This window comes from Mercurialis annua, linkage group LG1-X (genome assembly GCF_937616625.2).
Source record: "Mercurialis annua linkage group LG1-X, ddMerAnnu1.2, whole genome shotgun sequence".
In the NCBI taxonomy this organism is placed as follows: Eukaryota; Viridiplantae; Streptophyta; class Magnoliopsida; order Malpighiales; family Euphorbiaceae; genus Mercurialis; species Mercurialis annua.
The window spans coordinates 29,403,968-29,476,056 of record NC_065570.1 but is presented as its reverse complement, the minus strand read 5'-3'; the positions used below and the strand labels follow the sequence as shown (position 1 = coordinate 29,476,056).

Sequence of the window (72,089 nt, the reverse complement as noted above, 5' to 3'; positions counted from 1 at the left end):
AAAACGGCTAGGGTTTCGGTGATGAGTGGTAAAGATTTTCTGTTTAGAAGTCGACCTGATATAACGAGAGGAAGTAGGTCGAAAACAGGTTGGAAGTGGGCCGGGCGAAGGGGTCCAATGGCTGATATGCTTCCCGAACGGGAATGGCCTTTCAGGCCATGATTCCCGTTCGGGAATGCCTGGTCTCGAACGAGACCAGGCCCAAAATGAGATTCCCGTTCGAAAATCTCAATTCTCGAACGGGAATGGTTCAAGTTTCATTTTATTATTTTTTTTTTTAAAACCGAACCAAAGATGAATCGAACCACAATCAATTTACGAAACTACAAATACCCCTCAAAACACATCCGGAACCACGTCGGAAATTAACAAAATAAATTCAAAATTTTACGGGATATTACATTCTCCCCAACTAATTAAAAATTCGTCCTCGAATTTAACACGGTAAGTAAAACACATCAGAATAACACGTAACACAAGTATAAACTATAAAAGTCACAGAAATCAAGATATTGCACCTCACGGAAATAGAAAAGGATAGCGATTCCGCATATCCAACTCGGTCTCCCAAGTACACTTCTCTACAGAATGATTGCGCCAGAGAACTTTAACCATCGGAATCTCCTTGTTCCGCAATTTACGCACTTGCGTATCAACAATCTCAACTGGCTGTTCCTCATAGGACAGCTCCTGGTCAATCTCAACACTCTGAGGCACAATCACGTGCGAAGGATCAGAAATGCACTTTCTCAACATAGAAACGTGAAACACCGGATGTACTAACGACATGTCTGGCGGTAGAACCAGACGATAAGCCACAGCTCCAATCCTCTCCGAAATCTCATAAGGACCAATATACCTCGGTGCCAACTTTCCCTTGACACCAAAACGAACCACGCCTTTCATAGGCGAAACCCGAAGAAATACGAAATCACCAACCTGGAACTCAATGTCTTTCCTCTTCGGATCAGCATAACTCTTATGCCGACTAAAAGCAGTCTCTAACCTCCGCTTAATCAACGGTACCTTCTCTGAGGTAATCTGAATAATCTCAGCTCCCGAGAGTTTACGCTCTCCGACCTCCTCCCAACAGATAGGAGATCTACACTTACGCCCGTACAAAGCCTCATACGGCGCCATCTCGATACTCGCATGATAACTGTTATTATAGGAAAACTCAATCAACGGCAAATGAGTATCCCAGCTACCCTGAAAATCGAGAACACACATCCTGAGCATATCCTCCAACGTCTGAATAGTCCTCTCAGACTGACCGTCAGTCTGAGGATGAAAAGCTGTACTGAAATCTAACCGAGAACCCAAGGATTCCTGTAACGCTTTCCAAAACCTCGAAGTAAACACAGAACCTCTGTCTGAAACAATAGAAACCGGTACACCATGCAAACTGACAATCCTGTCGATGTACAACTGAGCCAACCTCGAAGCATAATACGAAACCTTAATTGGAAGGAAATGAGCTGACTTGGTCATACGGTCAACTATAACCCAAATGGAATCGTACCCCTGCCGAGTACGTGGTAAACCAACCACAAAGTCCATAGCAATCCGTTCCCACTTCCACTCTGGAATAGGTAGTGGTTGCAGATAGCCAAAAGGTCTCTGATGTTCCAGCTTCACCTGCTGGCAAGTCAGACACCTAGAAACATACTCAGCGACATCCTTCTTCATTCCGCTCCACCAGTACGTACCCTTAAGATCATGGTAAATCTTAGTAGAACCCGGATGAACACTATAAGCAGACTTGTGCGCTTCCTCCAAGATCTGGTCCCTCAAACCATCTGAATCCGGAACACACAGTCTCGAACCATGTCTCAGAACACCATCCACAAAAGTAAACTCAGAATTACTGTCCTGCTGAATCTCCTCAATAATCCGTTTCAACTGTGGATCCTCAGCTTGAAAAGCTTTGATCCGATCAATCAAAACGGGTTGCACTTGCAACTGTGCTAACAAACAACCAGTCTGAGAAATCTGAAATCCATAGCCTGAAACTACCAAACTGTGCCACTCCCTAACCATGGGTCTACGCCCAATTTCAGAAATATGAGCCAAACTGCCTGAAGACTTGCGACTCAACGCATCGGCTACCACATTAGCCTTACCAGGATGGTATTGAATAGTACAGTCGTAGTCTTTCAACAACTCTAGCCACCTCCTCTGCCTCAAGTTCAACTCTCTCTGATCAAAGATATATTTCAGACTCTTATGATCAGTGAAAATCTCACAAGTAGCACCATACAAATAATGCCTCCAGATTTTCAGCGCAAAAACCACAGCTGCCAACTCTAAATCATGCGTAGGGTAATTCACCTCATGCTTCTTCAACTGTCTGGAAGCATAGGCAATCACCTGTCCATGTTGCATCAGAACGCAACCCAAACCAATCCGAGACGCATCACAATACACTGTGAAACCATCAATGCCAGAAGGCAATGCCAAAACCGGAGCTGTAGTCAAAATCTCTTTGAGCTTCTCAAAGCTCGCCTCGCACTTGTCAGTCCACTCAAACTTGACACCCTTCTGTGTCAGTTTAGTCAAAGGTGCAGATATTCTGGAGAAATCTTGCACGAACCGACGATAGTAGCCAGCTAAACCCAGAAAACTTCTGATCTCGGTAACTGACCTTGGCCTCTGCCAATCCATAACCGCCTCAATCTTCTTCGGATCAACCTTGATCCTATCTTTCGACACCACGTGTCCTAGAAAGGTAACCTGATCCAACCAGAACTCACATTTTGAGAATTTAGCGTACAACTTATGCTCACGCAACGTCTGTAGTATAGTCCTCAAATGGTAAGCATGCTCCTCCTCACTCCGAGAATAGATCAAAATGTCATCAATGAAGACGATAACAAATTGATCCAAAAACGGCTTGAACACTCTGTTCATCATATCCATAAACGCTGCTGGTGCGTTCGTCAGACCAAAGGACATAACTAGAAACTCAAAATGTCCATAACGAGTCCGAAAAGCAGTCTTAGGCACATCTGCATCACGGATCCGTAGCTGATGATAAAGTAGGCCCAGAGAGAAAGAAATGCTTTCATATACTCAAATCAATCTTGGAAAAACACTTCGCACCCTGCAACTGGTCAAACAGATCATCGATGCGAGGAAGAGGATATCTGTTCTTGACAGTAGCCTTATTCAACTGTCTGTAGTCGATACACAGCCGAAAGGAACCGTCTTTCTTCTTTACAAACAGAACTGGAGCACCCCACGGAGAAATACTCGGTCTGATGAACCCGCTATCCAACAACTCTTGTAACTGGTCCTTCAACTCCTTTAGCTCTGCAGGAGCCATCCGATACGGCGGTATCGAAATCGGAGCTGTACCAGAAACCACATCAATGCAAAACTCAATATCACGATCAGGTGGTAATCCAGGCAATTCCTCTGGAAACACATCAGTGAACTCATTCACTATCGGAACACTATGCATATCACCACTACTAGTCTCCAAATCACGAACCACAGCAAGAAAACCCTGGCAACCCTTGCCTAACATCCGCTTCGCCTTGATGGCGGAAATCAGATTCTTAGGTGTCTCTGCCTTTTCTCCCTGAAAGGAAAAAGGTAGATCACCTGGAATCCTGAACTCGACTGACTTCCCTCGACAGTCTATAGAAGCATAATGGCGTGACAACCAGTCCATCCCCAAGATAACATCAAAAGAAAGAACGTCAAGCACAATCAAATCAGCACATAATTCTCTACCCTGAATAACCACTGGACACGAAGGATAAACAACGTCCACTACTACACCTTCAGACATAGGTGTAGACACAGCTAGAGGTTCACTCAAAACAGATGGTGCCATACCCAATTTCCCAGCAAAACATGTAGATACAAAAGAATGGGTTGCACCCGCATCAAATAACACTAAAGCATCTATAAAAGAAATCGGAATGGTACCTTGCACCACAGCATTTGATGCACGCGCATCCTGAGGAGTAAGTGCGAACACTCTGGCCTGACCCTGCGGCTGCTGCTGCGAACTCTGTCTAGTACCATAACCGTTGGAACCTCTACCGCCGTTACCACGACCACCAAAACCTCTGCCACCAGAACCACGGCCCCGCTGGCCACCAAAAGATGCTGCAGGTTGAGAGTACCCTACAGACTGTGTAAACGCAGGTCTTTGCTGCTGATAAGATGACTGCGCCACACTGGAGTTAGACGTCTGCTGTCCAGATGTCGGACACTCCCTGGAGAAATGACCCGGCTGGCCACAAGTGAAACAACCTCCAGGAGCTAACTGGCACTGACCATAATGCCTACGTCTGCAATTCTGGCAGAACGGAATGTTCGATCCACCACTGTACCCGCGTCCTGAACCACGGTTACTCCCACCGCTGCTAGAGCTGTACGGAGTACTCCTAGCACTATGCCTCCCTTTGTTGTGAGTCCGTCGACTCCCCCTGTTGGCCTGAGAAGAGCCACTGTAGAAATTCCCACTACTATGCTGCACTGGGGCCTGTTGCCCCCCACTAGGAAGATCACTCTTTCCCTTTTGATTCTGGAAAGGGTCAGAGATCGTTCCAAACTGAACCATCGAATTCTCCATCCGTCGCGCACTATCCACTAACCGGGCAAACTCCATGTTTGTCCCTATCAGCAAAGGAAGAAACTCCGAGCCTAAATCCCTCACATAACGGTCGTTCACTCGCTCTTGATCACCCTGTAGATCTGTAGCAAACCGCCCCAAACGTACAAACTCAGTAGTGTAGTCTGTCACTGATCTATCCCCCTTCTTCAAATTTAGCAGCTTTTCTCTGAAACTCTCAGTAACAGAGAAGGGTAGATAGTAACCTCTGAACCTGATCACAAAATCAGCCCAAGACAAGGTATCCATAACTGGTCTGATGTTATCGCGATACCAGTCCTTAGCTGGACCCTTCAGCGACATCTCCACAAGCATCACTGATTGATGATCAGAAGCTTGAATCCTCTGACTGTTGTACTCAAATTCCTCCAAAAAGTCAAGAGCATCCCCGGTACTATCAAAAGAAGTCGGATTCAACTTCAAGTAGGTCATCACCAACTCTCTGTCTGTTGGAATATGACCGACACCAGCAAGTCCACCAATACCATCTACAGCACCAACCTGAGGTTGCTGTTGCTGCGCTAACTGACCCAGTATATTACACTGATTCTGCAGTAGAGCCTGATTGTTCTGCATCTCGACAACGCCAGCCAAGAAAGTAGTGAAGTCGAACGCTTGCATATTTGGTGCTTATTGCACCTCTGGTGCCTGCTGCACATTCGGTGCCTGAACACCTGCTGCACCGCGTCCTCTAGCTCCACCTCTACCAGCACCAGCTCCTCTGCCCCTACCAGCACCTCTACCTCTGCCAGCACCTCCACCTCGACCACGTCCAGCATTAGCCTGAACTGGTGGTACGTTCTGATCGACTTCCATGGAAATCGCATCATCAGCCACAGCTTCTTGCTCTGCCGCAGCACGAGTACGGATAACGTTGTCCATATCCTAAGATTGAACGACAACAATTTAAATAACAGATATTTCATACCCAAGTATGGACAAAACAAGCAACATATAGGATTTCCCAAGAATTCAACAGCAATAAAATGTTCACCCAAGTGAAATAACATTAACATTTAACAACATCAAATCAACATACAATGACTGACTCGACGCAATCCTATTGGTGTAGGCAGAATGTTTTAAAATCAAAAGATGACGGTTTTAAAGACATGACAGAATCCTATATCCGCAGTAGTTCCTAAGACACAACAATACTTAACAGAGTAAACACATAGCAAGCAATTGGCCTTGGTTTGAAACCAAAGCTCTGATACCAAGTTTGTCACGACCCATTTTCATGAATCGCGACCGGCGCTAGGGTATGGGTAATGTAGTACCGAAACCCGTAGCTAGCCTTACATTTAACATATAAACACATAAACCTGCAGAAAACCAATGCTCGGGGGCAACCGAGACTTCAGCCTAAAACTAGCAGTTATAATATTCAACGATTAATATAACATGCTTATTCAATTCCGAGACTAAAATAGACATAACATAAATAATCCGAAATAATTATATAACATGCCAGAGCAATTTAACTAGTCAGACCAATCCGACAAACAACTGTAATAATAACAAAGACGTCTAGTCAACTACTGCGGTCTAAGAATAAAATAGTTTGACAGTTTATTAAAATAAATGGAACCTCCGAGGAAAAGTAAATGCGGAGATCACCAGACTCTCTCAGATCATAACCCTGGGAAAAATTGGGAAAACAACACGGTCAGATATACTGAGATGAGTTCATACCACTATTTACATTTATTAAGTGGAAAACCTTTAAAACGTTTAAAACATTTAATAACGATATTACAGATAATAGTTGGAACCCTAATCCACAATTCTAAATAATAATCATAATCCAATAGGTCTGGTCCCGAGAGCTGAGCTACATAAATCGCTAAAAAGGGGAAACATTTAGATTTTTTACGAAACGTTTGTAAACGTTTGGCTTACATCGCTAAAAAGGGGAAACGTTTTTATTTGATTCTTAAAGTTTGTAAACGTTTGGCTTTGTTTCGTAACGTTTGTAAACGTTTGGCTTCTATCGCTAAAAAGGTGAAACGTTTGGATTTGTTTCGTAATTCTTGTAAATGTTTGGCTTCAATCCCAAAAAAGGTGAAATGTTTGGATTTGTTTCGTAATGTTTCTAAACGTTTGGCTAAAATCGCAAATATGGGAAAACGTGTGGATTTATTTAGGAACGTTTGTAAATGTTTGGTTTAAATCGATAAAAAGGTGAAACTTTTCGATTTGTTTCGTAACGTATGTAAACGTTTGGCTTCAATCGCTAAAAAGGCAAAACGTTTGGATTTGTTTTGTAACGTTTGTAAACGTTTGGCTTAAATCGCTAAATCGCTAAAAAGGTGAAACGTTTGGATTTGGTTTGTAACGTTTGTAAACGTTTTGCTTAAATTGCTAAAATGGGGAAACTTTTGGATTTGTTTTGTAACGTTTGTAAACGTTTGGCTTAAATCACTAAAAAGGTGAAACGTTTGGATTTGTTTCGTAACGTTTTTAAATGTTTGGCTTAAATTGCTAAATAGGTGAAACTCTTTGATTTGTTTTGTAACGTTTGTAAACGTTTGGCTTTGCTTCGTAACGTTGTAAATGTTTGGGTTCAATCGCTAAAAAGGTGAAACGTTTGGATATGTTTCGTAATTTTTGTAAACGTTTGGCTTTAATCGCGAAAAAGGTGAAACGTTTGGATTTGTTTCGTAATGTTTCTAAACGTTTGGCTAAAATTGCTAAAATGGGAAAACGTGTGGATTTGTTTCGTAATATTTGTAAATGTTTGGCTTAAATCGCTAAAAAGGTGAAACGTTTCGATTTGTTTCGTAGCGTTTGTAAACGTTTGGCTTCAATCGCTAAAAAGGCAAACGTTTACAAACGTTACGAAATAAATCCAAGCGTTTCACCTTTTTAGCAATTTAAGCCAAATGTTTACAAACGTTACGAAACAAAACCAAACGTTTGATATTTTTAGCGATTTAAGCCAAACGTTTACAAACATTACGAAATAAATCCAAGAGTTTCACCTTTTTAGCAATTTAGGACGTTTACAAACGTTATGAAACAAATCCAAACATTTCACCTTTTTAAGGATTTAAGCCAAACGTTTACAAACGTTACGAAATAAATCCAAACGTTTCCCCATTTCAGCGATTTAAGCTGAACGTTTAAAATGTTGCGAAACAAATCCAATATTTCATCTTTTTAGCAATTTAAGCAAAATGTTTACAAACGATTCGAAACAAATCCAAATATTTGTAAACGTTTGGCTTAAATCGCTAAAAATGTGAAACGTTTGGTTTTGTTCCGTAACGTTCATAAACGTTTGGCTTAAATCGCTCAAAATGTGAAACTTTTGGATTTGTTTCGTAACATTTTAAACATTTGGTTTTTTCTCGTAACGTTAAGTAAAAGTTTGGCTTAAATCGCTAAAAATGTGAAACATTTGGTTTTGTTTCGTAACATTTGTGAACGTTTGAGTTAAATTGCTACAACAAATCCAAACGTTTCACATTTTTAGCGATTTAAGCCAAATGTTTACAACCGTTACGGAACAAGACCAAACGTTACATATTTTTAGCGATTTTAGCCAACCGTTTCCAAACGTTACGAAACAAAATCAAAAGTTTAAAACGTTACAAAACAAATCCAAACGTTTCACATTTTTAGCGAATTAAGCCAAACGTTTACAAACATTACAAAACAAATCCAAACAGTTCACGTTTTTTGCGATTTAAGTCGAACGTTTACTAACTTTATGAAACAAAACCAAACGTTTCCCCATTTTTGCGATTTAAGGCCAATGTTTACGAACGTTACGAAACAAATCCAAGCGTTTCACCTTTTTAGCTATGTAAGCCAATCGTTTACAAACGTTATGAAACAAATCTAAACGTTTCACTTTTTTAGCGATTTAAGCCAAACGTTTACAATCGTTACAAAAACAATCCAAACGTTTCACCTTTTTTGCGATTTAAGGCAAACATTTACAAACATTATGAGATAAAACCAAACATTTCACCTTTTTAGCGATTTAAGTCAAACATTTATAGACGTTACAAAATAAAACAAAATGTTTACAAACGTTACGAAACAAATCCAAACGTTTCACCTTTTTAGCGATTTAAGCTAAACGTTTACAAACATTACAAAACAAATCCAAACGTTTCACCTTTTTAGCGATTTAAGCCAAACGTTTACAAACGTTATAAATCAAATCCAAACGTTTCACCTTTTTGGTGATTTAAGCCAAACGAACCAAACTTTTGACCTTTTTAGCGATTTAAGCCAAAGGTTTACCAACGTTATGAAATAAAACCAAACGTTACGAAACAAATCAAAACGTTTCACCTTTTTAGCGATTTAAGCCAAACATTTACAAACGTTACGAAACAAATCCAAACGTTTCACCTTTTTAGCGATTTAAGACAATTGTTTACAAACGTTAGAAAACAAATCCAAACGTTTCACATTTTTAGCGATTTAAGTCAAACGTTTAAAACGTTTCAAACTTTTAGCGATTTACGTATACAAACATTACGAAACAAATCCAAACGTTTGGTTTAGCAATGTAAACGTTTTGTTTCTTAACATTTATAACGTTTGTAAACGTTTGGCTTAAATCGCCAAAAAGATGAAACGTTTGGTTTTGTTTCAAAACCTTTGTAAATGTTTGGCTTAAATCGCTAAAAAGGTGAAACGTTTGGATTTGTTTCGTAAAGTTTATAAACGTTTGGCTTAAATCGGTAAAATGGTAAAGCGTTTGGTTTTGTTTCGTAACGTTCGTAAAGTTTGGCTTAAATAGCTAAATAGGTGAAATCCAAATGTTTCACATTTTTAGCGATATAAGTAAAACATTTAAAAATGTTACGAAACCAATCCAAATGTTTCATCTTTTTAGAGATTTAAGTCAAACGTTTACAAAAGCTACAAAACAAATCCCAACGTTTCACCTTTTTAGCGATTTAAGCCAAATGTTTACAAATATTACGAAACAAATCCAAGCGTTTCACCTTTTTAGCAATTTAAGCCAAACGTTTACAAACGTTAAGAAACAAATCCAAACGTTTCCCCTTTCCTCATTTTAGCGATTTATGCCAAAATGGGGAAAGAAGAAAAGGTTGGATTTGTTTCGTAACATTTGTAAACGTTTGGCTTAAATTGCTAAAAAAATGAAAAGTTTGTTTTTGTTTCATAACGTTTGTAAACGTTTGGCTTGAATTGCTAAAAAGGTGAAGTTTTTGGATTTGTTTTGTAATGTTTGTATACGTTTGGATTAAATCGCTAAAAAGGTGAAATGTTTGGATTTGTTTCGTAACGTTTTAAACGTTTGGCTTAAATTGCTAAAAAGGTGAAACATTTGGATTTGTTTCGTAATGTTTGTAAACTTTTAGTTTTGTTTCGTAACGTTTGTAAACATTTGGCTTAAAATTCTAAAAATGTGAAATGTATGGATTGGTTTCGTAACGTTTGTAAACATTTGGCTTAAATCGCCAAAAATGTGAAATGTTTGGTTTTGTTTCGCAACGTTTCTAAACGTTTGGCTTAAATCGTAAAAAATGTGAAACATTTTGTTTTTTTCCGTAACGTTTGTAAAGGTTTGGCTTATATTTCTAAAAAGGTGAAACGCTTGGATTTGTTTCGTAACATTTGTAAACGTTTTGCATAAATTGCTAAAAAGGTGAAACCTTTGGTTTTGTTTCTTAAATTTGTAAACGTTTGGCTTAAATCGCTAAAAAGATGGCTTAAATTGCTAAAAAGGTGAAACGTTTGGATTTGTTTCGTAGCGTTTGTAAACGTTTGGCTTAAATCGCTAAAAATATTAAACGTTTGGTTGTGGTCCGCAACTTTTGTAAACATTTGGCATAAAATGCTGAAAAATGTGAAACACTTGGATTTGTTTTGTAACGTTTGTAAACGTTTGGCTTAAATTGCTAAAAAGGGGAAACATTTTATTTTGTTTCGTAAATTTGTAAACGTTTGGCTTATATCGCTAAAACGGTGGCTTAAAGTGTCAAAAAGGTGAAACATTTAGATTTATTTCAAAACGTTTGTTTATTTGGCTTAAATCGCTAAAAAGGGGAAACGTTTGAATTTGTTTCGTATGGTTTGTAAACGTTTGGATTAAATCGCTAAAAATGTGAAACATTTGGATTTGTTTCGTAACGTTTGTAAATCTTTTGCTTAAATAGCTAAAAAGGAGAAACATTTGGATTTGTTTCGTAACGTTTGTAAACGATTGTCTTAAATCACTAAAATGGGGAAACGTTTGGATTTGTTTCGTAATATTTGTAAACATTTGGCTGAAATTGCTAAAACGGTGAAACATTTGGTTTTGTTCCATAACGTTCGTAAATGTTTGGCTTAAATCTCTAAAAATGTGAAACATTTGGATTTATTTCGTAACGTTTTAAATGTTTGGTTTTTTTCCCAACGTTTGTAAACGTTTGAATTGAATCGCTAAAAATGTGAAATGTTTGGTTTTGTTCCGTAACGTTTGTAAACGTTTGGCTTATTTTGCTAAAAATGGGGAACATTCGGATTTATTTTTTAACGTTTGTACACGTTTGGTTTAAATCACTAAAAATGTGTAACGTTTGGTTTTATTTTATAACGTTTGTAACCGTTTGGCTTAAATCGCTAAAAAGGTGAAACATTTAGATTTGTTTCGTAAGGTTTGGAAACGTTTGGTTTTGTTTCGTAACGTTTGTAAACGTTTGACTTAAATCGCTAACAAGGTGAAATGTTTGGATTTGTTTCTTAACATTTCGTTTGGATTTGTTTCGAAACGTATTAAACATTTGGCTTAAATCGCTAAAATGGGGAAACATTTGGATTTGTTTCGTAATGTTCGTAAACGTTTGGCTTAAATCGCTAAAAAGGTGAAACGTTTTGTTTTGTAAGGATATGAAACAAAACCAAACGTTTAAAATCTATACGAAACAAATCCAAACATTTCACCTTTTTAGCGATTTAAGCCGAACGTTTACAAACGTTACGAAACAAATCCAAGCGATTCACCTTTTTAGTTATATAAACCAAACGTTTACAAATGTTACAAAACAAATCTAAACGTTTAACCTTTTTAGCGATATAAGCCAAACGTTACAAAACAAATCCAAATGTTTCACCTTTATAGCGATTTAAACCAAACGTTTACAAACGTTTACAAATGCTAAAAATGTGAAACGTTTGGATTTGTTTCGTAACGTTTGTAAACATTTCCCATAAATCGCCAAAAAGGTGAAACACTTGGATTTGTTCCGTAACGTTTTAAACATTTGGTTTTGTTTCGTAAGGTTTGTAAACGTTTGGCATAAATCGCTAAAAATGGGAAACGTTTGGTTTTGTTCCGTAACGTTTGTAAACTTTTGACTTAAATCGCTAGAAATGTGAAACGTTTGGTTTTGTTCAGTAACGTTTGTAAATGTTTGGCTTAAATTGCTAAAAATGTGAAACGTTTGGTTTTCTTCCATAACGTTTGTAAACGTTTGGCTTAAATCTCTAAAAATGTGAAACGTTTGTATTTGTTTCGTAACATTTTACACATTTGGTTTTTTTCGCAACGTTTGTAAACGTTTGAATTAAATCGCTAAAAATATGAAACATTTGGTTTTGTTCCGTAACGTTTGTAAACGTTTGGCTTAAATCGCTAAAAATGTGGAACGTTTGGATTTCTTTTGTAACGTTTGTAAACGTTTGGCTTAAATTACTAAAAATGGTTTAACGTTTGGTTTTGTTTTGCAACGTTTGTAAACGTTTGGCTTAAATCGCTAAAAATGTGAAACTTTTGGATTTGTTTCGTAACATTTGTAAACGTTTGGTTTTGTTTCGTAACGTTTGTAAACATTTGGCTTAAATCGCAAAAAAGGGGAAACGTTTGGTTTTGTTTTACAACGTTTGTAACCGTTTGGCTTGAATTGCTGACAAGGTGAAACTTTTTGAATTTTTTTAATGTTTATAAACGTTTTGATTAAATCGCTAAAAAGGTGAAACGTTTGGATTTGTTTCGTAACGTTTGTAAACGTTTAGCTTAAATTGCTATAAAGGATAAAACGTTTTGATTTGTTTCGTAATGTTTGTAAACATTCGGTTTTATTTCGTAACGTTTTTAAACATTTGGCTTGAATTTCTAAAAAGGTGAAACGCTTGGATTTATTTTGCAACGATTGTAAACATTTTGCTTAAATGGCTAAAAATATGAAACGTTTGGATTTGTTTCATAACGTTTGTAAACATTTGGTTAAATCGTCAAAAAGGTGAAACGCTTGGATTTGTTTCGTAACGTTTTAAACATTTGGTTTTGTTTCGTAAAGTTTGTAAACGTTTGGCATAAATCGCTAAAAATATGAAACATTTGGTTTTGTTCCGTGACGTTTGTAACCGTTTGACTTAAATCGCTAGAAATGTGAAACGTCTGGTTTTATTCTGTAACCTTAGTAAATGTTTGGCTTAAATCGCTAAAAATGTGAAACGTGTGGCTTTGTTCCATAAAGTTTGTAAACGTTCGGCTTAAATTGCTACAAAGGTAAAACGCTTGGATTTTTTTCGTAACGTTTGTAAAAGTTTGGCTTAAATCGCTAAAAAGGTGAAACGTTTGGATTTGTTTCGTAACGTTTTAAACGTTTGCCTTAAATCGCTAAAATGGAGAAACTTTTGGTTTAGTTCATAACGTTTGTAAATGTTTCGCTTAAATCGCTAAAAAGGTAAAACGTTTCGACTTGTTTCGTAACATTTGTAAACGTTTGGCTTAGATTGCTAAAAATGTGTAACAGTTGGATTTGTTTCGTAACGTTTGTAAACATTTGGCTTAATCGCTAAAAATGGGAAACGTTTGGATTTGTTTCGTAACGTTTTAAACGATTGGATTTGGATTTGTTTCGTAACGTTTTAAACGTTTGGATTTATTTCGTAACGTTTTAAACGTTTGGATTTGTTTCGTTACGTTTTAAACGTTTAGCTTAAATCTCTAAAAAGGTGACACGTTTGGATTTGTTTCGTAACATTTGTAAACGTTTGGCTTAAATTGCTAAAAATGTGAAGCGCTTGAATTTGTTTCGTACTGTTTCGAAACGTTTAGTTTTGTTTCTGTTTACACCGGCCCAGAGAATTACTGGATAAGAGTTTCATATGGGCTTACTAGGGATTCAGGCCCAACGAAAATCCTTTTAATTATTGCTTTTTTCTTCTTATTATGAGTTTGTAACTCATTAGGAGTATTTTGCTTTTTAGAGTTTTAGTCCTAGTTGAATTAGGAGTTTTGATTATGAGGAGCTATAAATAGCTCAGAGCTTCATTATTTATGTATCAACAAATCAATCAATCAAAAACCAAGCCCAGTGCTTTTTATCTCGCAATCTCCGGATTGTTTTAACTTAGGAGTAGTTTTCGGTATCAATCTCGCCTGAGTTCGCAGCTCCCAGATTATTATTTTTAAATCACGTAGTTAAGTGTTTTTAACCAAACAAGCCCTGTGAATATCTGCATAGGTTCGTTAAAGTATCAAACCTCAAACCAATCCCGATTATAAATTCAAAGATTCGAGTCCGGAATATTTCCTGGCAAACAGTTTCGTAACGTTTGTAAACGTTTGGCTTCTATCGCTAAAAAGGTGAAACACATGGATTTGTTTCGTAACTTTTGAAACTTTTGGTTTTGTTTCGTAACGTTTGTAAACGTTTGGATTTATTTGGTAACATTTGTAAACGTTTGACTTAAATTAATAAAAAGGTGAAACATTTGGTTTTGTTTTATAACCTTTGCAAACGTTTGGTTTTGTTCCGTAACGTTTGCAAACGTTTGGCTGAAATTCTTAAACAGGTGAAACGCTTGGATTTTGTAAACGTTTGGCTTAAATCGCAATATAGGTGTAACGTTTGGATTTGTTTCGTAAAGTTTCAAACGTTTGGTAAAGAGTTTGGATTTGTTCCGTAACGTTTTAAACGTTTGGTGAAAAGTTTGGATTTTTTGTAAACGTTTGGTTTTGTTTCGTAACATTTATAAACGTTTACAAATGTTACAAAACAAACCCAAACGTTTCACCTTTTTAGCGATTTAAGCCAAACGCTTACAAATGTTATGAAACAAAACCAAATGTTTAAAACGTTACGAAATAAATCAAAACGTTTCACCTTTTTAGCAATTTAAGCCAAACATAACGAAACAAAACCATATGTTTACAAAGGTTATGAAACAAAACCAAACGTTTCACCTTTTTAGCAATTTAAGCCAAACCTTTGCAAACGTTACGAAAAAAACAAACAAACTTTTCACATTTTTAGCGATTTAAGTCAAACGTTAACAAACATTACGGAACAAAACCAAACATTTCAAACGTTATGAAACAAATCCAAACGTTTAACCTTTTTAGCGATTGAAGCCAAACGTTAACAAACGGTACAAAACAAAACCAAACGTTTACAAACGTTACAAAACAAATTAAAGCGTTTCACCTTTTTAGCAATTTAAGCCAAACGTTTACAAAAGTTACGAAACAAATCCGAACATTTCACCTTTTTAGCGATTTAATCCAAACGTTTACAAACGTTACGAAACAAATCCATACGAAACAAATCCAAACGTTTTCCATTTTTAGCAATTTAAGCCAAACGTTTACAAACGTTACCAAACAAATCCAAGAGTTTCACCTTTAATCCAAACGTTTATACACGTTACGAAACAAATCCAAACGTTTCCCCATTTTAGCGATTTAAGCCAAACGTTTAAGCATTACGAAACCAATCAAAACGATTTAAGCTAAACGTTTACAAAAATACAAAACAAATCCAAACGTTTACAAAGTTAGAACGTTTGGATTTGTTTCGTAACGTTTGTAGATGTTTGGCTCAAATCGCTAAAAAGGGAAAACGTCCGGTTTTGTGCCGTAGCATTTGTAAACGTTTGGCTTTCCCAATTTTAGCCATTTAAGCCAAACGTTTACAAATGTTTAAACAAATTCTAGCGTTTCACATTTTTAGCGATTTAAGCCGAACGTTTACAAACGTTATGAAACAAAGCCAAACGTTTACAAACATTACGAAACAAACCCAAGCGTTTCACCTTTTTAGTAATTTAAGCCAAATGTTTGCAAACTTTACGAAACAAATCCAAGCGTTTCACCTTTTTAGTGATTTAAGCCAAACGTTTACAAACATTACGAAACAAAAATGTGAAACGATTGGTTTTGTTTTATAACGTTTGTAAACGTTTGGCTTAAATCGCTAAAATGGGGAAAAGTTTGGATTTGTTTCGTAACGTTTGTAAACGTTTGGCTTAAATTGCTAAAACGGTGAAACGTTTTGATTTTTTTCATAGCGTTTATAAACGTTAAGTTTCAATCACTAAAAAGGTGAAACGTTTTGATTTGTTTCGAAACCTTTACAAACCTTATGCTTCAATCACTAAAAAGGTGAAAAGTTTGGATTTGTTTCTTAACGTTTGTAAACCATTTGGCGTAAATAGCTAAAAAGGTTAAATGTTTGGTTTTGGTTCGTAACGTTTGTGAACATTCGGCTTCAATCACTAAAAAGGTGAAACGTTTGGTTTTGTTTGGTAATGTTTGTAAACGGTTGGCTTGGATTTTTCTCGTAACGTTTGTAAATGTTTGGCTTAAATTGCTCAAATGGGGAAACGTTTGGATTTGTTTTGTGACATTTGTAAACGTTTGGCTTAAATTGCTAAAAAGGTGAAACATTTAGATTTGTTTCGTAACGTTTGTAACGTTTGGCTTAAATCGCTAAAAAGGTGAAACGTTTGGATTTGTTTCATAACGTTTGTAAACGTTTGGCTTATATTATTAAAAAGGGGAAACGCTTGGATTTGCTTCGTAACGTTTGTAAACGTCTGGCTTAAATCGCTAAAAAAGTGAAACGTTTGGTTTTTTTCCGTAATGTTTGTAAACGTTCGGCTGAGATCGCTAAAAATGTGAAACATTTGGTTTTCTTTCATTACCTTTGTAAATGTTTGGCTTAAATCGCTAAAAATGTGAAACGTTTGGTTTTGTTTCGTAACGTTTTAAACGATTGGATTCGGATTTGTTTCGTAACGTTTTAAACGTTTGGATTTGTTTCGTAACGTTTTAAACGTTTAGCTTAAATCGCTAAAAAGGTGACATGTTTTGGATTTGTTTCGTAACATTTGTAAACGTTTGGCTTAAATTGCTAAAAATGTGAAGCGCTTGGATTTGTTTCGTAATGTTTCTAAACGTTTGGTTTTGTTTCGTAACGTTTGCAAACGTTTGGCTTCAATCGCAAAAAAGATGAAATGCACGGATTTGTTTCATAACTTTCGAAACTTTTGGTTTTGTTTCATAGCGTTTTTAAACGTTTGGATTATTTGGTAACGTTTGTAAACGTTTGGCTTATATCACTAAAAAGGTGAAACGTTTTGTTTTGTTTTATAACCTTTGCAAACATTTGGTTTTGTTCTGTAACGTTTGTAAACGTTTGGCTTAAATCGCAATAAAGCAGAATTGTTTGGATTTGTTTCGTTACGTTTTAAACGTTTGGTGCAAAGTGTGGATTTGTTTGTAAACTTTTGGTTTTGTTTCGTAACATTTATAAACGTTTACAAATGTTACGAAACAAATCCAAACGTTTCACCTTTTTAGCAATTTAAGCCAAACATTTACGAATGTTACGAAACAAAACGAAACGTTTAAAACGTTACGAAACAAATCAAAATGTTTCACCTTTTTAGCAATTTAAACCAAACATTACGAAACAAAACCAAACGTTTACAAAGGTTATGAAACAAAACCAAACGTTTCACATTTTTAGCAATTTAAGCCAAACTTTTACAAACGTTATTAAAAAAAACAAACATTTCAAATTTTAAGCGAATTAAGCCAAACGTTTACAAACGTTACAAAAAAAACCCAAAAGTTTCAAACTTTGACGAAACAAATCCAAACGTTTAACCTTTTTAGTGATTTAAGCAAAACGTTTACAAATGATACGAAACAAAACCAAACGTTTACAAATGTTATGAAACAAAACCAAACGTTTCCAAATGTTACAAAACAAATCCAAACGTTTCCTCTTTTTAGCGATTAAAGCCAAACGTTTACAAATGGTACGAAACAAAACCAAAAGTTTACAAACGTTACAAAACAAATTAAAGCGTTTCTCCTTTTTATCAATGTAAGCCTAACGTTTACAAACGTTACGAAACAAATCCAAACTTTTCACCTTTTTAGCGATTTAATCCAAACATTTACAAACGTTACGAAACAAATCCATATGAAACAAATCCAAACGTTTCCCATTTTTAGCAATTTAAGACAAATGTTTACAAATGTTACCAAACAAATCCAAGAGTTTCACCTTTAATCGAAACGTTTATACACGTTACGAAACAAATCCAAACCTTTCCCCATTTTAGCGATTTAAGCCACATGTTTAATGCGTTACGAAACAAATGAAAATGATTTAAGCCAAACGTTTACAAAGTTACAACGTTTGGATTTATTTCGTAACGTTTGTAAACGCTTGGCTCAAATTGCTAAAAAGGTAAAACGTTCTGTTTTGTGCCGTAGCGTTTGTAAACGTTTGGCTTTCCCCATTTTAGCGATTTAAGCCAAAGGTTTACAAACGTTTAAACAAATCCAAATGTTTCACATTTTTAGCGATTTAAGCCGAATGTTTACAAACATTACGAAACAAAGCCAAACGTTTACAAACATTACGAAATAAATCCAAGTGTTTCACCTTTTTAGTAATTTAAGCCAAATGTTTACAAACGTTACAAAACAAATCCAAGCGTTTCACCTTTTTAGTGATTTAAGCCAAACGTTTACAAACATTACGAAACAAAACCAATCGTTTCACCTTTTTGTTTCGTAACGTTTGTAAACATTTGGCTTAAATTTTTTGGATTTATTTCATAACCTTTTTAAAGTTTGGCTTAAATCGCTAAAATGGGGAAACGTTTGGATTTGTTTCATAATGTTTGTAAACGTTTGGCATAAGTTGCTAAAACGGGAAAACGTTTCAATTTTTTTCATAACGTGTATAACGTTAAGTTTCAATCACTAAAAAGGTGAAACGTTTTAATTTGTTTCGAAACGTTTTCAAACATTTGGCTTCAATCACTAAAAAGATGAAAAGTTTGGATTTGTTTCGTAACGTTTGTAAACCATTTGGCTTAAATAGCTAAAAAGGTTAAATGTTTGGTTTTGGTTCGTAACGTTTGTGAACGTTCAGCTTCAATCACTAAAAAGGTGAAACGTTTGGTTTTGTTTCGTAATGTTTGTAAACATTTGACTTGGATTTGTCTCGTAACGTTTGTTGATATCGGATTTTGTCCGACAATTATAAACAAAAGCAATTAAACAAACATAATAAGTATATTGGTGTTTCAAAATTTAACCATGAAATCACAGAATCAATATGCTTATTATAAGCAATTTTTTAAATCGGACAAGTGAACTTATGACTTCTTTCTCAAATAATACGACCTCGATAAGAATCGTTAAACTTATATTCAATTTAACGATTAACTTGGTCCTTTTATTATTATTATCTTACGGTTACAAAATTAATAAGAATAAATTTAACATCACAGACATAAAACACATTCATTTTTATAGTTTCGAAACGTCAACTAAAATCATTATAATGAAATAAATATATAAGTTACAATTATCAATTGATTACATTAAAAACAATTGTCACTAATACAAGTGAAAGAAAATTAATCAACATTTTTTTGGGCCAAATAGCATGGCCAGAGTCTCTTCATTTCTGTTACAATAGGCCTTGTCCAACTTGTATCCCTTACCCAGCCCAACTCCATCTCTACTGATAATGAAGATAATTCCTGCAAAACTAGAGTTAGTAAGATTAACTAGTATAACCGTCCAAGTTAACAAACAAAAATTGAACAACAAATAGGCCTATAATCATAGCTTTGATGAGTGTTTTTGGAAGCCAATTAGGGGCTGCCCAAGAACTCAGCCATCTCTAAAAAATGAACATTTGGCCAAGGATGACAGGAGCATGGCCAGATATAAACTGTTCGAAGGAAGAAACAGGAGAGGAGGAGACAAAAAAAGAAAAAGGGAGGAAAAATCAAAAAAATGATAGGTGATATTGTTTATAGAAGAAAAGAAGAAAAAAACAGAGAAAGCATAGTGAAAATGAAAAGTGTGTGTAGTTAGTAGCAGTGCTGTCAGTAGCATATGTTAGAAGGACCACAAGAGTATAGCAGCAGCAAACAGGCAAGGAAAACAGCTAAGGTCATCAATTCTACAACTGAAAGTAGAAGTCTATTTAACTAATAAGTATAATACTCTTAATGTCATTTTATTCTCATTTTTAACCCTTTGTCTGTAAGATTTATTTAGTATTGGCAAATATTAAATTCAGTCTCAATTTTTCTGATGAGATGGGTGGATACCCATCTTTATACATCTTTAGGTTATATGCCAAATTCACCAGCTGAAATGGGCATCAAATTATCAAATTTTAGAATAAGCAGAAGTTATAAGAAAAATACTCTAAAAAGAGAGCAGAAACACTGCTTAAAAAACAAAAAATATATATATCAAAAGAGGGTAAAACTGTTGAAATTACAGCAAATTTAAGAAACAAGTGAACATAGGAGAAAGCCCTGCTGAAACACAGAGATAACAGAGAAATCCTTAGGCAAAAACAAGGAGCAAGCAAACCAAAAATTAGTAAAATATCCACATAATCACAAAAACAGAAACACATTTGACCCATATGTATTTTATTTTGTTACAACATTCATTTATATTCATGAAGATATAATTCTGATTTTGATTACATTTTAAACTCATGAAGATTCATTTCAGATATTTGATCATAAATTTAATACTAAGATGAGTGGATACCCATCTTAGCTATCCATAAATAGTTTACCAAACTACAACTCATACACAAACCAAAACCAAAACTAAAATGAGTTGCATAAATTACACATTAGCAAGTAACCAAAATCAGTACAAAGATGGCTTCTAAGTTTGTTTCTCTGCTTTCATGATGTTCCTACTATATTTTTTTTACTAGTTCGTTCTGCATTTATTTTCTGTTTTTGAATATGTTGTAATACAATTCTCGGTCAGATTAAAGTGAAGTCTCTGAAGTCATTACCAAATACAAAAAATGTTCACCGTATTCAGAACTTCTTAAGATTAGATAAACTCGAAATCATTAGGACCCATGAACATGTATGCAAATATAACAAACAAGAGATAGAACATATCAAAACAGAGAGATTAGATTACAGCAATACCGCAATAGAAACATAGCAAAAAACTGCAGCAGAGGAGAACCTTTTCTAGGGAGTTAACCACATAACATGAAATCAGGGATATACCTAATAGGTAAGACACATAAATTTCTCAGTTTCAGTTTTTTTTACTATTGTTTTCCCTTTTCTCTATTTCATAGCATGAATATGTATTGAGCCTGAGATTTCTAAACAATCGCTATAAATTACAATGGGTGTATACCTATTTCTATAAATCTCAAAAGAGCATAATAATATAGTCAAATCTTTCCATTTGCACAAAGCACACACCAAAGCCACTGCTAAAACAAAAATAAAAATAATAGAAGACTTAACTTTTCGATTATGTTCTGGCCTAGGTTGTTCTCCCGTTTTTAGTTTCTTCCTCCAATCTTTCTGCCAGTTTTCAGAGCTTTCTGACTCCCCCCCGAAATCCTTTTTCAGCTCGATTAAACTAGAACTCCTATATGCAAAATCAAAAGCAAAGACCTTAATAACAAAAAAAAAACATATAGAACAGTAATGTAAGAGATGAAATTAGGGTAAAATCAAAATAAAACATACCTTGGGGCTTTATGCCGTTCTGGTCACACCCAAGCTTGAACCCAACGCTTCAATTTTAAAATCGAACCCGGCAAGCATTGAATGAGGAGAGAAGAAATCTACTTTCCAAAACACCTCTCAATCATCTTTGGTTCGATTGAACCAAAGCATACACTCTGAAAATGATCAAAACCCATGAGAAATCGAAATGAACCGAGCAACATATGATTTTAATTTTTATTTTGCCAAAATTGAATTTGAAATTTCGAATTAAATCGACAAACAAATGAAAAGAGAGAAGATGGTTGCGACATGGTATTGATTCAGGCCTAGAATTTGGCCTGTAAAAGGGTAGGAGTATTATTAGAGAGGTTATCAAAATCAAAAGGAAAATGGGAACAAGAATCAAGTTGCATCACGGGAGAAAGGCATAGAAAATGGATTATGGAATTTAGGTTAACGTTGGAGAGGGTAGTGCTTAGATCATTTGGGCTTTGGTCTTTCAAAATTAGGTGGATTAGTCTAGTCCATTAAGGGTTTGCACTTGCTTATTTTGGGCTTAGCATTTAATAAAGTACACAAATTTATATCCGAGTAAATTAAATCGAGTATTCCTGATTTAAATTTATATTAATACTTAATATTTATTAAAAATAAATTAATTACTAATACTCACAAATATAATACAAATCCTTTTGTGTTGTATTATTTTGATAGTTTATTGTTTTGTTAAATTCGCTTCTTTTATTTTATTAGTTGTATTATTGTGTTTGCCATCATATTTGTGTTTATAGCTCATTTCCATATTTAAATACCTCTAGGTTAAATCTAATAAAAATATTTGAAATCTTGTTTAAGGTAAAAGTTACTTTTAAAATGTAGTTCGAACTACGCGGACTTTGATCCCGTCAAAGGGATACGTAGGCTTTTGGATCAATTCCGAAATCAAGTCCACCTTTCTTTTAAAACTTTATTTGCTCATTTTATATTATTTGCTTATATTTTATTCAAACTTAATTTAATTTAATTTAATGTTTATTTTTCAAAAATTAAGTCTGAGATCGATTCAATTCATCTTATAAAAATATTATAAATCAATTGTTTTTATAACTTTCAAAGATTAAAATCACTTTTTTCAAATTCCAATTGAGTTATGCGGACTTTGATCCCTTTTTACGGGTACATAGGTAGTCGGAATTCCAAGTTCTGGTTCAAGTCCAATTTGTCAAAATCGCTATGCATTAATTTTTATTGTTATGATTAATTTATTTATCTCAGTATTTTTAGAGCAAATAAAATATTGTATTATTCTTCATTCCATTTTCTGTCCAAAAATTAAATTAAACTTTATACACAATGGTGCCTTGGATAAGGTACTTTAGTAATATTAAAAAATCAAATATATTTTTAATATCAAATCACCAAATGAAATTAATAAATAAATATTTCAAAATAGAATCAATAACTAGATAATAATAATAATAATAATCGTATATAATACAAGTTCCAGCAATGGGCGTGTTAGGATAGCGATTGCTTTCCCTACACGTAAAATTCGGACCTAAAATGCAGACCAGATACGAAGGTGGCCAAATCCCACTTAATAGATTGGTGGCGACTCCAATTCAAAATGAACAACTAAAAAGTGATTAAACGAAAGGAGTTTTTAGTCCTGTTCGCGAGGCTTCATTATATGTTTATTAATTATAAGAAAAGTTTATTTTTCGCCGGCCCCGCGACAGCTGGCAACTCCAGTGGGGAATATTTATTAGATTAATGTTGTTTGTTAATTCTTAATTTTGTTTGTGTAATTGTGTATGATTACTATATTATATTATGATTGTTTGCATCACATACTCACTTTCACCTACTAAACGAGCCGGATTCGGTTTGTCACTTTGCATTAGGATAGCCGGAACGAGTAGCGATACCTTCATGGGAAGCCAGAAGTAGTACGTAAAAGTATCCACCCAAACCTTTCCTGACTTGATTAAGTCAAATAGGAGCCTTTATTAGCTAGGATTCTAGTTTTATAAAGGTTTATGGTTTGGTACCCAATGAACCAGCCCATTGTTCCACATATTAGATAAAATAATTTTTATGGATCATACTAGGAAGACACCTAAATGACCGGAGATATAAGGAGATACTAACCCTAGAAAATATATGTATTCAAATATTGCGTGTATCTTTTTATACTTTGTGTTAGACATACATGCCTTGTTAATTCTTTATTTGCAGTATTATAGTCCTAATTATACCTTAAATCTAATCATTTGATTGCCCTTGCATGTTCATACACTGCAACTGCTCTAAAATATAAATATTTCTGTTGGAATTCATCAGAAATGGATAATGCAGAACAATTTATTGACCAGTACTTTCCCCTCCTCCCCGAGGATGTTAAGGTTGAAATACTTAAAAAGGCTACCTCCTTCTTCAATATGGAACATCTTGTAGGTTCTCTCATGATACTCCATCAAGATTATAGGATCCATAATACACCAATAAAGTATCTCGACTGGCATCCAAACTATCCATTCCTCAACTGCCTTTATGTACCAGAGGAGGCAATAAAAACCTTTCCACAAGCGGCATACCTGCTTTTGTGGTATCTTGTTAAGATATATCATATTGGCTTTATATTGGATAAGGTCTGGCTTACAAGATGTATGCGTGAGTGGGAGGAGACTCCAGAATCCATCTCATACTTTGGAAAATAGTTATATCAGTTTGGAGACCATGAATTTGGGAATCAGGTAGTTGGGATGTCCCCAGAGCGACCTGATATATTCGCAATGTTCCACGGTGGTGACAACTTTATTGCTGAAAACGGAGAGATAATGCATAATGATTTCTTTCATATAGAAACAAGTTTTTCTTATCCCAAGAATGTTCTCCAACACGCTGAAAAATACCAGACTGAATGACAGGTTATCAAAGAGATCTTATGTCTGAGCAACGGGATAAATCCTGCGAAGGAACCACCAGCTCTGATGTCATGTGATGGATATCATAGCGATGGAAGGATTAAGTGGATGGTCTCGACCCTACCTGCAGAAATAATTGAGTACTACCGAAATGTTGCTAAGGTGTATCATGGACGAGCTTACGCAATAGTGCATGATGATTTGGGAGTCTTTAACATCCCTGAAATATTGGGATGATGGATGATGCGAAGCTCTCTTTTGCTTTTTGTTGTTTTGGTTTTAGGAAAGTCAAAAGGTTGTAAATATATGGATGGTTGTAAATATATAGATGAACGTTTTGTGGGTTGGAGTGGGGTTCACACCTTACTAGCTTAGGAGCGTTCGATATACTTCAACCATGATTATCTGAACCGTTTTGGGGTTTTGTTTTAGGGGAACTTGTCATCTTTTTGTAGTAGTATGCAACTATGGGGAAATTTTTGTGTACAAATCACCTCATAATTAATATAATGCGTGATCTTATCAGATGAATTCCAGCTCAAAATTTTTATTTTGCAGCAATTATTGCATAACATGCATTAATGCATTAATGTCTCATATATTCAATCACTAATTACTCTTTTCATTTGCTGTTTTTATTATTATTTTATAACGAATACAGAGGAGCTTGACAATAATCATCGATCCTTTATGGCGGCAAATCGCGTGTTATCGGAATCATAACTGATCGTCAGAAGAAGATCAGAGGCAGCCCAAAAGCTCCAAATAGATTCTCTCCCGCCAAGTACTATTATACGATTCCCTCATATAGGTGAGTTCGATTTCGGTCTATTTAAAGATCTGACCTATTTAAGAGAATTATGGTTCGGCATGTCTGTCATACAGAGAACCGACTTTGAAAATAGATATGGATGGATTGCACAGTTGGCATATGTTCCTATGATAAGCAGCCTGCTCAAAGCTATGTTACACTTTTGGGACCCGTCATATAGCTGTTTCACCTTCAGGGTAATTGACATGTGTCCCACTGTGGAAGAGTACAGGCAACTCATTAATACTGAACCGGGTGTAAAAATGCACGCGCACAATAAGGATAATCAAGGGAAGAGACAATTGGCTAGGTTAATAGGTGTCTTGACGGGAAATGTAACGTCATGGGAGATCATATTTCCAAAAAGAGATGGAGTTATTGATGAAAGGGTTGTCGTACGTTTTAATGAAATAAATCATGGTGTGGACCCGATTATGCCAATTCTAGCAAAAACATTAAGGTCACTTACTAGCTGCAGTGAAGATAAATCAAGAAAGTTTACTGGATGTGCACAATTGTTGATCATTTGGGATTTGAACCATTTCAAATGTCCTCAGACATTCAAAATTCCTCGCCCAGGGTACAGACCTTACTACACGACAATGAGGAATTATGTCACCGAATTTGTAGGAATCCGCTGGCCAGAGCGGTGTCCGCCTAAGAAGCATTTGATCAGATTCCTCTTGGGCATTACTGAACAGGATGTGGAATGGCTGTGTCCCAAAAGCCGAAATCAATCAATCACTTATGCCTATGGAGATATGGCATGGTTTCCTTTGCTAGGGCCATGGGGCGGGACTGCTTATGCACCAAATATGATTAGAAGACAATTTGGGAATTTGCAATTTATTCCCCAGACAATGGGATTATCACAGGCAACCTTTTCCTACAATGATCCGGATACTGCAAAAATAATCCTATCCTACATCGAGGCCTGGAAAAACATAAGAAAGGTTCGTAGCGGTAATGAGTCGTATGGAACCACGCCGGAGTATCATCTTTGGCATTCACAAAGAAGCAAGGGCTTTATACCACCAATTTTTGCTAATGATCGACAAGCATCTTCTTCAGGAGGTAAGGGGAAGCAAAAGAAAGTTGCGACTGATTATCCTTCTTCTGAGATAAATCTAGAACAACAGAATATTAAGCTATGGAATGAATTGGAAAGGGTGTTGGAAGAATTGAACCAAGCAAAAAGGTCTCGAATTACTACTAAGCATGTTTCCGCCACATCTCTTAGTAGCGAGTCGAGACAACAAGATAGGATTACAGCTTTGGAGGAAATGATCCACGAATATCAAATGGAAGTACAATACCTAGAGGCTGAAAGTAGCAAACTTTAACAAGAAAAAGAAGATCTTCAACAAAATTTATGTTTTAGCCGAAATCGATATAGTGAATTGCATGAAGAGTGGGTAAAGACGAAGGATCAAATCGGCAATGCAACTGAAAAGTTAAGGAAAATAACCGCTAGAGCTCATGACATGTCTAAACTAATATGGTGTTTGAAAGAGCAGTATGTACCGGTAGGGACAGTCGGACAAAGCCTTATGTTCTTTTTGGAGGACCTATATCGCGATCTCGAGTACTATGGGCAGTTTCGCTAGAAGGGTCGATGATAAGTTGAGAAAGCTCTTTTGTGTTTTGTTGTAAAATAAAGTAAACTATGAATGTTTTGTTTAATAATAATATTTTGTGGTTTGTGTATATTAATTTTCATACATTTTGATTGACATGACACGTCATACATTCATACACATAAATTCATTTTATCAAACAATTATTACAGAATAATAATATGATTTGAAATATTTTATCTAATAGAAAATACAAGATAGCGCGCCATCCGAAGACCAAATACCCCACACATCAATATATAACCCGTTCTAAGATTGCTGAGATGGAGAAAGTAGTCGACGACGTTAAGACATAAATGGAAGAAATGAAGCAACAAATTTCAGGGATTCCGGAAATTAAAGAACAAGTTTGTCAGATCTTAAATTTAATCAAAGGGAAGGGTGTTCTGGAACAATTGAATCCTCAATTACCAACTTCTCAACCAAATACACATCATGAATCCTCTTCTAAACCATGGACTACCTTTGTAGCACCGGCCTATCCCATGGCCCAATATCCCACTCTGGTTATGGATACAGTCATAGTACCCGATCTCGATGACCCTAAAGTACAAACCGAATTAAAGGTCCCACATCCTAATCCCATTGAGCTTTAAAAAGAAAGATTGAAAGCCCTGGAAGGGACCAACAGTGGCGGAGCAATCGATGCTTCTCAACTTTGTTTAGTCCCTGATGTAATTGTTCCCCAAAAATTTAAGGCACAGGATTTTGAAAAATACAGTGGGGTAACTTGCCCTCAGAGCCATTTATCAATGTATTGCAGTAGGATGGCCGCTCATATCAGTAATGAAAAATTATTAATATATATCTTTCAAGAAAGCTTGACTGGGCCTGCATTACGCTGGTATATGCAACTTGAAAAGGCTCATGTTAAAAAATGGAAGGATTTGGCTGATGCTTTTATCAAGCAATAAAAGCACAATATAGATATGGCTCCCAGTCGAGATGACTTAAGGTCTATGGAAAAAAAGAAGGATGAAACCCTAAAGGAATATGCTCAAAGGTGGAGGGATAAAGCGGCACAAGTCTTACCCCCTTTAAATGCAAAGGAAATGGTAACAAATTTTATCGACACCTTAAGCCAACCATACTATTCCATATTATTGGCTAATACTTCTAATAATTTCTCCGACTTGGTATTGGTTGGAGAAAGGATTGAACAGGGGATTAAAAAGGGGAAGATTGATGATAAAACAAGTAGAGGCTACAGCTCCCAAAATCAGCATGTTGGAAGTAAAAAGGAAGGAGAGACCCACATGATTAGTGGGTATGTTCCTAGAATTCCTCAATATCAATCCAAGAGATATTCAGCAAATTATAAATCTCCGTACATGGCTAACACATCTCAGATACCACAAACACAACAATATGTGTCACATGGCATTCCCAATCCTCAATTGAGTAATACTCCCAGACCTACCTCTAATGATAGGATTTTGGCAATCGCGCAAGACCAGTTGAACAATTTGATCCTATCCCAATCACATACACTGAATTATTCCCGCAATTACTTCAAGCTGGTCAGATTAGCCTTGTACCATTGGAACCAATGAAGCCACCCTTTCCGAAATGGTATGATGCTGATGCCAAATGTGATTGTCACGCGGGAATAGCTGGGCACTTCACGCAAAATCGTACTTCTTTTAAAAGAAAGGTGCAATCACTCATCAAAGCATGTTGGTTAAAATTTAACCAAAAGAACCCAGTACCAAATGTGAAGAATAACCCCTTACCTGCCCATGCATCTGAGGGTGTAAACGGCATTGAATGTGCGGAAAGGTACAAAGTCTCTTTAGATGATGTTAAAATGCGGTTTAGGAATTTATTTTCTCGCCTAAAAAGAGTTGGGACGATTGACCCCCTCTTTGGCAATACAGCAAGTTGTAAAAACGGGGACATAAATTGCAAATACCATTCAGGAATGGAAGATCATCAAATTGACGAATGTCCTCAATTTAGGCAATTTATTTAAGGCTTAATGGATTCTAAGCTAATTTTGATTGGGGATAATAAACAAGATGGAGTAGATTACAGATATTGCAGTGCGAAAAGAGACAAAGATAAAGGTAAAGTAGAAGACTTACTCGGACAACCCTCTTGAAAGTTTGACTATAAGGTTTTCTACTCTAAACCACCATCATTCGACATCCCTATCGAGTCAATAGTTCCTTCGGGATAGGGAATTGAGGAAGATAATGGTAAAGTAGAAGACTTACTCGGAAAACCATCGGGAAAGTTTGACTATAAGGTTTTTTACTCTAAACCACCGTCATTTGACATCCCTATTGAGTCGATAGTCCCTTTGGGATGGGGAATAGAGGAAAATAGTGATAAAGTGGAAGACATACTCGGACAACCTTCGTGGAAGTTTGACTATAAAGCTTTATGCTCTAAGCCTCCGTAATCTGATATCCCTATCAAGTTAATCGTTCCTTCGGAAGGGGGCACGAAGGGAGATGATGAAATTAATACACTATCAAATAGTGGGAAACCCATCACTATAGAAATTGAGTGCAAGGGGGAAATAAAAGCAACACTAAAGCTTCCATCAGTTCTAGAAATTGAGTAATGCACGTCGCCCAGCAGTATATCTACTCTAGTTTTTGATCCACCGAGTCAATTGCCCTGTAAAGATCCCAAGGCAGTCCCGTGGAGGTATGATTATGTCTCCTCAGTTCAGCGAGAAGTCAACGTTCAACCCTCCATTGATATCACATGGGTAGGAGGGATGACGAGAAGTGGAAGATGTTATACCCCTGAAGAAATTGAAAAAAAAAAAGAAAAGAAGAAATTGAGAGAAACTGTAAAGAAAAAAATAAGGTAGATGAAGGCGCAATTAATTATAAAAATGAGATTCACCTTGATGAAAAAGTGCAAATTCCGACGAGCCAAGAGTACAAGAAGAATGTCACTGAGGAAGAGGCTTGTGAGTTTCTAAAAATAATTAGACAAAGTGAGTTCAAGATCATCGATCAGCTTAATAAAACTCCAGCTCAGATATCTTTGTTGTCACTTATTCTATCATCAGAATCACATCGTAATGCGCTCATGAAAATGCTAAATCAGGCTCATGTGTGCCATGATATTTCAGTAGATAAGTGGGACCACATAGTTGGAGGCCTTGTGGCATCCACATACATTTCTTTTAACGACGACGAGATACCATCTGAAGGGACATGACATACAAAGGCCTTAAATGTAACTGCAAAATGTAGAGGTTACATGATTGCTAAGATACTCATTGATAACGGTTCATCTCTAAATGTTATACCAAAATCAACCTTGGCCAAATTACCGGTGGATGACTTGTTTATTAGACCAAGCCATATGATTGTTCGAGCCTTTGACGGGACTCTAAGAGAGGTGATCGGAACTGTCGAATTGCCTATCGAGATTGGCCCAGTCACCTTTAATATTACGTTTCAGGTCATGTACATTATTCCCTCCTATAGTTTTTTGTTAGGTCATCCATGGATCCAGTCTACCGAGGCAGTTCCTTCTTCTCTACATCAGAAGGTGAAGTTCATAATTGGAAATCAGTTTATCGAGGTGCAGGGGGGAGAAGAATTATTAGTGACCAAGCCAGTGTCGACCCCGTATGTAGAGGCCGCTGAAGAGGCCTTTGAAAGCCATTTCCAATCTTTTGAGGTAGTTAATTGCCTTTTTGTGAAAAAAGGAACTTGTCTGCCTAAACCAAAATTCTTTAAGGCTGCCATAAGTATTGCCAATGGAATGATCAAGATGGGGTATATCCCGGGTCGAGGTTTAGGAAAGACGCAACAAGGGATTTCAAACCCTGTCATACCCAAGTTTAACAAGGGACGTGCTGGATTAGGTTTTATGGAGCACCTAAGAAGAGAACACATTCAAGAAATATGAACATGACCCCTTTATATCAAGTTTTTCACAGTGCTGGTATCCTGGATTCAGAGATACTAATGAAGAATCAAACATCAAGAATAGCAGCTTCTTTCAGTCCTATATCTATTAACGCGATTAACGAAGACGAAGATAATGATTCGGCGGATGCCTGGATTGTGACCTCTAAACAGATTCCCAACAATTGGAAAGTTTACGATTTGCCTACTGATGACTTAAAGTAAATTTTATGTTCATTTAAGTTTGTTTTCAATCAATTAAACGAATTAAATAAAATATGTTTCAAAGAAAGATGTCAAAAAATATATACTAGCAGTTTTTCTTTTCTTTTTTTCTTGTCTATACCGACCTCTTTTCATTTGCATTTACACTCAGGAACATGCATGATCCAATAAATACCACGGATGAATGGGTAAAAGTTTATTTTGATACGCAAATAGATCAGCTTTCAACAAATGACGAAAGCGAGGAAGATAAGATTCCATTAGAACTTCAAAAAAAGGCAGAACAAGATGAGGCTCTAAAAAGGCAACAGGTTCCTACATAAATCATTAACCTAGGAACTGAAGATCATAGGAAGGAAGTCAAGGTCAGTGCAAATTTATGTGCAGAAATGAAAGAAGCGTATGCCCTTTTTCTTAAAGAATACGACGATAATTTTGCATGGTCTTATCGAGATATGCCCGAAATAGATACTGATATAGTAGTTCACAAGATGCCATTGAAACCGGAATGCCAACCTGTTAAACAAAAGTTACAAAGAAATAAACCGGATATCCTATTGAAAATCAAGGAGGAAGTCAGAAAACAATACAATACAGGCTTTCTAGAAGTTGCTAAATACCCTGAATGGATTGCCAATGTTGTTCCAGTCCCTAAAAAAGATGGGAAAGTCAGAATGTGTGTTGATTATAAGGACCTGAATATAGAAAGCCCTAAAGATAATTTTCCATTACCCCATATTGATGTTTTGGTAGATAATGCTGCAGGGTATAGCATGTTTTCTTTCATGGATTGCTTTTCGGGATATAATCAAATAAAAATGAATCCCGAGGATAAGCAGAAAACCACATTTATTACCCATTGGGGAACATTTTGTTACAAAGTGATGCCTTTTGGTCTAAAAAATGCAGGGGCAACTTATCAAAGGGCAATGGTAACTTTGTTCCATGATTTGATGCATAAAGAAATAGAGGTGTATGTCGATGACATCATCGCTAAATCTAATCCGGGCGAAGACCATTTGGTACCGCTAAAAAAGTTATTTGATCGGCTTAGAAGATACTAAATCAAGCTCAACCCGGCAAAATGTGTTTTTGGAGTCACGTCCGGGAAGTTGTTGGGATTCATTGTCAGCAAAAGAGGCATCGAAATAGATCCCGATAAAATAAAAGCAATCTCAGACTTGCCCCCACCAAGAACCGAAAGAGAAATAAGAGGATTCTTGGGAAGGCTAAATTACATAGCTCGCTTTATTTCAAATTTAACTCTGACTTGCGAGCCCATTTTCAAATTACTACGTAAACATAATCCTGCGAATTGGGATTCTGATTGTCAGGAAGCTTTTGAAAAAATCAAATTATACTTGCAAAATCCTCCCGTATTGAAACCTCCGACACCAGGGATGCCCTTGATTTTTTACCTTGCTGTAACTGAAACTGCCATGGGAGGAGTTTTAGGCCAACAAAATAAAGTCACACAGAAAGAACAGGCAACATACTATGTGAGTAAGAAATTCTTACCTTACGAGACAAAATATTCTCAACTTGAGAAAACCTGTGCAGCTTTAGTATGGGCTGCTCGACGTTTAAGACATTACATGTTATACTATACTACATGGTTGATCTCGAAGATGGATCCTGTAAAATACATCTTTGATAAACCTGCGTTGATGGGAAGAATTTCACGATGATAGATGATGTTATCTGAATATGACATTGTGTTTGTACCCCAAAAGGCCGTTAATTGCACAATACCTCGCTGAAAGAGCTACGGGAGATTATCAACCGTTGGATTATCAGTTTCCCGATGAAGATATTATGGTGGTAGAAAGAGAACCGCAGCAAGAAAACTGGATAATGAAATTCGATGGAGCTTCAAATGCACTTGGCCATGGTATTGGGATAATTCTTATATTCCCAAATGAAAAGTATTATCCGATAACAGCCAAACTTTGCTTCGAATGCACAAATAACATTGCAGAGTATGAGTCTTTTGCATTGGGAATACAGGCAGCCATAGACATGGGAATTAAGATGTTAGAAGTTTATGGGGATTCTGCATTAGTGATAAATCAGTTAAAGGGTGAATGGGAGACTCGAGATGAAAAGCTGATTCCATACCAAAAATATATTCTCGAGCTGGCAGAGGAATTTGAGTTTATTATATTTGAACATGTGTCTCGTATTGAAAATCAAATTGCTGACGCCTTAGCAACATTAGCTGCGATGTTCAAGCTTGATGATTGCGGGGAAATGCCCCCAATTGATCGAAGAGAGGGACATTAGGAATTATTGCTCGAATGTTGAGGAAGAGATAGATGGAAATCCATGGTATCATGACATTTTACAATACATAAGAGATGGAACCTATCCTCCTAATGCTACTGAAAATAATAAAAGGACCATCTGACGCATGGCAATGGGCTATTTTTTAAGTGGGACCACATTGTACAAAAGGAATCACGACTCTGTGTTGCTCAGATGTGTGGATACGAAAGAAGCACAGAGATTAATGGAAGAAATACATAAAGGGTTTTGGTGGAACCCATATGGGCGGTCCTGCACTGGCCAGGAAGATATTGAGAACAGGATATTTTTGGCTTAAAATCGAGAGCGATTGCATCGATTTTGTTAGAAAATGCCATAAGTGTCAATTATACGCCGACCAGATACATGTTTCACCTTCCTCACTACATGTTATGGTTTCGCCTTGGCCATTTGAAATTTGGGGAATGGATGTCATAGGCCCTATAGAACCAAAAGCATCTAACGGACACCACTTCATATTGGTAGCCATAGACTACTTCACAAAATGGGTAGAAGCCGCATCATTTGCCAACGTTACAACCAGAGTGGTGATAAAATTCTTGGAACGGTGCATCATATGCTAATATGGGCTACCAGAAAGATTGATCACCAATCATGCCTAAAATTTCAATAATAAGGCCATGACTGAGTTATGCGCAAAGTTTAAGATTATTCATCATAATCCGTCCCCATACCGGCCGAAAATGAACGGGGCAGTCGAAGCGGCAAATAAAAATCTCAAAAAGATCATTCAAAAGATGGTGGAAACCTATTGAAATTGGCATGACATGATACCTTACGCATTATATGGGTATCGAACTTCTGTAAGAACCTCCACAGGAGCTACACCATACTATTTAGTATAGGGTTAATTCCTAAAAAAATCACGAACTTTACACGAAGTTTCATTTTAATCATGACCTTTAAAAGTTGCTATTTAAAGGCACGAACTTTCATTTTGTTTCAAATCTATCATTTCAGTGTATTTTTGTTGACTAAATTCTTCAATAAACCATTAGTGAAAGACCCAAATTATAAATCGACATCAAATCTTATTATCTTTTAGTTAAAGTATATAGGATTAGGAATTTTTGGTAAGATAAAATACACCGGATTTTACTTTGGCGATAGGTTTGAAACAAAATGAAAGTTCGTGCCTTTAAATGACAACTTTTAAAGTTCATGATTAAAATGAAACTTCGTGTAAAGTTCGTGATTTTTTTAAGAATTAACCCTTTAGTATATGGAATGGAGGCAGTCCTTCCAATTGAAGTTGAGATTCCTTCATTAAGCATCGCAGTGGACGCCCAACTGGATGATACGGAGTGGGTGAAGGCTTGTTATGATCAGCTAAATCTCATCGAAGAAAAAAGATTAGCTGCTTTATGCCATGGCCTATTATATCAGAAGAGGATGATAAAGGCTCATGCTAAGAAAATGAGACCTAGAGAATTTCAAGAAGGGGATTTGGTTTTAAAGAAGTACTCTCCCATACATGCAGATTATAGAGGTAAATGGGCACCAAGGTATGAAGGTCCATTTGTGGTGAAAAAGGCATTTTCAGGCGGAGCTTTAATCCTGACTACTATGGACGGAGAAGAGTTCCCCAGTCCTATTAATGTTGATGTGGTCAAAAGATACTATGCTTGAGAACCAGTCCAGCCGTTTTTAATATAAACTTTTATGTATTCATCTATTGTATTTACAAAATCGTTGTATGTTCTTAACAAAAAATAAAATCCTTGTACGAACTACGTGGACTTTGATCGTGCCTTGCAGGTACGTAAGCGCTTGATAACACAAATTCTTGAGTTCAAGTCCAACCAACTTTTAAAAAAATAAACCTTTGTTTCATTCCCCTACCAACATGAAAAACAACTACTAATAGCCATTATTTAGTTTTTACCATATGAATGACATATCTTTCAAAATGTATTTTATTATAATTTGATTATTGTTTGAAAATAATGAGCGTTAAAATAAATTACGGTCTGCTATTAAAATAACTGGCAACTTTGGAATGGGTCAAAAAAAAGAGCTCGCCAAGTTGAAAATCCGCAAAGGACGGCTCGGGCAAATATTAGAGCAAATCTCGCGGAGTCAAAAATTTATAGAAGCGACTCCAGCAAGAATCAGAGCGTACTAATAAAAAAAACCTGCTCACATGCAAATTACTGCTATTGGTTTCTTGGCTTAAATGCGTCACATTCTTTTCTTCGACACAATACATACAGAATTTCAATAAATTTTGGGACCTTTATAATACGGGGGCAAAATATTTAAGAACTTCCCATAAAATGGAGACACCCTTCAATTGTTGAAAATTAAATCAAATGTCAAAGACACTCTACCCGACTATAAATGGGGGCACATTACCATATTTGGATATTGATCTAAAATTTCTTCATGGTACGGGAGCATTATACTTTCTAAGCATATCAAAACTTCATCACTTCTTCTGAATATCGGATAAGACTCTCTCCATAACACCCACTTTCTATAAACATTTTATAGCCGAAAACCTACAAACATGAAAGCCCTTTTACAGAAAAAAAAAACTAGATAAAAGTAAATAAAATACACCTAAAAACACTAACCCTTGGGAATTATTTTATCTTTCTGAAAGTGGTGAGCTATCTGTTTTCCATAGATAAAATATTTGAGAGCACCATTTTAAAGCAATTTAGAAAAAAAAATAATAAATAAATGATTTGATATTTTTACATAAGTCTTGTCGTCATTTATTTCAGTTAAATTGTCACGACCCGATTCTCGGCGTCGAGACCGGCGCTAGGGAATGGGAGTGGTTGCTCCGAAATCCGTAGCAAGCCTTAAAAACACTTTAAAAATCACTTCAAATTTTTCGCGGAATTCAAAACACATTTTCGAACATTTTAAAATCTCCGTTTAAAAACGTTCCGATAAAATCATAATGAAACTTTACAATTAAATTATCTATTTAATTAATGTATTCAAGTTTCATACCCACTACACTGGGGTTAATAATGCATCTCATTATGCACACACCATCTCATTATGGTGATAACTGCATTTCACTATGCAGACCATTTCATTATGGATTTAAATGCATTTCATTATGCATACACATTCATTAAATTAAAACCGTTACTTTTCAATTACTGGTTATCGTTTTAACGCGTATTCCTCGAATACCGTCTTTTACAAAACCGATAACATGCAATCATGCATATAGCCACGCTGGGCCCCATATTATACACATAACATAGTTGCGTACAGTTTCCTTTACACTGTATCTCAAAACTCCCGGTACTACCGTGTACCCGGGTTGCAACTATTTACCAATACCTTAATGCATGTCGTTAAAATATATTATAATCGTGCGATGAAAACAAAACAGAGTTCATGCGTGGCAAGCATCGCAAATACTGACATGCTAAGGCGTCTGTCTATCTATTCTACTGCAGCTCTACAGATCAAAATAAGACCAATTACCATATACGCAAAACGAAGACTTCAAGAATCAAAAAGATGAAGTCTCGTCCAAACACAGGCAATATTCCTGAAAAATAGTTCCACAACGTGGGTCAGATATACTGGTGAGTTTACATCTTACAAACACACATTAAATAATTTAACCCGTTATAAAATAGATATATTTAAATATTTACTACCGGTTCAGTCACAGAAACGTAAAGCTTTTAAATGAAATGCTGTTTCTAATCCATATTCCTCTAATTCTCCTTTCAGACTTAGATTGATAAACTAGTCGGCTGAACCCGTAGATTCACTCGACTCTAGTTTATTTTCCACTATCCTTTACAGTTCTAAACCTTTCTTTAGACTGTTCCCAACTTTTCTCATGAACTCAACGACCGATAACATTAAGTGTTCCATGACGCCGTTAGTTCTTAAATCAATCGGCCGAACTCTATCGTTCTGTCACCGTTAACTTGTTCGGGGTTCTAGACCGTCGTCTTAGAAGCTCTCCCGCAATGTCTGGACCGTCGTCTCAGACTTCTAGACCGTCGTCTAGATTTCCACATCCACTTAACGTAAAAATAAATATGCATGCAATAACTAGTGATCACATAGTCCTATTATAGCCCAAATAGGATGGCACGTTTCATAGACTCATTCCATAATAATTTTATTTACTCAAAATAAATATACGATATATTTAAAATGCTTTATGATATTAATTTTCCACATTAAAGTAATAATAGTAATTTTATTACTTTAATGTATGCATGTAATAATGCAAATTCACAGACTGTCGCTTCATAAATAATTAAATACGCCACGATGATCCACTATTAGCCACTCGGTCTATTCCAACCGGTGCTCCTTCAATTTGATCCGTCCATAGTTGACTTTCCGTCACATCTATATTCAGGAATCATGTTAAGTCGATTTCAAAATAGAATTCTAAATCTATTACCGACCTCTAAACACGTAGCCACATAAATACGATATCATATCGTATACAAACAATCATCACATTAAAAACTTTTCACAAAACACTATCCTTTTCGGTCGTTATTTCAACGTAACCGATTCACAATTCCTTCTCATTCTCGACTATTCGAGAATTACGAACCTACTCTATCGGGTTCGATTCAGGAAAACACTTGAAATAAATTCAAGGTTCGATCCATATTCTTACATAATTATTTACAAATAATTATTTACCTTATATCTTTTCAATTAGTTTCATTGAACTAATAAAATTATCATATTTCTCTTTTATCGTTATATCCTTATTCCCTTAATTACCGAACCAATTAATAATATTTTAATTATTTAAAATCGGATTTACTCTTAACCTCGGATCTCATTATTCCGTTCTCAAGGTTTTGTTTTTACTTATCTCATTAATTCATACTACTTAAGCCATTTACTTAAGTCCACCTTTAACATTTCAAATCTTTATCCAACTAGCTAATTAATCTTAATAATTTTCTAGAATAATTCTAATAAAAATCTAATCAAATATTCATGTTTGTGAGAATCATATAAAAATCCAACAATTAATTATTCATCATAATTATTAAAACCATGCTTAATATTTTTACAAAATATTCGGCTTCCAAAAATATTACCCTTTTCATATTCAAAACTCATATAACTTGATTTCACATAAATCATACTAACATAATTTCAACCACCACAAATTATGATCAAATATTTACACCAACAACTAAACACCACCTTTTAATCATTCTCATTAAAATTAAGTATACATCTTTAACATGCACTATAAACCATACCAACACAATTTTAATTGCATATACAACAATTCTAATAAACAACTATCCACCATAATTATTCAACAAATGAAAGAAATATTTTTTTTTTCCAAAATAATTTCTTATTTATTCGGTCAACACCCAAAATTTATTTTTCCTTTTTAAAACTCATATATCTATATAGTTTTTATTTACTTTGATTTTCAACAAACTTCAAAGTAAAACCTTTAAATTATAGTATACCCAAAAATTATAATTTGTACAAGATCATAAACTTACAAATAATTTTAACCCATGATTTTGACAAGCTTATATTATATATAAATCCATCATCCAATTTTATATAATTTTTGGATTACACAAAATAATTACTATAAGCTTTAGCTCAAGAACATCATGAATTTCAAAGATTTGGGTTTTCATTAAAAACATCATCTAAGCGTTAAAACTTAAAAGTAAACAATACCCACACATTTATTTTCGAATTTAAATAACTTTTCTTTAAAAAAAATCCAATCTTTATCTTTAAAAATTTATCACCCACATAAACTTTTTTTTTAATCACCAAAACACCCAAATAAAGCTTCTACTCACTTTTTAACATCAAACCCATAAATTAAAAATCAAATTTTGAAGATTAAATAAAAATTTCGAATTAACTTTAATCATCAAATAAAATCTGAAATTAATTCTTAAAACATCATTAAAACCATTTACTAACTATTTAAATTCATATAGCATAAGAAATTACCTTTATTTTAAGTTTAGAAATGAGAAAAATGGAAGTTTGGAGTGTGGGTGGGTTTGGCCGAATACTTGGAGAAGAAAGGGATGAAATGTTTTGTTTTGGGTCTAAGATAGGTATGTGCATCTCTATTTTTATTTGAAATGGCTTAAAGTCATGTTTAGCCCCTAAATTTTTAATTGGACTAATTTATCATTTCTCCATAATTGATGCCACCTTGCTCATTTTTGTTGTCCTAAAGCCACGTTACCTTACTAAAAGAAAAGCCACATGCCCTTTTCTTTTATTTTATTTTTATATATAATTTATTAAATATTTTTAATTTAGAGTAAACTTGATTTCCAAGTTTTGTTCTCTACACATGACACATGTTTTAACATGTGTCATACTTTTATAAATTCCTTCTTCATGCATGACACATATATCTACATGTGTCACAATCTCTACACCCCATTTGTTCTCCTTCTAGTCTCTACACTATATTTTATAGTATATTTATTTTTATAATCAATCAAATACCATTTTTTTTTCAAAACAAATAAAATATGTTCTACCAATGCATCCATAAATATTTATTTTAACTCTAAAAGTCAAATTTCATATTTTAACCCATTTTAAAATATTTTCAAAATTCATTTTAAAATATTTTGCATTTATTTACGAAAATACCACTGCACATAACAAGTCAATTTTCAAATAGCACGCAATCTATTCTAACATGTAATCACATAATTCACACAATTAACTCAACTATGACCTTACATCGTCAAATTGACTTTTCTAATCCCGGCTCATACGTCAACGGGACTAATCTCACCGTCCGATCTTTTAAAATTACATCCTTAAATTTTCGGGGTATTACATTCTCCCCCACTTAAAAACAATTCGTCCTCGAATTGCAAACAACTCGTACGTGCGTATCAATTACAATTTCAATATAATATATTGATCCTTTACGCTTTCACTGCGCTACTCTGATACTTTATCCTTTTTTTTTTCTTCCAATATATGAAATTTCTGCATTGATCCTTATCTCATCAACTACTTTTACTTTCTCGTTAATGTTTACCGACTCTACCTATCATTCCCACTGTGTTCTCGTCCAAATGTCACTGTCTTTTCTTATTCTCATTTCTCTCACAATTTTCATATTGACTACATCTTTACAACTCCTTCACTCATCTCTATGTTTTCCGAGTTCCACATGTCAAACTCGTACTCACCACTTTCTTATATCAAATCTTATTCCTTTAGATTTTTCTTACACCATTACGTCACTGTACTTTCTATTTCGTAACGTCCTTAGATTCTCTCCCTTTTTTTTTAATCTGAATCAATTTCAGAATTAACTTGTGACGATTCTTTCGCCAAATACACTTCATTACTTAACAATTCCGTAATTCATATGCCAATAATCAATTCCCTACACCGAAACTTACTTCCTTCTACCACAGAATTCTTTCCCTAGGAAATTATAATATTTCCGAGTTAAGAATTTAGTCAATGCTTTTGCATCACGCGTGAGATTATCCGAAGATTTTGTACTCAACACATTCGCTATAACATTTTTTTTTCTGTAACATTTTTGCAGTGTAATCATAGCTTCGAAATTTTCTAAATCAATTTCTCAGCCTGAGATTCCATTCACTTTGATTCATGAAAATCTCACCAATTACATCATACAACTCGTGTCTCTATCTTGAGCACACGCATACAACCTTCTACTACCTTTCTAGGCGTCAGAAAAGATATTTCTGGTACCCAATTATCTTGTCTCCTTATCACATCACTTTCTACTCATGACTTTATTCGTCAGAGAACACACATCCTTATTCCAATCACTTTGCCTCTTATTCACCTTTCTCATTTGATTTTTTTATTCTCACTACGACAATCCTTAAATTTGTGTTCATCACTTTATATAACTACAATGTTAACTTTCACTTATCTGCTCTTCCATTTATACTTATTTTTCTTTAAATAATTCATGAATTCTGTTCATGACCAATACACGAGATTTACCGATTATCTTTAATCGTAGTCACTTTCCATACTATTTTCTATTAATCCTTTATTCACCTCTACTCTTTAGTTCAGGATTACTCCTTCTCCATTTCATCATATCTCATAAAAGATGAAATTATACTTTGGTATTAACATCGTCTTTAACCACAAACGCACTTACTTATTATAATAGGATGGTTCTACACATCCAATTGTTACCACTTATTCAATGTCTTTCTACATTTTGTACCACGCTGCTCTATCTTTTAATGCAACATCTCGCTAACGTACTCTTAATCGATCTATTCGCTCGATCCGCCGCGTAATCCTTATATCTCAAAGGATATACCTAGCTTACATTATCGGTATTATCGTCTAAGATACCTGATAATTCTACTCTATCGTTATCGAATTTTTACATATGTCACAATCTTTACACCCCATTTGTTCTCCTTCTAGTCTCTACACTATATTTTATAGTATATTTATTTTTATAATCAATCAAATACCATTTTTTTTTCAAAACAAATAAAATATGTTCTACCAATGCATCCATAAATATTTATTTTAACTCTAAAAGTCAAATTTCATATTTTAACCCATTTTAAAATATTTTCAAAATTCATTTTAAAATATTTTGCATTTATTTACGAAAATGCCACTGCACATAACAAGTCAATTTTCAAATAGCACGCAATCTATTCTAACATGTAATCACATAATTCACACAATTAACTCAACTATGACCTTACATCGTCAAATTGACTTTTCTAATCCCGGCTCATACGTCAACGGGACTAATCTCACCGTCTGATCTTTTAAAATTACATCCTTAAATTTTCGGGGTATTACATAAATCGAACCCATTTTAGGTCGAGACAGGTCAAGTCAGGTCATTTATATATTTCAGTTAAATCGAACTCATTTTAGGTCGAGCCTGGTCAAGCCAGGTCATTTATTTTAGTTAAATCGAACTCATTTTAGTTCGAGCCTGGTCAAGCCAGGTCATTTATCACAGTTAAATCGAACTCATCTTAGGTCGAGCCTGGTCAAGTCAGGTTATTTATTATATCACGGTTAAATCGAACTCATTCTAGGTCGAGTCTGGTCAAGTCAGGTCATTTATTTTATCACTGTTAAATTGAACCTATTTTAGTTCGAGCCTGGTCAAGTCAGGTCATTTATTATATTGCAGCTAGATCGACCCATTTTAGGTCAAGTCTGGCCATTTGTTGCGAACTTATACTACATGAGGTCTCTGTCCAAAATCCATATCTTATTTTTGCATATCTTTTCCAAGCAAAAGAAATGCAAAAGGGGGGCAACTGTTGATACCCGATTTTGTCCGGCAATTATAAACAAAAGCAATTAAACAAACATAATAAGTATATTGGTATTTCAAAATTTAACCATGAAATCAAAGAATCAATATGTTTATTATAAGCAATTTTTTAAATCGCACAAGTGAACTTATGACTTCTTTCTCAAATAATACGACTTCGATAATAATCGTTAAACTTATATTCAATTTAACGATTTACTTTGTCCTTTTATTATTATTATCTTACGGTTACAAAATTAATAAGAATAAATTTAACATCACAGACATAAAACACATTCATTTTTATAATTTCAAAACGTCAACTAAAATCATTATAATGAAATAAATATATAAGTTACAATTATCAATTGATTACATTAAAAACAATTGTCACTAATACAAGTGAAAGAAAATTAATCAACATTTTTTTGGGCCAAATAGCATGGCCAGAGTCTCTTCATTTCTGTTACAATAGGCCTTGTCCAACTTGTATCCCTTACGCAGCCCAACTCCATCTCTACTGATAATGAAGATAATTCCTGCAAAACTAGAGTTAGTAAGATTAACTAGTATAACCGTCCAAGTTAACAAACAAAAATTGAACAACAAATAGGCCTATAATCATAGCTTTGCTGAGTGTTCTTGGAAGCCAATTAGGGGCTGCCCAAGAACTCAGCCATCTCTAAAAATGAACATTTGGCCAAGGATGACAGGAGCATGGCCAGATATAAACTGTTCGAAGGAAGAAACAGGAGTGGAGGAGACAAAAAAAGAAAAAGGGAGGAAAAATCAAAAAAATGATAGGTGATATTGTTTATAGAAGAAAAGAAGAAAAAAACAGAGAAAGCATAGTGAAAATGAAAAGTGTGTGTAGTTAGTAGCAGTGCTGTCAGTAGCATATGTTAGAAGGACCACAAGAGTATAGCAGCAGCAAACAGGCAAGGAAAACAGCTAAGGTCATCAATTCTACAACTGAAAGTAGAAGTCTATTCAACTAATAAGTATAATACTCTTAATGTCATTTTATTCTCATTTTTAACCCTTTGTCTGTAAGATTTATTTAGTATTGGCAAATATTAAATTCAGTCTCAATTTTTCTGATGAGATGGGTGGATACCCATCTTTATACATCTTTAGGTTATATGCCAAATTCACCAGCTGAAATGGGCATCAAATTATCAAATTTTAGAATAAGCAGAAGTTATAAGAAAAATACTTTAAAAAGAGAGCAGAAACACTGCTTAAAAAACAAAAAATATATATATCAAAAGAGGGTAAAACTGCTGAAATTACAGCAAATTTAAGAAACAAGTGAACATAGGAGAAAGCCCTGCTGAAACACAGAGATAACAGAGAAATCCTTAGGCAAAAACAAGGAGCAAGCAAACCAAAAATTAGTAAAATATCCACATAATCACAAAAACAGAAACACATTTGACCCATATGTATTTTATTTTGTTACAACATTCATTTATATTCATGAAGATATAATTCTGATTTTGATTACATTTTAAACTCATGAAGATTCATTTCAGATATTTGATCATAAATTTAATACTAAGATGAGTGGATACCCATCTTAGCTATCCATAAATAGTTTACCAAACTACAACTCATACACAAACCAAAACCAAAACTAAAATGAGTTGCATAAATTACACATTAGCAAGTAACCAAAATCAGTACAAAGATGGCTTCTAAGTTTGTTTCTCTGCTTTCATGATGTTCCTACTATATTTTTTTTACTAGTTCGTTCTGCATTTATTTTCTGTTTTTGAATATGCTGTAATACAATTCTCGGTCAGATTAAAGTGAAGTCTCTGAAGTCATTACCAAATAAAAAAAATGTTCACCGTATTCAGAACTTCTTAAGATTAGATAAACTCGAAATCATTAGGACCCATGAACATGTATGCAGATATAACAAACAAGAGATAGAACATATCAAAACAGAGAGATTAGATTACAGCAATACCGCAATAGAAACATAGCAAAAAACTGCAGCAGAGGAGAACCTTTTCTAGGGAGTTAACCACATAACATGAAATCAGGGATATACCTAATAGGTAAGACACATAAATTTCTCAGTTTCAGTTTTTTTTACTATTGTTTTCCCTTTTCTCTATTTCATAGCATGAATATGTATTGAGCCTGAGATTTCTAAACAATCGCTATAAATTACAATGGGTGGATACCTATTTCTATAAATCTCAAAAGAGCATAATAATATAGTCAAATCTTTCCATTTGCACAAAGCACACACCAAAGCCACTGCTAAAACAAAAATAAAAATAATAGAAGACTTAACTTTTCGATTATGTTCTGGCCTAGGTTGTTCTCCCGTTTTTAGTTTCTTCCTCCAATCTTTCTGCCAGTTTTCAGAGCTTTCTAACTCCCCCCCGAAATCCTTTTTCAGCTCGATTAAACTAGAACTCCTATATGCAAAATCAAAAGCAAAGACCTTAATAACAAAAACAAAACATATAGAACAGTAATGTAAGAGATGAAATTAGGGTAAAATCAAAATAAAACATACCTTGGGGCTTTATGCCGTTCTGGTCACACCCAAGCTTGAACCCAACGCTTCAATTTTAAAATCAAACCCGGCAAGCATTGAATGAGGAGAGAAGAAATCTACTTTCCAAAACACCTCTCAATCATCTTTGGTTCGATTGAACCAAAGCATACACTCTGAAAATGATCGAAACCCACGAGAAATCGAAATGAACCGAGCAACATATGATTTTAATTTTTATTTTGCCAAAATTGAATTTGAAATTTCGAATTAAATCGACAAACAAATGAAAAGAGAGAAGATGGTTGCGACATGGTATTGATTCAGGTCTAGAATTTGGCCTGTAAAAGGGTAGGAGTATTATTAGAGAGATTATCAAAATTAAAAGGAAAATGGGAAGAAGAATCAAGTTGCATCACGGGAGAAAGGCATAGAAAATGGATTATGGAATTTAGGTTAACGTTGGAGAGGGTAGTGCTTAGATCATTTGGGCTTTGGTCTTTCAAAATTAGGTGGATTAGTCTAGTCCATTAAGGGTTTGCACTTGCTTATTTTGGGCTTAGCATTTAATAAAGAGGAAATTACATCATTTACCAAAAAAAATGAAAATAATTACAAAACTACATGTTGACTTTTTTTATTTACAAAAATATTAATAATATTTACAAAAGTACAAAAAAATAAAAAATAATATCAAACATACGGTGTATACTGTGAGTTTAATGTCAGTATACTAATAAACTAACATTATATCAACATTATACCAAAATTGTAACGACATTATACATACTGAGATTTTATTAATATTAAATAAAAATTTACCAAAATTACATCAAATCGTATACTAAAGATTAAATTAATAATATACCAAAATTATTCCAACAGTATACCAAAAGTGTACATACTAAAATTTTATTATTACATCAACAATATACAAATTCTCTAGTTCATTACCAACTATAGTGAAAAGTACATATAAAAAAAAATACATGTTATCTACTAGAAAATATATATAAAAATTTATAATCGATATACCAAAAATATACTGAAATTATTCTAATAATAAATTAAATATTATTTTAAAATTATCTGATTTATAGTTTTAGTATTCCAAAATTATACCATAATTATACCGACATAATACAAATCGTACTTTTGTAATTAATTTTCAATTTTTGGTACTTTTGTAATTAATTTTAAATCAATCGTATTTTTGTAAATAAAAATAGTTTACAGGTACTTTTGTAAATATTTTTAAAATTTTAGGTAATTTTGTCATCGTCCCTTTAATAAAGTACACAAATTTATATCCGAGTAAATTAAATCGAGTATTCCTGATTTAAATTTATATTAATACTTAATATTTATTAAAAATAAATTAATTACTAATACTCACAAATATAATACAAATCCTTTTGTGTTGTATTATTTTGATAGTTTATTGTTTCGTTAAATTCGCTTCTTTTATTTTATTAGTTGTATTATTGTGTTTGTCATCATATTTGTGTTTATAGCTCATTTCCATATTTAAATACCTCTAGGTTAAATCTAATAAAAATATTTGAAATCTTGTTTAATATAAAAGTTACTTTTAACATGTAGTTCGAACTACGCGGACTTTGATCCAGTCAAAGGGATACGTAGGCTTTTGGATCAATTCCGAAATCAAGTCCACCTTTCTTTTAAAACTTTATTTGCTCATTTTATATTATTTGCATATATTTTATTCAAACTTAATTTAATTTAATTTAATGTTTATTTTTTAAAAATTAAGTCTGAGATCGATTCACTTCATCTTATAAAAATATTATAAATCAATTGTTTTTATAACTTTCAAAGATTAAAATCACTTTTTTCAAATTCCAATTGAGTTATGCGGACTTTGATCCCTTTTTACGGGTACATAGGTAGTCGGAATTCCAAGTTCCGGTTCAAGTCCAATTTTTCGAAATCGCTATGCATTAATTTTTATTGTTATGATTAATTTATTTATCTCAGTATTTTTAGAGCAAATAAAATATTGTATTATTCTTCATTCCATTTTCTGTCCAAAAATTAAATTAAACTTTATACACAATGGTGCCTTGGATAAGGTACTTTAGTAATATTAAAAAATAAAATATATTTTTAATATCAAATCACCAAATGAAATTAATAAATAAATATTTCAAAATAGAATCAATAACTAGATAATAATAATAATAATAATCGTATATAATACAAGTTCCAGCAATGGGCGTGTTAGGATAGCGATTGTTTTCCCTACACGTAAAATTCGGACCTAAAATGCAGACCAGATACGAAGGTGGCCAAATCCCACTTAATAGATTGGTGGCGACTCCAATTCAAAATGAACAACTAAAAAGTGACTAAACGAAAGGAGTTTTTAGTCCTGTTCGCGAGGCTTCATTATATGTTTATTAATTATAAGAAAAGTTTATTTTTCGCCGGCCCCGCGACAGCTGGTGACTCCAGTGGGGAATATTTATTAGATTAATGTTGTTTGTTAATTCTTAATTTTGTTTGTGTAATTGTGTATGATTACTATATTATATTACGATTGTTTGCATCACATACTCACTTTCACCTACTAAACGAGCCGGATTCGGTTTGTCACTTTGCATTAGGATAGCCGGAACGAGTAGCGATACCTTCATGGGAAGCCTGAAGTAGTACGTAAAAGTATCCATCCAAACCTTTCCTGACTTGATTAAGTCAAATAGGAGCCTTTATTAGCTAGGATTCTAGTTTTATAAAGGTTTATGGTTTGGTACCCAATGAACCAGCCCATTGTTCCACATATTAGATGGAATAATTTTTATGGATCATACTAGGAAGACACCTAAATGACCGGAGATATAAGGAGATACTAACCCTAGAAAATATATGTATTCAAATATTGCATGTATCTTTTTATACTTTGTGTTAGACATACATGCCTTGTTAATTCTTTATTTGCAGTATTATAGTCCTAATTATACCTTAAATCTAATCATTTGATTGCCCTTGCATGTTCATACACTGCAACTGCTCTAAAATATAAATATTTCTGTTGGAATTCATCAGAAATGGATAATGCAGAACAATTTATTGACCAGTACTTTCCCCTCCTCCCCGAGGATGTTAAGGTTGAAATACTTAAAAAGGCTACCTCCTTCTTCAATATGGAACATCTTGTAGGTTCTCTCATGATACTCCATCAAGATTATAGGATCCATAATACACCAATAAAGTATCTTGACTGGCATCCAAACTATCCATTCCTCAACTGCCTTTATGTACCAGAGGAGGCAATAAAAACCTTTCCACAAGCGGCATACCTGCTTTTGTGGTATCTTGTTAAGATATATCATATTGGCTTTATATTGGATAAGGTCTGGCTTACAAGATGTATGCGTGAGTGGGAGGAGACTCCAGAATCCATCTCATACTTTGGAAAATAGTTATATCAGTTTGGAGACCATGAATTTGGGAATCAGGTAGTTGGGATGTCCCCAGAGCGACCTGATATCTTCGCAATGTTCCACGGTGGTGACAACTTTATTGCTGAAAACGGAGAGATAATGCATAATGATTTCTTTCATATAGAAACAAGTTTTTCTTATCCCAAGAATGTTCTCCAACACGCTGAAAAATACCAGACTGAATGACAGGTTATCAAAGAGATCTTATGTCTGAGCAACGGGATAAATCCTGCGAAGGCACCACCAGCTCTGATGTCATGTGATGGATATCATAGCGATGGAAGGATTAAGTGGATGGTCTCGACCCTACCTGCAGAAATAATTGAGTACTACCGAAATGTTGCTAAGGTGTATCATGGACGAGCTTACGCAATAGTTCATGATGATTTGGGAGTCTTTAACATCCCTGAAATATTGGGATGATGGATGATGCGAAGCTCTCTTTTGCTTTTTGTTGTTTTGGTTTTAGGAAAGTCAAAAGGTTGTAAATATATGGATGGTTGTAAATATATAGATGAACGTTTTGTGGGTTGGAGTGGGGTTCACACCTTACTAGCTTAGGAGTGTTCGATATACTTCAACCATGATTATCTGAACCGTTTTGGGGTTTTGTTTTAGGGGAACTTGTCATCTTTTTGTAGTAGTATGCAACTATGGGGAAAGTTTTGTGTATAAATCACCTCATAATTAATATAATGCGTGATCTTATCAGATGAATTCCAGCTCAAAATTTTTATTTTGCAGCAATTATTGCATAACATGCATTAATGCATTAATGTCTCATATATTCAATCACTAATTACTCTTTTCATTTGCTGTTTTTATTATTATTTTATAACGAATACAGAGGAGCTTGACAATAATCATCGATCCTTTATGGCGGCAAATCGCGTGTTATCGGAATCATAACTGATCGTCAGAAGAAGATCAGAGGCAGCCCAAAAGCTCCAAATAGATTCTCTCCCGCCAAGTACTATTATACGATTCCCTCATATAGGTGAGTTTGATTTCGGTCTATTTAAAGATCTGACCTATTTAAGAGAATTATGGTTCGGCATGTCTGTCATATAGAGAACCGACATTGAAAATAGATATGGATGGATTGCACAGTTGGCATATGTTCCTATGATAAGCAGCCTGCTCAAAGCTATGTTACACTTTTGGGACCCGTCATATAGCTGTTTCACCTTCAGGGAAATTGACATGTGTCCCACTGTGGAAGAGTACAGGCAACTCATTAATACTAAACCGGGTGTAAAAATGCACGCGCACAATAAGGATAATCAAGGGAAGAGACAATTGGCTAGGTTAATAGGTGTCTCGACGGGAAATGTAACGTCATGGGAGACCCATGGTTCCAAGGATATAGAAATAGCACCAGTCATCAATTTTATTAGAGAAACACCCAATCCTCAAAGCAAGTTAACTATGATGGCTCTCTTGATATGTGGGGAGATCATATTTCCAAAAAGAGATGGAGTTATTGATGAAAGGGTTGTCGTACGTTTTAATGAAATAAATCATGGTGTGGACCCGATTATGCCAATTCTAGCAGAAACATTAAGGTCACTTACTAGCTGCAGTGAAGGTAAATCAAGAAAGTTTACTGGATGTGCACAATTGTTGATCATTTGGGATTTGAACCATTTCAAATGTCCTCAGACATTCAAAATTCCTCGCCCAGATTACAAACCTTGCTACACGACAATGAGGAATTATGTGACCGAATTTGTAGGAATCCGCTGGCCAGAGCGGTGTCCGCCTAAGAAGCATTTGATCAGATTCCTCTTGGGCATTACTGAACAGGATGTGGAATGGCTGTGTCCCAAAAGCCGAAATCAATCAATCACTTATGCCTATGGAGATATGGCATGGTTTCCTTTGCTAGGGCCATGGGGCGGGACTGCTTATGCACCAAATATGATTAGAAGACAATTTGGGAATTTGCAATTTATTCCCCAGACAATGGGATTATCACAGGCAACCTTTTCCTACAATGATCCGGATACTGCAAAAATAATCCTATCCTACATCGAGGCCTGGAAAAACATAAGAAAGGTTCGTAGCGGTAATGAGTCGTATGGAACCACGCCGGAGTATCATCTTTGGCATTCACAAAGAAGCAAGGGCTTTATACCACCAATTTTTGCTAATGATCGACAAGCATCTTCTTCAGGAGGTAAGGGGAAGCAAAAGAAAGTTGCGACTGATTATCCTTCTTCTGAGATAAATCTAGAACAACAGAATATTAAGCTATGGAATGAATTGGAAAGGGTGTTGGAAGAATTGAACCAAGCAAAAAGGTCTCGAATTACTACTGAGCATGTTTCCGCCACATCTCTTAGTAGCGAGTCGAGACAACAAGATAGGATTACAGCTTTGGAGGAAATGATCCACGAATATCAAATGGAAGTACAATACATAGAGGCTGAAAGTAGCAAACTTCAACAAGAAAAAGAAGATCTTCAACAAAATTTATGTTTTAGCCGAAATCGATATAGTGAATTGCATGAAGAGTGGGTAAAGACGAAGGATCAAATCGGCAATGCAACTGAAAAGTTAAGGAAAATAACCGCTAGAGCTCATGACATGTCTAAACTAATATGGTGTTTGAAAGAGCAGTATGTACCGGTAGGGACAGTCAGACAAAGCCTTATGTTCTTTTTGGAGGACCTATATCGCGATCTCGAGTATTATGGGCAGTTTCGCTAGAAGGGTCGATGATAAGTTGTGAAAGCTCTTTTGTGTTTTGTTGTAAAATGAAGTAAACTATGAATGTTTTGTTTAATAATAATATTTTGTGGTTTGTGTATATTAATTTTCATACATTTTGTTTGACATGACACGTCATACATTCATACACATAAATTCATTTTATCAAACAATTATTACAGAATAATAATATGATTTGAAATATTTTATCTAATAGAAAATACAAGATAGCGCGCCATCCGAATACCAAATACCCCACACATCAATATATAACCCGTTCTAAGATTGCTGAGATGGAGAAAGTAGTCGACGACGTTAAGACATAAATCACTACTAGAAAACCATCGTTTTGCGACGGAATTTTGCGACGGACTCCATGTCCGTCGCAAAAATCACATATTTACGACGGATTTGGCGACAGAAGAGCAATCTGTCGCCAAAATCATTGAAAACTTTGGCGGGACGGTGCCCGCCAATTTAGCGACGGAATGTCCGTCGTTAAGCCGTCGCTAAATTGGCGGGATTTTGGAGGGAATAATTAGCGCCAATAATTTAGCGACGGAAATATAATTCCGTCGCTAAAAAGTGACGTTTTTAAAACTCTGCGTTTAGGGTGGCTCATTTAGCGACGGATTTCATTCGTCCGTCGCTAAATGACCAGCCCAAAACGCACCGTTTAAATTAACTCAATTTTTGCGACGGACTGTATAATCCGTCGCTAAAATTGAGTTAATTAAACCTGCGCCCGAACCCTTCCTCTTCCTCTCTTCCTCTCTTTTCTTTTCCGGCGCCCGAACCCTTCCTCTCCTTCTCAGATTTTCTGTCTTCCTCTTCCTCTCTTCCTCTATTTTCCGGCGCCCATTCTCCTTGCTCCTCCGTCATCCCGTCAACCCATTCTCCTTTCTCCTCCGTCATCCATTTTTCGCCGCTCCTCTCACCGGCGCCGCTCCTCTCCACTGCCGCCGCTCCTCTCCACTGCCGCTCCTCTCCACCGCTGTCAGGCCGATTCTCAAGTATTTGTTTTTTATTTTTTTTTAATTTATTTATAGTTCAAATATCAAAAATATAGCAATTTATTTTTTTTGTTGAAAACAGCCATTCCCGCTGCCTGAAACGCCGTCCTGCTGCTGCCTCTGGTCCGACTCGCTTGCTGCCTCCGGCGCCGTCCTGCTGCTGCTTCGTGAGGTAAGTTTTTTAATTTTTAATTATTTTTAAATATTGTATTAATTGGATTAGTTAATTTAAATTAGGGTTAATTTTTAAATTAGGATTAATTTTAAAATTAAATTAGGGTTAATTTTGTGGTTTTTAAGTAATACTAAAGTAATTTAGGATTAGGTTTTAAATTATAATTGTATAATTAGTTTAATTTATTTAGCTTATGATTAGTATTATAGGGTTAATTATCTTTTTTTTTTAAATTATGTAAAATTTGTTAGGGTTAGGTTAATTAAATTATATTTGAATTAGTTGAATTTAATTAGATTGGGGTTAGTTTTATTTAATTAGTTTGGGTTTTGTTTTTTTTATTAGGGTTAATTATATATTTCTTAAAAAATTTATATTAAAGGTTAGGGGTTAGGTTTAAATTAGTAAATTTATATTAAGTAATATTTATTTGTTTATAATTATTTTTTGTATGTTAATTAGTTGATTAAATTAGATTATTGAATTTGAGATAAAATTGATTAGTTATTACAATTGACGTTATAAATATAATTTTTGATGTAATTGGGTTGTATTGTTGGTTTGTGTTTGCTTGCAGGACTTCCCTGAAAAATGGGTGATGCTCATTTTTTAGGGGAAGTTCTGTCAATTTTTTTTTTAAATTAATTAATGTATTTACTTAAATAATAACAAAATATTGAATCTAATTGTGTGATAGGTTAATTTGATAGCCGTCCATTTTTTGCATCGGTCCGACATTTTACATCTTTCGTTATCTATTGCGGTTCTGCTCTGCAACAAGTAAGTACTATGATTTTTTTTATTTAGTAGTTAAATTACAAATTTCAACCTAATTTGACCGCGATTTTATTCCCACCGAATAAAATCGCAAACCTAGCCTTAGAGTTCCCGTCTCGTGTGTTCAAGAGATTGAACGACACGGGATTGTACAGTTTGTACAGTTTGCAAAACTGGTCCTCCCGTAACTCGGTCACGAAAACCATATATGTCTAGTAGCGGTAGAAAAATATTTGGTTGTTTTCCAGCGTTTGTTCTCCGGGTGGATGTATAGTATATGTTTTGTAACGCTTATTCCTCGCGGAATATATAATTAGCGTTACAGCGCATATACTAAATATCGCACTGAAGGAGAACGACGCCGGAAGGCTGCCGAATATTTTTCGGCGTTGCTAGGCATATATCGTGGCCGAGTTAAGGGGAGCCAGTTTTGCGAATGGGATAGGTCCACACCTTTAAAGCAGTCAATTACATTGACTTTGCTATTCTCGAGCGAAAACCCTCCTAATTATCCGTGCTACAGAAATGGATACAGACCGAAGTTGGATGTATAGGCGGCTCCAGGGCGGGTTGCTGTACCCTGGTTTTGAGGAGCGCGTCCAAGAGTTTGTAAATTTCGCTTTACGCCATCCAGCGTGTATGAGCGGGCCCGATATTAAATGCCCTTGCCCTAGGGTGGGATGTAAAAATACGAGTTACCGAGATGTCGAAACAGTGAAGCTCCACATTTTGCAGAAAGGGTTTGTTAAAGATTATCAAGTTTGGGTTTTTCATGGGGAGGGAAATGTTTTAAATCCCCGTCCTGTTACACAACTGCCGGAGTGTGACGTTGACATGGAATATGAGGGGGGTGACGAGTTCAGCTCAGTTCAGAGAATGGTTATTGATGCTGCGGGTCCAGAAGTAGTGTTCACGGAGGAGGAGCCGAATAATGAAGCTAAACATTTTTATGATATGATGCGTGCGGCCGAAGAACCTGTATGCCCCGGTAATAGCAAACATTCTCCCTTGTCTGCAGCTGCTAAAATGTTGGACATCAAATGTCGACATAGTGGGTCAGTAGCTTTAGTAGATGATGTGACCGAATTTATACAAGAGCTGCTCCCAGAGGACAACAAGATGCCAAAGAACTTTGCTGAAATAAAGAAGATAGTCAGAGGTCTTGGGTTGCCGGTTGAAGTTATCGATTGTTGTTTCCGCAATTGCATGATTTATTGGGGGTCAGACGCGGAGTTAACGCGATGCAAAATTTGCGATCACGAACGGTGGAAACCGCCCCCTAAAGGAAATTCTGTGAAAAGACGAGTTAACGTCCCTTATAGGAAAATGTTTTATTTTCCTATAACTCCGAGACTGCAGAGGTTGTACGCTTCTAAAGCCACCGCCAAGCATATGACGTGGCACGCAGAACACGAAATGGTTGATGGAAAGATGTGTCACCCGTCAGACTCCCCGGCGTGGAAACATTTCAGTGAATTGCATACAGAGTTTGCGGCAGAAGTTCGAAATATCAGACTGGGCCTGTGTACTGATGGGTTTCAACCATTTGGGGCCTTCGGGCAGAATTATTCATCATGGCCTGTAATTTTGACACCATACAATCTCCCCCCAGGGATGTGTATGAAAGACGAGTTCATGTTTTTAACTGTTATTGTCCCTGGGCCTCGAAATCCTAAACACCAAATGGATATTTTCCTGCAACCGTTGATAGCTGAGCTGAACCAACTGTGGGAATTCGGAGTGCAGACATTCGACGTTCAAAGGCGACAGAATTTCCAAATGAAAGCGGCACTTATGTGGACAATTAATGATTTTCCTGCTTATTCGATGTTGTCTGGCTGGAGCACATCTGGGAGGCTGGCTTGCCCACACTGCATGGAAAATACGGAAGCTTTTACGCTTAAAGGGAGTAGAAAACAGTCGTGGTTTGACTGTCACAGGAAGTTCTTGCCTCGTGGTCACCCGTACCGGCGTAATACAACTCATTTCCGAAAAGGAAAAACCGTAACCAATAGTTTCGGACAGCCGAAAACCGGAGAAGAATTGTTGGCAGAGGTGGACAGTCTGGGATTTATGAAGGCATATGAAATTGGGGCTGAGAAAAATAATGCTGCGAAGTCGGAAAATTATGGTTGGAATAAAAAAAGTATATTCTGGGATTTGCCGTATTGGAAAACGAATCTAATTCGTCACAATCTCGATGTCATGCATATTGAGAAAAACGTATTCGACAACATTTTCAATACTGTACTAAATATTCCCGGGAAAACAAAAGACCATGCAAAATCGAGAGAAGAGTTGAATGACATATGTGCTCGGCCTGAGTTAGCAAAAGATCCGGTTACTGGGAGATTTCCTAAGGCAATGTATGCTTTGGACAGGGACGGAAAAAAGGCTTTGCTCGAGTGGATAAAGTTAATAAAATTTCCAGATGGCTATGCGTCCAACTTGTCCAGATGTGTCGATACAATCGGTATGAAAATGCATGGAATGAAAAGTCACGACTGCCACATTTTTATGCAAAGACTTATGCCAATCGCTCTCCGTGAGCTATTACCGAAGGAAGTGTGGGAGCCTATAACAGAGTTGAGTATCTTCTTTCGTGAGTTAACCTCCACGTCTCTAACAGAGAAAGATCTAGATCGTATGAGGCTGGAAATCCCAAAGATATTGTGTAAGCTGGAACGTATTTTTCCTCCCAGCTTTTTTGACTCTATGGAACATCTACCCGTACATCTACCGTACGAAGCTATGATGGCAGGGCCAGTTCAGTATCGCTGGATGTACCCATTTGAAAGGTAATATTTCAACATGTTTTTCAATTCTGTGTATCAGTATATTAACATGTAATGTTTACTTACTGTGGCGTATGTGGAATCAGATATTTGAGAAAACTGAAAAAAAAAGTGAGCAATAAAGGGAGGGTGGAAGGAAGCATTAGTAGCGGATACTTAAATGAAGAAACCGCAAAGTTTGCAGCTTATTATTTTTCAGAAGGTGACCCAATGATACCTGAGCGGCTGCAAAGAAATGAAGTTTGTGACATTGAAGTCGACGATGATGTTGAGAGACTATCGATTTTCAAGCCGCAAGGGCAATCAGTGGGTGCTTGCCGCAAGAGATATCTTGAAGATGCTGAGATTGTTGCTGCCCGGACATATGTTCTGTTGAATTGTTCAGAAATTGAAAATTACAGAGAGTAAGCTTTAATACAGCTGTCAATGTAATTAACAATGATTATTTAGCTTCTAATTATTGTTTTCTTCGTAACTAAAGGGTTTTCGAAGGCGAGTTGCGTAGAGGAAACCCTGAAATCAGCACCTCGCAAATTGAAGCAAAGTTCGAGAGTGACTTTGCCTGCTGGTTTCAACAATATGTAAGTATTTAACAGAATATATTTCGAATCTTTTAGTTAAAAGTTCCGATTTATAATACACTTTTACGCTTCAGGTGCAAGATCCAACTGTCTGTACCAATCCCTTCATTCTTAGTCTCGCTAAAGGACCTCTTAGATCAGTCAGAACATTTAAGGGGTACCGTGTAAACGGGTTCAAGTTTCAGACTTAAGCTTATGGGGAGGAACAACTTACAATGAATAGTGGAGTCTGCGTAAGGGGAACTCAATATGTCGATAGCGAAAATGACTTTTATGGATTTCTGACAGACATAATTGAGTTAGAGTATCCAGCGCTTCCAATGAAAACGACTGTCTTATTTAAATGCGAATGGTTCGACCCAGCGCAAAATTCAGGCACAATTAGTAACAAAAAATACAACATGGTGGATATTAATAACAGAAGGAGATACAACAAGTATGAACCGTTCATCTTAGCTGAACAGGCCGACCAAGTTCATTACCTGCCATATCCGAGTAAAAGAAGGGATAAAATAAATTGGTGGGCAGTTTGCAGGATAAAGGCGCGATCAGAGCTTGACATGCCCGAAGGGATTATCCCGGCCTTTCAAGATGACATAGAAGAAAATCCTCTCATTGTTGCAACAGAAGACAATCCGACATATTTGGCTGATCAAACTGGAGAAGCTGAGGAAGATGCGTTGTTCATGCCTCCTGAACAAGAAACAGAAGATGAGTTCATCGCATCCTCATCAGACGAAGATGAAAGCGAAGAACTTTAGTAGTTTAGTATATTTTATGCACTAGATTTTTGAAACCTTAATTAATTGTTAAAGATGATGTATTAACGCTTCTCCAATTTATGTTTTATACTTATATTATTCATGTGTACACTTGTTGAATTTGAATTAATATTTCATAGTTTTATGTTTCACGAAGGAATGTATAATTTTATTAATAAATCTGTTGGTTGTTTGTCGAACATTTAAAATTGATGTATGTGCAGGTATGAGGGGTCGCGGTCGAGGATCAGGCACAGGCCGAGGATCAGCCTCAGGCCGAGGACGCGGACGGGGATCAGACCCTGTTCCTGGCGATGACAACGTTGCTGAGGAGCAGCAGCAGTTAGAGGCTGGAGCACCTGTTCAGCCTCGGCAGCAGCGTGAGCCTGGCGAGCCCCCGGCTGTTCTGGACGACCGGGGTAGGGCGAGGGTTCACCCGGACCCTAGCAGGTATGTTTACAATTTAGTTTTCCACGTTTAAATTGTAATATGTATATATACTAAACTATGCCTAAAAAATCACAGGACGATGTTGATCGACTCTGGGCCTGTTTCACGGGCTATGCGGGAGATTTTTAGGAAGTGCTGGTTCGATAATGGAACAGCATGGCGCTTTCTAACAGCCGAGCAGAGGGAGTTCTACTTCCAGGAGTTTCAGGTAATTTAATTTAAAGCTTCGTAACGTTTAAATTATGTTTTTTTTTTAAAAACTAACTAATGCAACATGTTTGTACTGTTTGCAGAAAGAGTTCTGGTGGGATAGTGTGGCGTACAGCGAGGAGGTCATTAGACAGGTCTTCATGGTCCATGCAGCCAACCGCTACAAAGACAACATCCACAGAATGAGGAGGACGCAACAGAAGCATATTTCTGTGACCCAGGACATCTGGGATGCTTGGAACGCGTTCTGGAACTCAGAGAAAGAGAAAAAAAGGTCAGAAACCGCCCGAGCAAATCGGATGAGCGAGCCAGCGGGCGCCGGTTCTGGACCTGTCCGCCATACTGGTGGATCTCGCTCTGCTCTGAAGCATATGGATGTCATGGTTTGTTTTAAAATTCAGTAATTAAAATACTTAAATAACGTATTTATTTTATTTTGATACTAATTGAATTGTATTTTTTATTTTAGGAAAGGGAGCTTGGCCGGAAACCGAGTGCGACGGAGTTGTACACTCGCCTTCACTCCACGAAGGCTGACAAGAAGCCGGTCGACAAACGGGCTCAGGATATGACTGTAAGTTTTTATTAAACTTGTAATTCTCTAAGTTGAATTTAATAATTCGGAAATGATCTATTAGATTGAAAATGCTTGTTGGTTAGCTGTTAAACATGTTTATTATTGGATTATATACTGGAATTTGCTTGCAGGACTTCCCTGAAAAATGGGTGATGCTCATATTACAGAGGAAATGCTGTCGAAATTTCGTTAGAAATTAGGTTTACTTTGTAATATGTTATGCATTTTTGGTTGCTTGAAAACTAAACTGATATCTTTTTTATTGTTTTGTAGGACGCCATCACTGAGAGGCTTGCTGCTGCGACACAGCCTCAGACCGGAGAGGGTAGCTCCTCGACCCCAGCTGCAGTGGACGAGACCCAGGTGTTTCTAGACATCGAGGGCGTCAACAAGAAGAAACGCGTGTACGGGTTGGGTTCTGCGAGCAGCAGGTACGCCGGGCCAAGCAGCAGCAGGGTGCAGCGAGGCAGCTCTTCTAGGACGTCGCAGCAGGCAGACGAGGAGGTCGAGCGCCGTGTGCAGGCCGGCATTCAGGAGGGTCTGCGACTGGCTCGGGAACAGCAGGCTGCGAACATGGCCCAGATGATACGCGAGGAGATTGCCAGGATGATTCCTAACCTTCCGGCAGAGTATCGGCCACAGCGCCCACCTACCCCACCAGACGATGACGACACTCCAGCTTTGTAGTGTCGTGTTAGCTTATTTTGTTACACACATATATACGGTTTTTATTTTTATTTTTTGACCTTTACATTTATACTCTGATATTTATATATATATATATATATATATATATTTATTTATTAGTTTCAATTGATTGTAATTTATAAATGAATTGTTATTACTGTATTTAAAACGACAGGGGAAAAACGGCAAAAAATAGCGTAAAACGGCAAAAAACTGCCAAAAAAAAATTACATTTGCGACGGATTAATAAATTTGCGACGGACTTGTCCGTCGCCAATTCATCAGCTTTTGGAGACAAAAGGTGATGAATTGGCGACGGATTTTGTCCGTCGCTGATTTGCGACGGACGTGTCCGTCGCAAATTCCTCAGCCTTCGTCTCCAAGGCTGAGGCATTTGCGACGGACACGTCCGTCGCAAAAGCACAATTTCCGTCGCAAATTTGTCTCCAAACGAAAGGAATTGGAGACAAATTTGCGACGGACGTTGTGGCTTTTGCGACGGACGTTTCCGTCGCAAAGTTAGCCACGGACACGTTTTTGGTCGCAAATTTTGTTTGCGACCAAAAATGTTGCGACGGATACGATCCGTCGCAAATCCGTCGCAAAGGCTGTTTTGCGACGGAAATTAGGGCTTTAGCGACGGAAATTTCCGTCGCTAAAGCCCTGTTTTCTTGTAGTGAATGGAAGAAATGAAGCAACGAATTTCAGGGATTCCGGAAATTAAAGAACAAGTTTGTCAGATCTTAAATTTAATCAAAGGGAAGGGTGTTCTGGAACAATTGAATCCTTAATAACCAACTTCTCAACCAAATACACAGCATGAATCCTCTTCTAAACCATGGACTACCTTTGTAGCACCGGCCTATCCCATGGCCCAATATCCCACTCCGGTTATGGATACAGTCATAGTACCCGATCTCGATGACCCTAAAGTACAAACCGAATTAAAGGTCCCACATCCTAATCCCATTGAGCTTTAAAAAGAAAGATTGAAAGCCCTGGAAGGGACCAACAGTGGCGGAGCAATCGATGCTTCTCAACTTTGTTTAGTCCCTGATGTAATTGTTCCCCCAAAATTTAAGGCACCGGATTTTGAAAAATACAGTGGGGTAACTTTCCCTCAGAGCCATTTATCAATGTATTGCAGTAGGATGGCCGCTCATATCAGTAATGAAAAATTATTAATATATATCTTTCAAGAAAGCTTGATTGGGCCTGCATTACGCTGGTATATGCAACTTGAAAAGGCTCATGTTAAAAAATGGAAGGATTTGGCTGATGCTTTTATCAAGCAATAAAAGCACAATATAGATATGTCTCCCAGTCGAGATGACTTAAGGTCTATGGAAAAAAAGAAGGATGAAACCCTAAAGGAATATGCTCAAAGGTGGAGGGATAAAGCGGCACAAGTCTTACCCCCTTTAAATGCAAAGGAAATGGTAACAAATTTTATCGACACCTTAAGCCAACCATACTATTCCATGTTATTGGCTAATACTTCTAATAATTTCTCCGACTTGGTAGAGGCTACAGCTCCCAAAATCAGCATGTTGGAAGTAAAAAGGAAGGAGAGACCCACATGATTAGTGGGTATGTTCCTAGAATTCCTCAATATCAATCCAAGAGATATTCCGCAAATTATCAATCTCCGTACATGGCTAACACATCTCAGATACCACAAACACAACAATATGTGTCACATGGCATTCCCAATCCTCAATTGAGTAATACTCCCAAACCTACCTCTAATGATAGGAATTTTGGCAATCGCGCAAGACCAGTTGAACAATTTGATCCTATCCCAATCACATACACTGAATTGTTCCCGCAATTACTTCAAGCTGGTCAGATTAGCCTTGTACCATTGGAACCAATGAAGCCACCCTTTCCGAAATGGTATGATGCTGATGCCAAATGTGATTCTCACGCGGGAATAGCTGGGCACTTCACGGAAAATCGTACTTCTTTTAAAAGAAAGGTGCAATCACTCATCAAAGCAGGTTGGTTAAAATTTAACCAAAAGAACCCAGTACCAAATGTGAAGAATAACCCCTTACCTGCCCATGCATCCGAGGGTGTAAACGGCATTGAATGTGCGGAAAGGTACAAAGTCTCTTTATATGATGTTAAAATGCCGTTTAGGAATTTATTTTATAGCCTAAAAAGAGCTGGGACGATTGACCCCCTCTTTGGCAATACAGCAAGTTGTAAAAACGGGGACATAAATTGCAAATACCATTCAGGAATGGAAGATCATCATAATGACGAATGTCCTCAATTTAGGTAATTTATTTAAGGCTTAATGGATTCTAAGCTAATTTTGATTGGGGATAATAAACAAGATGGAGTAGATTACGGATATTGCAGTGCGAAAACAGACAAAGATAAAGGTAAAGTAGAAGACTTACTCGGACAACCCTCTTGAAAGTTTCACTATAAGGTTTTATACTCTAAACCACCATCATTCGACATCCCTATCGAGTCAATAGTTCCTTCGGGATAGGGAATTGAGGAAGATAATGGTAAAGTAGAAGACTTACTCGGACAACCATCGGGAAAGTTTGACTATAAGGTTTTTTACTCTAAACCACCGTCATTTGACATCCCTATTGAGTCGATAGTCCCTTTGGGATGGGGAATAGAGGAAAATTGTGATAAAGTGGAAGACATACTCGGACAACCTTCGTGGAAGTTTGACTATAAAGCTTTATGCTCTAAGCGTCTGTAATCTGATATCCCTATCAAGTTAATCGTTCCTTCGGAAGGGGGCACGAAGGGAGATGATGAAATTAATACACTATCAAATAGTGGGAAACCCATCACTATAGAAATTGAGTGCAAGGGGGAAATAAAAGCAACACCAAAGCTTCCATCAGTTCTAGAAATTGAGTAATGCACGTCGCCCAGCAGTATATCTACTCTAGTTTTTGATCCACCGAGTCAATTGCCCTGTAAAGATCCCAAGGCAGTCCCGTGGAGGTATGATTATGTCTCCTCAGTTCAGCGAGAAGTCAACGTTCAACCCTCCATTGATATCACATGGGTAGGAGGGATGACGAGAAGTGGAAGATGTTATACCCCTGAAGAAATTGAAAAAAAAAAAGAAAAGAAGAAATTGAGAGAAACTGTAAAGAAAAAAATAAGGTAGATGAAGGCGCAATTAATTATAAAAATGAGATTCGCCTTGATGAAAAAGTGCAAATTCCGACGAGCCAAGAGTACAAGAAGAATGTCACTGAGGAAGAGGCTTGTGAGTTTCTAAAAATAATTAGACAAAGTGAGTTCAAGATCATCGATCAGCTTAATAAAACTCCAGCTCAGATATCTTTGTTGTCACTTATTCTATCATCAGAATCACATCGTAATGTGCTCATGAAAATGCTAAATCAGGCTCATGTGTGCCATGATATTTCAGTAGATAAGTGGGACCACATAGTTGGAGGCCTTGTGGCATCCACATACATTTCTTTTAACGACGACGAGATACCATCTGAAGGGACATGACATACAAAGGCCTTAAATGTAACTGCAAAATGTAGAGGTTACATGATTGCTAAGATACTCATTGATAACGGTTCATCTCTAAATGTTATACCAAAATCAACCTTGGCCAAATTACCGGTGGATGACTTGTTTATTAGACCAAGCCATATGATTGTTCGAGCCTTTGACGGGACTCTAAGAGAGGTGATCGGAACTGTCGAATTGCCTATCGAGATTGGCCCAGTCACCTTTAATATTACGTTTCAGGTCATTATTCCCTCCTATAGTTTTTTGTTAGGTCATCCATGGATCCAGTCTACCGAGGCAGTTCCTTCTTCTCTACATCAGAAGGTGAAGTTCATAATTGGAAATCAGTTTATCGAGGTGCAGGGGGAAGAAGAATTATTAGTGACCAAGCCAGTGTCGACCCCGTATGTAGAGGCCGCTGAAGAGGCCTTTGAAAGCCATTTCCAATCTTTTGAGGTAGTTAATTGCCTTTTTGTGAAAGAAGGAACTTGTCTGCCTAAACCAAAATTCTCTAAGGCTGCCATAAGTTTTGCCAATGGAATGATCAAGATGGGGTATATCCCGGGTCGAGGTTTAGGAAAGACGCAACAAGGGATTTCAAACCCTGTCATACCCAAGTTTAACAAGGGACGTGCTGGATTAGGTTTTATGGAGCACCTAAGAAGAGAACACATTCAAGAAATATGAACATGACCCCTTTATATCAAGTTTTTCACAGTGCTGGTATCCTGGATTCAGAGATACTAATGAAGAATCAAACATCAAGAATAGCAGCTTCTTTCAGTTCTATATCTATTAACGCGATTAACGAAGACGAAGATAATGATTCGGCGGATGCCTGGATTGTGACCTCTAAACAGATTCCCAACAATTGGAAAGTTTACGATTTGCCTACTGATGACTTAAAGTAAATTTTATGTTCATTTAAGTTTGTTTTCAATCAATTAAACGAATTAAATAAAATATGTTTCAAAGAAAGATGTCAAAAAATATATACTAGCAGTTTTTCTTTTCTTTTTTTCTTATCTATACCGACCTCTTTTCATTTGAATTTACACTTAGGAACATGCATGATCCACTAAATACCACGGATGAATGGGTAAAAGTTGATTTTGATACGCAAATAGATCAGCTTTCAACAAATGACGAAAGCGAGGAAGATGAGATTCCATTAGAACTTCAAAAAATGGCAGAACAAGATGAGGCTCTAAAAAGGCAACAGGTTCCTACATAAATCATTAACCTAGGAACTGAAGATCATAGGAAGGAAGTCAAGGTCAGTGCAACTTTATGTGCAGAATTGAAAGAAGCGTATGCCCTTTTTCTTAAAGAATACGACGATAATTTTGCATGGTCTTATCGAGATATGCCCGAAATAGATACTGATATAGTAGTTCACAAGATGCCATTGAAACCGGAATGCCAACCTGTTAAACAAAAGTTATGAAGAAATAAACCGGATATCCTATTGAAAATCAAGGAGGAAGTCAGAAAACAATACAATTCAGGCTTTCTAGAAGTTGCTAAATACCCTGAATGGATTGCCAATGTTGTTCCAGTCCCTAAAAAAGATGGGAAAGTCAGAATGTGTGTTGATTATAAGGACCTGAATAAAGAAAGCCCTAAAGATAATTTTCCATTACCCCATATTGATGTTTTGGTAGATAATGCTGCAGGGTATAGCATGTTTTCTTTCATGGATTGCTTTTCGGGATATAATCAAATAAAAATGAATCCCGAGGATAAGCAGAAAACCACATTTATTACCCATTGGGGAACATTTTGTTACAAAGTGATGCCTTTTGGTCTAAAAAATGCAGGGGCAACTTATCAAAGGGCAATGGTAACTTTGTTCCATGATTTGATGCATAGAGAAATAGAGGTGTATGTCGATGACATCATCGCTAAATCTAATCCGGGCGAACACCATTTGGTACCGCTAAAAAAGTTATTTGATCGGCTTAGAAGATACCAAATCAAGCTCAACCCGGCAAAATGTGTTTTTGGAGTCACGTCCGGGAAGTTGTTGGGATTCATTGTCAGCAAAAGAGGCATCGAAATAGATCCTGATAAAATAAAAGCAATCTCAGACTTGCCCCCACCAAGAACCGAAAGAGAAATAAGAGGATTCTTGGGAAGGCTAAATTACGTAGCTCGCTTTATTTCAAATTTAACTCTGACTTGCGAGCCCATTTTCAAATTACTACGTAAACATAATCCTGCGAATTGGGATTCTGATTGTCAGGAAGCTTTTGAAAAAATCAAATTATACTTGCAAAATCCTCCCGTATTGAAACCTCCGACACCAGGGATGCCCTTGATTTTGTACCTTGCTGTAACTGAAACTGCCATGGGAGGAGTTTTAGGCCAACAAAATAAAGTCACACGGAAAGAACAGGCAACATACTATGTGAGTAAGAAATTCTTACCTTACGAGACAAAATATTCTCAACTTGAGAAAACCTGTGCAGCTTTCGTATGGGCTGCTCGACGTTTAAGACATTACATGTTATACTATACTACATGGTTGATCTCGAAGATGGATCCTGTAAAATACATCTTTGATAAACCTGTGTTGGTGGGAAGAATTTCACGATGATAGATGATGTTGTCTGAATATGACATTGTGTTTGTACCCCAAAAGGCCGTTAATTGCACAATACCTCGCTGAAAGAGCTACGGGAGATTATCAACCGTTGGATTATCAGTTTCCCGATGAAGATATTATGGTGGTAGAAAGAGAACCGCAGCAAGAAAACTGGATAATGAAATTCGATGGAGCTTCAAATGCACTTGGCCATGGTATTGGGATAATTCTTATATCCCCAAATGAAAAGTATTATCCGATAACAGCCAAACTTTGCTTCGAATGCACAAATAACATTGCAGAGTATGAGTCTTGTGCATTGGGAATACAGGCATCCATAGACATGGGAATTAAGATGTTAGAAGTTTATGGGGATTCTGCATTAGTGATAAATCAGTTAAAGGGTGAATGGGAGACTCGAGATGAAAAGCTGATTCCATACCAAAAATATATTCTCGAGCTGGCAGAGGAATTTGAGTTTATTATATTTGAACATGTGTCTCGTATTGAAAATCAAATTGCTGACGCCTTAGCAACATTAGCTGCGATGTTCAAGCTTGATGATTGCGGGAAAATGCCCCCAATTGATCGAAGAGAGGGACATTAGGAATTATTGCTCGAATGTTGAGGAAGAGATAGATGGAAATCCATGGTATCATGACATTTTACAATACCTAAGAGATGGAACCTATCCTCCTAATGCTACTGAAAATAATAAAAGGACCATCTGACGCATGGCAATGGGCTATTTTTTAAGTGGGACCACATTGCACAAAAGGAATCACGACTCTGTGTTGCTCAGATGTGTGGATACGAAAGAAGCACAGAGATTAATGGAAGAAATATATGAAGGGTTTTGGTGGAATCCATATGGGCGGTCCTGCACTGGCCAGGAAGATATTGAGAACAGGATATTTTTGGCTTAAAATCGAGAGCGATTGCGTCGATTTTGTTAGAAAATGCCATAAGTGTCAATTATACGCCGACCAGATACATGTTTCACCTTCCTCACTACATGTTATGGTTTCGCCTTGGCCATTTGAAATTTGGGGAATGGATGTCATAGGCCCTATAGAACCAAAAGCATCTAACGGACACCACTTCATATTGGTAGCCATAGACTACTTCACAAAATGGGTAGAAGCCGCATCATTTGCCAACGTTACAACCAGAGTGGTGATAAAATTCTTAGAACGGTGCATCATATGCTAATATGGGCTACCAGAAAGATTGATCACCAATCATGCCAAAAATTTCAATAATAAGGCCATGACTGAGTTATGCGCAAAGTTTAAGATTATTCATCATAATCCGTCCCCATACCGGCCGAAAATGAACGGGGCAGTCGAAGCGGCAAATAAAAATCTCAAAAAGATCATTCAAAAGATGGTGGAAACCTATTGAAATTGGCATGACATGATACCTTACGCATTATATGGGTATCGAACTTCTGTAAGAACCTCCACAGGAGCTACACCATACTATTTAGTATATGGAATGGAGGCAGTCCTTCCAATTGAAGTTGAGATTCCTTCATTAAGGATCGCAGTGGACGCCCAACTGGATGATACGGAGTGGGTGAAGGCTTGTTATGATCAGCTAAATCTCATCGAAGAAAAAAGATTAGCTGCTTTATGCCATGGCCTATTATATCAGAAGAGGATGATAAAGGCTCATGCTAAGAAAATGAGACCTAGAGAATTTCAAGAAGGGGATTTGGTTTTAAAGAAGTACTCTCCCATACATGCAGATTATAGAGGTAAATGGGCACCAAGGTATGAAGGTCCATTTGTGGTGAAAAAGGCATTTTCAGGCGGAGCTTTAATCCTGACTACTATGGACGGAGAAGAGTTCCCCAGTCCTATTAATGTTGATGTGGTCAAAAGATACTATGCTTGAGAACCAGTCCAGCCGTTTTTAATATAAACTTTTATGTATTCATCTATTGTATTTACAAAATCGTTGTATGTTCTTAACAAAAAATAAAATCCTTGTACGAACTACGTGGACTTTGATCGTGCCTTGCAGGTACGTAAGCGCTTGATAACACAAATTCTTGAGTTCAAGTCCAACCAACTTTTAAAAAAATAAACCTTTGTTTCATTCCCCTACCAACATGAAAAACAACTACTAATAGCCATTATTTAGTTTTTACCATATGAATGACATATCTTTCAAAATGTATTTTATTATAATTTGATTATTGTTTGAAAATAATGAGCGTTAAAATAAATTACGGTCTGCTATTAAAATAACTGGCAACTTTGGAATGGGTAAAAAAAAAAAGAGCTCGCCAAGTTGAAAATCCGCAAAGGACGGCTCGGGAAAAAATTAGAGCAAATCTCGCGGAGTCAAAAATTTACAGAAGCGACTCCAGCAAGAATCAGAGCGTACTAATAAAAAAAAACCTGCTCACATGCAAATTACTGCTATTGGTTTCTTGGCTTAAATGCGTCACATTCTTTTCTTCGACACAATACATACATAATTTCAATAAATTTTGGGACCTATTTATAATACGGGGGCAAAATATTTAAGAACTTCCCATAAAATGGAGACACCCTTCAATTGTTGAAAATTAAATCAAATGTCAAAGACACTCTACCCGACTATAAATGGGGGCACATTACCATATTTGGATATTGACCTAAAATTTCTTCATGGTACGGGAGCATTATACTTTCTAAGCATATCAAAACTTCATCACTTCTTCTGAATATCGGATAAGACTCTCTCCATAACACCCACTTTCTATAAACATTTTATAGCCGAAAACCTACAAACATGAAAGCCCTTTTACAGAAAAAAAAACTAGATAAAAGTAAATAAAATACACCTAAAAACACTAACCCTTGGGAATTATTTTATCTTTCTGAAAGTGGTGAGCTATCTGTTTTCCATAGATAAAATATTTGAGAGCACCATTTTAAAGCAATTTAGAAAAAAAAATAATAAATAAATGATTTGATATTTTTACGTAAGTCTTGTCGTCATTTATTTCAGTTAAATCGAACCCATTTTAGGTCGAGCCAGGTCAAGTCAGGTCATTTATATATTTCAGTTAAATCGAACTCATTTTAGGTCGAGCCTGGTCAAGCCAGGTCATTTATTTTAGTTAAATCGAACTCATTTTAGGTCGAGCCTGGTCAAGCCAGGTCATTTATCACAGTTAAATCGAACTCATCTTAGGTCGAGCCTGGTCAAGTCAGGTTATTTATTATATCACGGTTAAATCGAACTCATTCTAGGTCAAGTCTGGTCAAGTCAGGTCATTTATTTTATCACTGTTAAATCGAACCTATTTTAGTTCGAGCCTGGTCAAGTCAGGTCATTTATTATATTGCAGCTAGATCGACCCATTTTAGGTCAAGTCTGGCCATTTGTTGCGAACTAATACTACATGAGGTCTCTGTCCAAAATCCATATCTTATTTTTGCATATCTTTTCCAAGCAAAAGAAATGCAAAAGGGGGGCAACTGTTGATACCCGATTTTGTCCGGCAATTATAAACAAAAGCAATTAAAAAAACACAATAAGTATATTGGTGTTTCAAAATTTAACCATGAAATCAAAGAATCAATATGCTTATTATAAGCAATTTTTTAAATCGCACAAGTGAACTTATGACTTCTTTCTCAATTAATACGACTTCGATAATAATCGTTAAACTTATATACAATTTAACGATTTACTTTGTCCTTTTATTATTATTATATTACGGTTACAAAATTAATAAGAATAAATTTAACATCAAAGACGTAAAACATATTCATTTTTATAATTTCGAAACGTCAACTAAAATCATTATAATGAAATAAATATATAAGTTACAATTATCAATTGATTACATTAAAAACAATTGTCACTAATACAAATGAAAGAAAATTAATCAACATTTTTTTGAGCCAAATAGTATGGCCAGAGTCTCTTCATTTCTGTTACAACAGGCCTTGTCCAACTTGTATCCCTTATCCAGCCCAACTCCATCTCTACTGATAATGAAGATAATTCCTACAAAACTAGAGTTAGTAAGATTAACTAGTATAACCGTCCAAGTTAACAAACAAAAACTGAACAACAAATAGGCATATAATCATAGCTTTGCTGAGTGTTTTTGGGAGTCAATTAGGGGCTGCCCAAGAACTCAGCCATCTCAGAAAAATGAACATTTGGCCAAGGATGACAGGAGCATGGCCAGATATAAATTGTTCGAAGGAAGAAACAGGAGAGGAGGAGACAAAAAAAGAAAAAGGGAGGAAAAATCAAAAAAACTTGATAGGTGATATTGTTTATAAAAGAAAAGAAGAAAAAAACAGAGAAAGCATAGTGAAAATGGAATGTGTGTGCAGTTAGTAGCAGTGCTGTCAGTAGCATATGTTAGAAGGACCACAAGAGTATAGCAGCAGCAAATAGGCAAGGATAGCAGCTAAGATCATCAATTCTACAACTGAAAGCAGAAGTCTATTTAACTAATAGGTATAATACTCTTAATGTCATTTTGTTCTCATTTTTAACCTTTTGTCTGTAAGATTTATTTAGTATTGGCAAATATTAAATTCTGTCTCAATTTTTATGATGAGATGGGTGAATACCCATCTTGATACATCATTAGGTAATATACCAAATTCACCAGCTGAAATGGGCATCAAATTATCAAATTTTAGAATAAGCAGAAGTTATAAGAAAAATGCTCTAAAAAGAGAGCACAAACACTGCTTAAAAAAACAAAAAATATATATATCAAAAGAGGGTAAAACTGCTGAAATTACAGCAAATTTAAGAAACAAGTGAACATAGGAGAAAGCCCTGCTGAAACAAAGAGATAACAGAGAAACCCTTAAGCAAAAACAAGAAGCAAGCAGACCAAAAATTACTAAAATATCCACATAATCACAAAAACAGAAACACATTTTTAACTCATATGTATTTTATTTTGTTACAACATTCATTTATATTCATGAAGATATAATTCTGATTTTGATTTCATTTTAAACTCATGAAGATTCATTTCAGATATTTGATTATAAATTTAATACTACGATGAGTGGATACCCATCTTAGTTATCCAGAAATAGTTTACCAAACTACAACTCATACACAAACCAAAACCAAAATTAAAATGAGTTGCATAAATTACACATTAGCAAGTAACCAAAATCAGTACAAAGATGGCTTCTACGTTTGTTTCTCTGCTTTCATGATGTTCCTACTATATTTGTTTTACTAGTTCGTTCTGCATTTATTTTCTGTTTTTGAATATGTTGTGATACAATTCTCGGTCAGATTAAAGTGAAGTCTCTGAAGTCATTACCAAATACAAAAAATGTTCACCGCATTCAGATCTTCCTAAGATTAGATAAACTCAAAATCATTAGGACCCACGAACATGTATGCAAATATAACAAACAAGAGATAGAACGTATCAAAATAGAGAGATTAGATTACAGCAATACCGCAATAGAAACATAGAAAAAAACTGCAGCAGAGGAGAACCTTTTCTAGGGAGCTAACCACATAATGAAATCAGGGATATACGTAATAGGCAAGACACATAAATTTCTCAGTTTCAGTTTTTTTTACTGTTGTTTTCCCTTTTCTCTATTTTATAGCATGAATATGTGTTGAGTATGGGATTTTCAAACAATCGCTATAAATTACAATGGGTTGATACCCATTTCTATAAATCTCAAAAGCGCATAATAATATAGTCAAATCTTTCCATTTGCACAAAGCACACACCATAGCCACTGCTAAAAATAATAGAAGACTTAACTTTTCGATTCTGTTCTGGACTAAGTTGTTCTCCCGTTTTTAGTTTCTTCCTCCAATCTTTCTGCCAGTTTTCAGAGCTTTCCGACTCCCCCCCCCCTCCCCCCCGAAATCCTTTTTCAGCTCGATTAAACTAGAACTCCTATATACAAAATCCAAAGCAAAGACCTTAATAACAAAAAAAAAACATATAGAACAGTAATGTAAGAGATGAAATGAGGGTAAAATCAAAATAAAACATACCTTGGGGCTTTATGCCGTTCTGGTCACACCCAAGTTTGAACCCACCGCTTCAATTTTAAAATCGAACCCGGCAAGCATAAAATGAGGAGAGAAGAAATCTACTTTCCAAAACACCTCTCAATCATCTTTGGTTCGATTGAACCAAAACATACACTCTGAAAATGATCAAAACTCACAAAAATCGAAAAGAACCGAGCAACATATGGTTTTAATTTTTATTTTGCCAAAATTGAATTTGAAATTTCGAATTAAATCGACAAACAAATGAAAAGAGAGAAGATGGTTGCGACATGGTATTGATTCACCCCTAGAATTTGGCCTGTAAAAGGGTAGGAGTATTATTAGAGAGGTTATCAAAATCAAAAGGAAAATGGGAAGAAGAATCAAGTTGCATCACGGGAGAAAGGCATAGAAAATGGTTTATGGAATTTAGGTTAACGTTGGAGAGGGTAGTGCTTAGATCATTTGGGATTTGGTCTTTCAAAATTAGGTGGATTAGTCTAGTCCATTCAGGGTTTGCACTTGCATTTTTTGGGTTTAGCATTTAATAAAGTACACAAATTTATATCCGAGTAAATTAAATCGGGGATTCCTGATTTAAATTTATATTAATACTTAAAATTTGTTAAAAAAAATAATTACTAATACTCACAAATATAATACAAATCCTTTTGTGTTGTATTGTTTTGATAGTTTATTGTTTCGTTAAATTAGCTTCTTTTATTTTATTATTTGTATTATTGTGTTTGTCATCATATTTGTGTTTATAGCTCATTTCTATATTTAAATACATCTAGGTTA

At 35.9% G+C, this 72,089-nt stretch overlaps 2 protein-coding genes, 1 long non-coding RNA gene and 1 pseudogene across 3 annotated transcripts; 3 read left to right on the top strand and 1 right to left on the bottom strand.

Annotated features, from left to right (window-relative positions):
• Window positions 1-31,183: 31,183 nt before the first annotated feature.
• Window positions 31,184-34,814, top strand: LOC126667914 (uncharacterized; annotated as a pseudogene).
• Window positions 34,815-35,730: 916 nt separating this feature from the next.
• LOC126665104 (uncharacterized) lies at window positions 35,731-39,579 on the bottom strand. The gene is made up of 3 exons (XR_007637523.2): window positions 39,144-39,579; window positions 37,414-37,529; window positions 35,731-36,705 (listed from the first exon to the last, which is right to left on the bottom strand). It is a non-coding gene; the product is annotated as an uncharacterized LOC126665104 (long non-coding RNA).
• A 16,311-nt stretch (window positions 39,580-55,890) lies between these two features.
• LOC126667899 (uncharacterized) lies at window positions 55,891-56,692 on the top strand. The gene is made up of 4 exons (XM_050361032.2): window positions 55,891-55,916; window positions 56,000-56,317; window positions 56,395-56,494; window positions 56,569-56,692. Exons 1-4 carry the CDS (start codon window positions 55,900-55,902, stop codon window positions 56,683-56,685), a joined length of 552 nt encoding a protein of 183 aa, XP_050216989.1. The 5' UTR covers window positions 55,891-55,899; the 3' UTR covers window positions 56,686-56,692.
• Window positions 56,693-56,715: 23 nt separating this feature from the next.
• Window positions 56,716-59,297, top strand: LOC126665103 (uncharacterized). Its single transcript, XM_050357808.2, has 6 exons — window positions 56,716-57,257; window positions 57,480-57,705; window positions 57,781-57,913; window positions 57,999-58,298; window positions 58,385-58,489; window positions 58,766-59,297. The coding sequence occupies exons 1-6, from the start codon at window positions 57,170-57,172 to the stop codon at window positions 59,177-59,179; spliced, it is 1,266 nt and encodes a 421-aa protein (XP_050213765.1). The 5' UTR covers window positions 56,716-57,169; the 3' UTR covers window positions 59,180-59,297.
• Window positions 59,298-72,089: the final 12,792 nt, after the last annotated feature.

Bases quoted from the DNA above. Each gene is read 5' to 3' on its own strand.
- LOC126665103 (XM_050357808.2), top strand. From the start codon at position 57,170: ATGCGTTGTTCATGCCTCCTGAACAAGAAACAGAAGATGAGTTCATCG. The intron at 57,914-57,998 runs GTAATTTAATTT...TACTGTTTGCAG, and splicing joins TCTACTTCCAGGAGTTTCAG to AAAGAGTTCTGGTGGGATAG. The intron at 58,490-58,765 runs GTAAGTTTTTAT...ATTGTTTTGTAG, and splicing joins AACGGGCTCAGGATATGACT to GACGCCATCACTGAGAGGCT.
- LOC126667899 (XM_050361032.2), top strand. The intron at 56,318-56,394 runs GTAAGCTTTAAT...TCGTAACTAAAG, and splicing joins GAAATTGAAAATTACAGAGA to GGTTTTCGAAGGCGAGTTGC. The intron at 56,495-56,568 runs GTAAGTATTTAA...TTTACGCTTCAG, and splicing joins CCTGCTGGTTTCAACAATAT to GTGCAAGATCCAACTGTCTG.